The following is a 72,089-nucleotide window of genomic DNA, read 5'->3' on the forward strand; positions in this document are numbered from 1 at the left end:
TCTACTTCTATTGATTTTCTAATGTGTAATATTCAATATGTGGCTGAGAGGCCACGTAATGTGTTGTGGGTGATTCGTGGCATATAAACATGGGTGTAATGTGTGAGATGGGATTGGGTAAGCACAAAGTCACCTGCCCAAAAATATTTCCTCCCCTCAACTAAAGTGTACACAGCAACAGTCTTTTTTTTCCCTCTTTTCCCAGGTGGTTTGACATTCCCACCATTAGAGCTATTAGTAGATTGAACTCCAGGAAGAATCACAAGATCTCAGAACTGAAAGGAACCTCAAGAGGCCAATCAGCACCTGAAAAAAAAAAAACTTCTCTACAATATAGTCAGTAAGGAGTTACCGGATCTTTCTCTGAACAAACATATCTAGTAAATGAAAACTTACGAGCTTGTGAAAGAGTCTGTTTGACTTTTCTCTATCTCTAATTGTTTGCATTTGCACAAAGCCTAGATCCAGTCTTTGTAACATCACAATTATCTCCCCTGTGCTCCCAATTCTACCCTCTTGGGCCAAACAGAGCAAGTTCAATCACATCTCCACTTGACAACCCTTCAGACAATCCAAGATAACCATGTCCCTCCTAAACTCTCTCTTCTTCAGGCAAAACATCCCCAGATTCTTCAAATGATGCTCAAATGATATGAGCTCCAGACCCCTCAGCAATCTGCTCCACCTTCTCTAAATGCTTTTAATTTATCAATATTCCTCCCATAATGTGGTTGTTATTGTTGTTGAGTTGTTTTTCTGTTGTGTCCAACTCTTCATAACCCTATTTGGGCTTTTCTTGGCAAAGACACTGTAGTGGTTTGCCATTTCCTTCTCTAGCTCATTTTACAGATGAGGAAAACGAGGCAAACAGGATTAAGTGACTTGCCCAGGGTCACACAGCTAGTAAGTGTCTGGGGCCAGATTTGAACTCATGAAGATGAGTTTTCTTGATTCCAAACCAGGCACTCCATCCACTGCAGCACCTAGCTGCCCAGAACCAAATGCACTATTCTAGTTGTGTTCTGACCGGGAGAGAATGGAATGATCAGTCACCTTCCTTGTCTTAGATACAATGCCTCACAAAATGTAGCCTAAGATCACATGAGCTTTCTGGTTGCCATATCACACTCGATTCATTTGGAATGATTCTTGTAGTCCACAAAAAATTATCCAATTTTAAACTGCCGTCTAGCCATGCCTTTCCATCTTGTATTAGCAAAGATGTATTTCTGAATTTGTATATTATCTCTATTAAATTAATTTTATTAGATTGGGTCTGTCTATTCATGGATAAAAATGCATCAGACATGCAGACTTTCCTGGTACATTCAACTAAGGACATCTTTCCAAGCTAGCATAAAACCAATGTGACTGTTCTCTGGAACTGGTCATTTAACCAGTTCTTAGTCTTCAAGCTATCATCTAACCCCTATCTCTTGATCTTGTCCATGAGAATAGCACAAGAGACTAGCAATTGTTTAGTTGAAATCGAGATAATCTATATCTTTGACATTCCCCTCATCTACCAGCTTAGAACCCTATCAAAATGATTTTAGTTTAACCATATATTTAATTAACCCAAGAATTTTGCCACGTTCACTGGGTTGTAGATCACAGATTCCAATCTCTCTCCTGTGGTGAAAGTGGGGGCATTTGTTCTTCCCCATTCTTGTGGTATATCTCCTACTTGTTGTAATCTTTCAAAAATTGCTGAAAGTGACTCAGCAATAATCTCTACCAGTTGTTTTTTTTTTCTTTCCAGGACCATTGAACATAGTTTATTTGAAATTAAACTAATAAAAGACTTTGTTTTACATATCAAGTCATGCTTAGTCAACTATTCTTCCTAATTAAAAGACCATTTTACTTGTCAGAAAGGACAGAGAGACACAGAGAGAGGGGGAGAGGGAGAGAGAGAGAGAGGGAGAGAGAGAGAGGGAGGGAGAGAGAGGGAGGGAGGGAGGGAGAGGAGTGGGCAGTTCTTCTTTTTGTCCAGTGGTTATCATTACCCAATCCATCCCAGCTCTGGTCCCAGGGGTGTGATGGAGCCTGATCATACTGGCTTAGGAGAGCTTATTGTTAAATTTTCATTGTGAATATTTACTTCTCAGAAATTGTCAAATGCTAAAAATCAGGGCTTTATTTATTGTTTTGTTGATTATCTAAACTTAAGAAAGCGATGGAGAAAATGTTAATAATGCAGATTAAATTTAAAAGTTTACAATGTGTACATTTTTTCCTCTTGGACAGGCAATTATTAAATATTTACCAGTATGCCTCTGAGTATTTATATATACCTCTCCTATTCTTTCTTAAAACCTTTACTTGGCAAAAAAACAAACAAACAAACAAAAACCAACCCCAAAAAACAAGACAAAAATCTTTCAAGTCATATAATTAATAAGATGGAGGACTAGACATTTTTTTTTCCAATCCTCATGACCTCTCAAACCTCTTTAAAATGGAAATTATGTTCAAAGCAAGAAATAAAGCAATTTCATCAATCTTCATGGTCTAGAACATCAAGGACCCTAAAAAAGTAACAATCCAACTGATTAGCAGCAAAGAAAACTAATCACTAATCCATAAGAACTCACTCTGGGGACCTTACAATGGGCATAATTTGAAGGGACATTCTGCTTGATAGACACCATTACCACTGTGAGAGCGTTGTGCCTCCATGGATAGTGTCCTCGTAGGAGAAAGGAAATCAGAGCACTTGGGGGTAACTGATGCCCAGAAAAGTGGGAGGGCATGAACTCATGGAGGAGATTTCATGGCAAATGGGGGGAAATAATCCTGGAGTGATTAGAGGGGTAGCAACAAACTGCATAATCAGGGTCTGTGGAAAATTCCTACCAGGGGGCAATACTTTTATCCTTTTTTTCCTCTTTGAGCATTGATATATCTAAGAGTGTGACCCAATAGAAAAAAGTTGACAGGATACAAGTTTCTTGACTTGTCAGAATAGCCATTAAAAATTCATTTTTGTTGCATATAGTTTTCCTCCCCAGTTTGCGTCATTCTGTGTTTTATCATCCCAGATACTATTATTACAAGACTGTCCTACAGTTTTGCTGTCCAATAAAGTCCTTGTGAGGAGACTTAGGCTGTCGAATGGGCCTCCTTATTTTAGGATAATAGATCTTAAACTAGAAGAGGCCTTAGAGGCTATCAAGTCCATCCCCTTCATTTTACAAAATAAGAAACTGAGGCTGAAAGAGATTAAGTGACTTGCCAAGTGTCATGTAATTAATAAGCCTGTAGAGTAAGATTTAACCTCAGTCTTTTGGACTCCAGGTCTCCTGTCTACTATTACCATCTAGCTAGGTAATGAACCCAGACTTTGCACATTTGTGTATATATCTGAAGCCATAGGTTACATTGCTAGCTTCTTTCTAGTTTCTTTATCTCCTGTGAATCTCTGGACATCTCTACTACTATCTTTCCTACACTGTAGTTTATCTCTGTGGTATCTAGCTTGGTGTGTCTATGTAATGATGTTTTCCTCCCTTTCTCACCCCCTCCTCTTGCCATCATTTCCCTTTTCAATTTAAAACGCTTTTGATTAGATTTCTAAGACTCTGACATGATTACCAGCCCTTGTTAGGTGCATATCAGGTACACACTTTCACCATTCCTAGTTAGGTTGTCTCCAGAAGGCCCTGATTAAAAGGCACAACTGTTACCAGGAAACATCATTTTAGGCTTTCTTATTAACATACTGGTAGCTTAATAGGGATCAGTTTATCATTGATACAGTGCAGCAATTACCCGGAGAGGATGACAGGTCAGTTTCAATTCAGGGAACTCTGGGAGGGAGGAGCAAGGCAGGAATGAGAAATGAGCAAATATTCAGCTGGATATAAGAAGCCAAGGAGTTTGGATTCTAATTTCAACCATACCATTAAATAGCTTTGACAAGTCGCATAACCTCTCTGGGCTTGAATTTCTTCATCTGTCAATGAAGCCGTTGAACTAGATAAACTCTTCTAGCAATAATATTTTATGACTGAAGAGGCTATGATGTAGGGAGATTGGATTTGGCATGGTGAGGTGCCACAGGTCCCACAAGGAAGTGAAGGAAGCAGAGTTAAGGCAAACCACCCTCTCCCCCGCAACACTGTTGCCAAGGGCCAGCCCTATCCTTAAGACCTGCTATATGACTTTGAATGAGCTGTTTTACCTCCCTGGGTCTTGTTTCCCAGGGGAATGCTCTACTTCCCATAGCAACAGCTGTGAGGCATAAATGACCAGCGACTGTAACTGAGCTGTCTAGTGCTGGATAGCAATACTTAGGTGCTAGAAACTGAGCTAGAAACTTTCAAATGTAGTTTCTGTAGAAGGCATGTTAGCAGAATGATGAGGGAAATAGCAATAAGGCCCTTGGGCCATTCCTTACCTCCCAGAAGACCTAAAATAATAGATCTTTAAAGTTGGCAAGAACTTTAATTGCCATCTAGTCATAGGTTCGTAGATTTACAGGTGGAAGGAGGCCCCTAGTTTACAGATGAAGAAACTGGCCTAGGGAGGTTAAGGTTTACAAGGTAGTAAGCATAAGAAATAAGATTTGAACCCAAGTCCTTTCACTCACTGTTTTTCCCCCCATACCACACTGCCATAGTCCCATTTTATAGTTTAACAAAATGAGGCCCAGGGACTTGGAGCCAGAAACTAGTATTAGAATCCCAGCCCTGTAGCTAACTTTCTGTGTGACTTTAGGAAAATCCCCTAATTACAGACACAACATATCTGTAATGACTGACTTTGATAGACTTGGCTCTTCTCAGCAATGCAAGGTTATAAGTTAACTCCAAAAGACTCATGATGGAAAAGGTTATTCACATCCAGAGGAAGAACCATGGAGTCTGAATGCAGATTGAAGCAAACTATTTGCTCTCTTTTGTTTTGTTTTGTTTCTTCTTTCTCGTGGTTCATTTCATTGGTTATAATTCTTCTTTACAACCTGACTATTGTGAAAATATGTTTAATGTAGAGGTATATGTAAAACCTATATTAGATTGCATGCCGCCTTGGAGGGGGTGTGGGAAAGAGGGGGAAGGGGAGAAAATTTGGGACTCAAAAAATTTGTGGAACTGAATGTTGTAAACTAAAAATAAATAAATAAATTTAAAAGAAAAAAAAGAAAGTCCTTTAACTTCTCCAATCCTATTTCCTTCCACATAACCTTAGTGTAGTAGAAAGAGCCTTGAACTTGAAGGCAGGGGAGGAATGGGTTCAAATTCTGCCTCTAACACTTACTGGCTATGTGACTATGAGCAAGTCACTTGTCCTCTCTGTGATCTCATCTGCAAAAGTGGAATACCTATAGTACTTGCTTCACAGAATTGTTATCTAGATCAAATGAAAATGTAAATCTCTTTGCAAACCTCAAAGTGATATATAACCATCAGTTACTGCCATTATAACCTGAGGATAGGAATACCTGCCCGCAAGGTTTGTTATTAATTAGTACAATGCCTGGTGTGTAGTAGTCACATAAAGGTTTTTTCTATTCATTTATTTCCATTCAATTAAATTATCAGGAAGACCTGTGTTCAAGTGTACCATCTTTGCTACATCCTGGCTATGTGACCCTGGGCAAGTCACCCAGTGTCTTAGTGTCCACAGGCAACTCTATAACTAAGTTGCAAAGTAGGTTCCAGTCCGCATTGGTAGAAGGTGTTTAGTTATCTCAGTGGAAATTCTTTAAGACAATGAAATTTTTAAAAATACGTTACATTTTCTATTACTTTAAGGTATAATACTGTACAAACAATTCTCACTTTATGTAAATTCACATTATGTACACTCAGCTTTACCAAAGAATTCTGAAAGAAATGTGCATTCTATAAACAAAAACAATAAACCCAACATATGTTAACTTTACTGAATGGTACCATTTCTCTCTCTCTCCTTCTCTCTCTCTCTCTCTCTCTCTCTCTCTCTCTCTCTCTCTCTCTTTCTGTGTCTGTCTTTATCTCTCTGTCTTTGTCTCTCTGTCTCTCCACTCCTGTGCCTCAGCTAGGTGTTCTTTGGCCTCTGCCCCACCCTAAATAGTGTCTGTTGTGGGCCCCAGCACATTCCCCCTCTTGTCCCCAGCCCCCATTTGTCCTTGAACTGTGTGCTGGCCCCTTCCCTCCACAGGTGCATGGCCCCCTTCCTGACTCTTTTTCTCCCTTCCCCATGTCTATAAGCAAACATTTACATTATGTAAAAATTGCTCTAAGTAGAGGTCTAGGGTCTACTTAGATAAATTGAGAATGGTCTGTAATAACAGCTGGTATTTACAATGTGTTCTAAGGCTTACAAAGAGCTTGACATGTATCACATCCTTGAGGTTCACACCAACCTGTGAAGTAGATGCTATTGTTATCCCCATTTCACATTAAAGGGGACTGAGGCTCAGAGAAATGAAATCTCTTGCCTGGAGTCACACAGCCAAGAAGTCTCTGAAATGAAATGCAAGAGCAGGTTCAAGTCTAGCACTCTATTCCTGACACCAGGCTGCCTCTTGAGATGCTTTCCTCACAGCAATCCTGTGAGCTAGGCAGTTATTCCCATTTTACAGATGAAAACTGAAGATTGCAGAAGTCAAGTACCTTGCCCATTGGCACATAGATAAGTGGAGCCAGGGTGGGTTCTCAGTATTCCTGAATTCAAGCTCCTTCTACTATGTTATGCTGTTAAAATGCATCTTGAGTTCTTCATAGATGTAAATCAGGATATGGACATGAGCTATTATTATGCAACTAGGTGATACAGTGGATAGAGTGCTGGGCCTGGAATCAAGACATGAGTTCAAATCTGGATTCAGACACTTACTAGCTATGTGACCCTAGCCAAGTCACTTAACCCTGTTTGAAACAGTTTCCTCATCTAAAATGACCAAGATAAGGAAATGGCAAACCACTCCAGTATATTTGCCAAGACAACCCCAAATGAGATCATGAAAAGTCAGACATGACTGAAAACAACTCAACAACAATTATTATTATTATGTAATATGGCATCAAAGCACCTTGGGTTTCAGAGAATTAATTAGTTGATATTTTAGCTGACATAACCAATCAGAAAACTCTATGTAAATGCATTGTCAATGCTCCTCTGCCATGCTTTGGGAGATGATTGGTTAACAGCCTGTAGTCAAGGCAAGATAGGAGTTCTTGTGGGAGAAAGAGACAGGTCCTTTCAGTCTCTGCCTGATAGAGTCTTAGAACTTAGGACTTTAGAGAAGTCAGAGAGCCTCTGGGAGGGTTGAGAAGGTGGTGGGCATCTAGTCCATGTCCACAGCTGCTTTAACAGTCTTTATCTCTCAAACTCTTCAGTGTTTTCAGTGTTCAGGAATTCAGGCACCTCCCAGATCAGCAAACAAGACATCCCTAAGGAACCACAACACAGAGGAACACAGACAAACAGGTAAAGCCACCCAGGAACTCCAAACCCATGGTGCCACACTGCTCTGCTTGTAAAGAGATCTTACCTGTGTCACCTGTTTCCTCAACTGTGAAAGGGTTATAATGCCACGTGTTCCTATGGGGCAGCTGCCTACGCTACATGTTCTGAGAGCTCTGAATACCTGAATTGGCACACACCCAGGCTTGAGCTGATCACCTGAGGATATAGGACTGATACATTTTTATTAGTTGCTCAACTGTCCCCATCTGCAAATAACTGTGGGAATCTGAATCTAGAGAAGCATTTGGCACAAGTAAACAAAGAGGTAAGACAGTCCATATATCTTACCCTGGCATAGAAGAATGCTGTTTCAGACAGAGATAATGCATGAGATGAATGGTCATTCATTATCAAAAAGACTGTGCCACTCATTCTTTGCTGCTATCTAGGAACATGGCCTGGAGCACTCCCTCTCTCCACTCCCCACCTTCCCCCTCCACTTCTTTGAAGCCAGCTGCCCCTCGTTTCTAAGTCTGGTAATTGTTCTGATGCAGCCCTGAGGCAGGAAGAAGGGACCATCTCATTTGCTACCAAAGACTCAGACAAGCTAAAGGGACATCCCCACATGAGGGTGAAGCATCTCATTTCTGACACTCAGATCCTGGGTGGAGACTTTTCTCCACGGGGGCCTAGGGTACCAAAGGGCTGGTAAGATGGGTCATCAGGAATTCTGGAGCCAGGACAAGAAGTGGGGATTTGAAGAATTTGTCAAATAGATAAGGTTTGTTTCTCACTCTCCTACACTCTATATTTGGCATCTTCCCCTTTTCCCTTTTAGACTTCTAATCTTAACTCCCTACTTGATTATTGTCACTATTTAACAGAAGACAAAACTGAGGCACAAAGAAGTCAAGTGACTTGCCCAGGATCACATGGCTAACAAGTGTCTGAGGTAGGCTTTGAACTCTGGCCTTCTTGACTCCCTGTCCAGGGCTTTATGCTTTTGTACCACCTAGGTGCCTCTGGATTCTGGTTCCTCAGTGCATAGTGTTGGATTCTTGATTACATCACTTCTTTCTGAGGCACAGTTTCTTTCACTGTAAAATGAGGGAATTTTACTAGATGGTTTCTATATAGTGGCAAGAATAGGAATTTTGGAATCAGAAGGCCTGGGTTCAAGTCCTGACTCTAGCAAATATTATTTGCTCTTGGGCAGTCACTTTCCTCTTTGAGCCTCCACTTCCTCATGTCATAATAGAGATAATATTTATGATCATACAATCTATCTCCTAAGACTACAATGAAGATCAAACATCATGACTTAGGTAGTAATCATAACTGACATTTATATATCATTTTAGCTCTATGAGTATTACCTCATTTTAACCTCCCAACAACCTCATGAGCTAGGTACTACAGATGTTATCCCCTTTTTGTAGATGAGAAAACAGCTTCTGAGACTTTAAGTGACTTTATCATCTTTTAAAAAAAATCTCCCCATCCTGTTATTATGTGTTTATTTTGCTGATACATTCATGTTGTCTTTCTCAAAAAAAAAAAATGTAAGCTCCTTGAGGGCAGGGACTGTTTTAGTTTTATTTGTCTCTCTAGCACCTGGCATAAAGCCTGGTGCTTAAAAATGCTTATTTTTTGGCTGCCTTTCTCAAAGTCACATAACAAGCGTCTGAGACAGGATTTGAACCCATTTTCCTACCTCTAAGTCTAGAGCTCTATCGCTATTCCATTTTCCTTCTCATAAAGTATAAATCATTGTATAAATGTGATTTCTCCCTTTCATCTGACTTTATCATTCTATTACCCTGTGTTTTCCCTGATGGGACCTTGTGCTCCTCTCCACTCCACCTCTTCAAATCAGAACTCCCAGGTCCAGAGCCCTCTACCTTCCAAACTCGCCCTTTGCTAGGGGGCTGAAACTAATCTGATAAAAGGAATTAATCCATGGACACCGAAAGCTGATAATGACTTCCTAAGTGACTCAGTCCCAGATAATACATTTGCATTTTAATAGGGGTCCTTAATGCCGGAACTGGTAGCATTGACTAATTATGGACTTTTTTTGTGTGTGGGGGGGGGGGAAGGGAGTAGGGAAGAAGGATGGAGGATCCTTGAAGCAGAAGGCCTTTGAATTTATGCAATTCAAATTCTACTGTAAGAAATTGTCAGCCCTATCTGTGCATAGGGCTAGAACTCCTAGGGCTCAGATCTCTGTAGTTCCCCTTCAGCTTCTTTGAGGGGCGTCTTAAGGTTAAAGTTCAGATTCCATGGTAAGCCTGCTTACATGAAATCTTGGAAGGACAAATGGAAATTGGCAATGGTGAGCACTCCTCAAGCCTGTCAATGATTAGCCCTTTGAATATATGGGTGGCAGGGTCATGCCCCTAAGGAGACAAGAGAATAAGGAATTAACTGGGAGATCAAGACACTGTCTGTTGATGGGGAAAGTAGCCTGAGAAAAGGTGAGTTTTTTCCTTCAAGAAGATGGTCTCATGTTTCACCTACATTGTGTTCTGCAGAGCAACTGATTAATTACTAGACACCTGCTGAGGACAAAAAATTACTTGAATTAGAGAGTTGAATTATTCTTTGCAACTGGGTTGGGGAACTTTGTAAGGGTGAGGAATGGGGGTGGGGCTGTGTGTATTGGTAACCAAGAGAAGGTCTTGGTTAGCAGGTCAGGGGCATGTAAGCAAAGAGCAAGCCAGAACAAAGGTTGCAAGATGTGGCGCCATAAGGAGCAAGTGAGGCTAACTCTTCCTTGCCTGCTGCCACAGCTGAGTCACAGCTCTTCTGGTCCTGCCCCTCCTGGGAACTAAAGAGGTCATCCCAACAAGTCCTGACACTGGCTGGACTCTGACTGACAGCTTCTCCCAGCCTAGTTTAATAAGCAAGACTTTTATTTGTTCCTTGAGAGATTTAACAAGATTATCCAGCTATTATGGCTTTTAACCAGAGCGCTTTGCAAAGACAAACATTAGTTATGTTTTCAGCCTGTCCCCAGCTCCTAGGATCCCCCAGAATCACTGTTTCAGACCTATGTCTCCCCGACTCAGTACCCTCTTATTCTTTCTGCCTGGGGGAAATATCTTTAAGCATTAGAGGTAAGGAGTAGAAACTAGCAGAATCTTCAAAGAATGATAGTAGGAAATTTGGAATGATGGAAGAAGGCACTAAGATCAGAGGGAGAAATAGGAAATGAATGGAAGCCCAAGTAATCCCCCTCCCTTCCATCACTTTTGTAGGGCCTTTGCTCTCTATGTCTGGGGTGGGGGGACCTCTAAAAATCCCAGGCAGTTTTCCTAGGCTGTGGGAATCTGAACTCAGTGTTGGTAAGGAACTCTCCAATATTTGAGATAGATTTGTAGATAAACCTAGCACCTGCCAGCCATTCCCATAATAAACTCCTGTTTTCCCAGCTGTAGTCTGCATCCTTTAGGCATGAAAAGAAGCCTTTCCCACACTTCTTGGTTTCCAGGGTCTTCCCAAAGGCAGCCCCAAAAGATCTCAGTGTGTCAGAACCTAAGAAGGCACTATGTTTACTAGGTTAGGGAGGAGGGACTGAGTGCAGGGAGTGGAGGAATGGAGGTGATGGAAGAAGGAAGAGAAGCTGCCTCCTTCCCATTCTAGCCAAGGACTTGTTCTTTTCTGGGCACAGCTGTGTAACCCAAGCAGGGCCTGGAAGTCACTGTGAAATGCAACACGTTCTAAGAAATTCCGTGGAAAGAATGACATCATGGCCAGCCCCTCCAGTGCCCCCCTCCTCTTTTTTTTTCCAGTGGGAGTGAGAAATAAATAGACTGACACATTTTCCAGTCAGGGAGTGATTCTAGGGAGAAAGTTTACCTTGGCACAGGCCTCCAGGTGGAGTGATGAGAAACCTTATCTGCCCTGGCTGAGTAAACAAGAAACATTCATTCTTCTAGTTGTCTCAGTCACTGAACAGGTTAACACCAGGAGGGCAGTCAATAATAGTGGGCTGTGCATTGGCAAAGGCAAAATACATCTGGGTTGGTGCCCATTAGGGGATGAATGCATGTCACCTGTAGGTGACTTGCTGGCTGACCAAGATTGTGACTTGGCAAAGCCTCTTAACAGGTCAGAGGTTAAAAAAAATAACACAAAAAAATCTTAGAGCCTAGAATGGGGGGATTGTGGATATTTCAATGCTTAGTAGGGACTGTATTCTAACTGATGAAGATATTCCCTCTAAGCCAGGAGTTCTTAACCTTTCTTATGTCATGGAATCCTTTGTTGGTCGGGTGAAGCCTAGGTTTCCTTTTCAGAATCGTGTTTTTGAAGTAAAAAAAAAAAAATACATAGGATTACAAAGGAAATCAATTATATCTCTCTAGCTGTCTATCTCTCTATCATCTCTATCCAACTATTTGTCTATTATCTAACCAACTATCTATCTTTCTATCATATCTCTGTAATCTCTACCCAACTCTTTGTCTATCTTCCATCTGTCTGTCTACTTCATAAAGCCCAAGGTAAGAAACCTTGCTCTATGCCCATCCCTTCTCATCTAGCATAACTCTCATCCATGCCTTTCTTAAAGCCCTCCAAACAAGATCCACTGATTGGTTTTGGGCGCCTTTCTCTGGCTCTTTTCATATGGAAAGCAGTTGTTGTTTTTTCTGGGGCTGTTTTGTTTTTCTCTTCATATTCCCTGTACCTAAGGAGGCAACATTCAGAGAGAACTAGTGTAGGAGTCAGGAACACTTGGGTCCAAGCCCTGTATCTGACATGGTGTACCCTGACTCTGGGTCTGTGGGCAGGTCATGTAGTTTCGCAGTGCTCCATGCCACCTAAGACTATACATGTGATGAAGAGTAGTAGAAAGAGTAGGAGATTTGGAATCAGAAGAACTGCACTTGAAATCGCTCGTGATGTTGAACGACTCTTATTTAACCTCTTTCAGCCTCACTTTCCTTTATAAAATTGGGAACTGGAATAGATTACTTTTAAGGTCTCTCCAACTTGGAACTAGAGTAGATTACTTTTAAGATTTCTCCAATTCTAAACCTATGATCCTAAGGCAATTAGACGTAGAGATAGAAAGGCTCTTAGAGGCCTTCTAATCCAACCAACTGAAACCCAGGGAGGTCACATGATTTGTCTAAGGTTATATAGGGAATAAACATTTGGGGAAGGATTTGAACTCAGGTCATCTGACTCTAGAAACAATGCTTTTCCCACTGTAGTGGCCGAACTGCATTGGCAGCAGTTTTTAACACAGGGAGTTCCCTACACCAGTGAAATCCCAAATTCAGACAAAGGGGGGAAAAATCCCAGCTTTAGCGTAATGCCCAGTGTCTTGAAAAAAGTAAGTGTCTGATTACTGAATTGAATTGAATTTCATACACCTCTTGGTTTCTACCTGACTTCCAAGAGTATCCTGGAAATACCTCTAAGTGTAGTACTTAAAGAGGACAAAGAGCTAGGTAGAGTATCAAGGTAGGGAAGCTAGAAGAAAGTCTTATTTTGGAAACTATTTGGGTGTTAATACAAGTCATTTGTGTTAGCTGTCTTCATTACCACTCCTTCCAAAAATCTGGATTGATTTGAGACCACAAATGAAAGGGAAGAGTATATATAGGCCAAGAGTCTTTGACCTTTTCTATGTCATGAACTCTTTTAGCAGTCTGGTGACCCCTTCTCAAAGTAATATTTTGAGTAATTGAAGGAAATGCTAAATTATAGTTAGAGGTGATTGAAAATAAAGATGCCATTTTTTTCCCATCTAAATTCATGGATGTCCCTGAAATCTATCCACAGACTCCTTGGTGGAGGGAGTTCATGAATCCCAGGTTGAGAACCCCTGGTATAGACCAAGGCAATTTTTGTTAATAATTGCCACTTGTCAAAAACAACAACAACAACAAACCGAGTCTCTCTGGAGAGATAGTAGTGCCAAATAAGGGACTTTGGGTATCTATTAAATACATTTTTGGTCTAAGTAGAGATGGTTACAGAAAAAAATGGGACAAGCTTGTTTTTGAGATTCACTGCAAAGGTCCCCTTTAATGTAGCAGGTTAGAATAAGTATCTCTGGAGTACTTTTCAGGGTTGCAGAAGAAAAAACAGTCCAGTCTAGGGGACATAATCAGTTTGAAGACCCCTAGAACCAGACTGAGTCAACCCTGTGATACTGAAATAGTTTGAAATATGTCTTTGCAAAGCCAGCTTTGCAACATGAAGCAATTTCCAGGTACATTTTATGCCTGTTGACATCATGGGCAAAGGAGTTACCCATCTGGCTTTATGTTGAGGCTGATCTTGGCTATGACAGAAACACTGAAAAATTCAGGGAACAATGGGACCTCTACACCATTAACTCACCTGATTCAAGCTTTGGATGCCTTTGGCAGACAGGGGCCCTGATGGCTACTTAGCCAGCTTGGTTATGCCATACAATAATAATAGCTGATATTTACATAATATTTTAGAAATAAAAAGTGCTATGATTATCTTGTCTGATTGAAGTCTCATGACAACCTTTTGAGACAGGTACAGCAGGTATTATAATTTCTGTTTTACAGATTAGGAATCTAAAACTCAGAGGAGGTTAAAAGGCTAGTAGGTTGTTAGAGTTAGTAGCTGAACCCAGAGATCTTCCTGATTCTAGGTCTGGTTGATCCTGTATACTTTTTACCAGGCTACCTCTCTGAGAATCCAAGCATCTTAGAGTTGGAAGACATCAAAGAGCTCATCTAGCCCAAATTATAAAGGAATAAGAATCTTCTCAACAGCATAAAACAGTAAGGTGGGACAGTGGTTACAGAGCTGGTCCTGGAGTCAGGAAGACTTTCATTCAAATCTGGCTTCAGAAACTAGCTGTGTAACCCTGGGCAAGTAACCTAACCCCTGTCTGCTTCAGTTTCCTCCTCTGTGAAATGGGGACAATAAGAGCATCTACCTCTCCGAGTAGTTGTGAGGATCAAATGAAATAATGTTTGTAAAGTACTATTATTATTATGAACATACCCAATAAGTGAATGTGTTAATAAATCTTCCCATCTTGATTCTGCCAGAATATACCTCACAATAGGGAACCCACTGGTAACTCAAGGTATCTCATCTTATTTTTGAAGAGTTCTAAATGTTAGAAAGCTTCCCCCCCCCCCATCTCCTTACTTCAAGCTGAAAAGTGCCTTTCTTCGACTTATCTACACCTTTGGAGAGGGTGAGGAGAATGGGACCTTGAAGCCCCTAGCTGGGATCATATCTGCTGCCATGGTGTGTCAAAATGAAAAGCTTTGGGCTACCTTAAGCCCAAGAGGTCAAAGTCAAGAGTGACTGCAAACTCTGAAAGCTGATGGCCAATCTTGACCTGTGCATGGTGTGATAAGGATTCTTGTCTGAATGGTGGATTTTTCCATCACACACCCAAGATCAGGCACACCTGCAGATACACAAGACTGTCACTGTCAGTGGCAGGAGTAGTGATATACAGTTCACCAGGGCAACCATTCACACCTGTTCCCCTGAAGTCAAAGGGAGTTGGCAAATGTAAGAAACATACAAATAATACCAACCATGGATGCTAAAAAAAACAATGACAATTGTGAGGGGAAGGAGCCATTTCAATTTCTTGGATTAAGGCTGGTGTTATTTCCCTATCCCTGACCCAGACCAGACAAAAGGTGGGGAGCAGGAGGTTGGGGGGGGTGTTCTCAACTTGGCCCTCACTGTGAGATTCCACTGATGTGTAAAAATATGTGCCTGTGTGAACATGTGGTGTCCAAAGGGCAAATGATGAGTCTTGTGACTGGCATGAACTTGAAAAAAATCTTTCTCAATGTAATTGTTGAATTTAATTGTAATTGTTGACTTTAATGTGCTGAAGAAACTGACTATGGCCCTAGTAGGTAAAAGGATGGAACAAGACAGTGCTACCACTACAATACCTGTCTACACTGTCCAATCACTTATTCCTAATCAGGGTTACATAGCTACATAGCCCTACTACATTGCCAAAAATGTTGCCAAGGGTAGAAGAGGTTCAGATAACAATCCTAAAGGATGTTAAGCCAGTTTGGATTGCTGGAAGTAGAAGTTAACTTATTTTAACCATACTTTTTCCTTTCTCCTAGATAACCTTGACTTGATTTTCTGTGGACCAAGGAAGGATCATTTCCTCTACTATGTTTTTTCTACTAACAAGGAACAGAAGTGGTTTCATCATGTGAGTTTCACCTTCTTTTCTTCTCCCAGTTCATCCACAATGCAGGCCCTAATGATGTCACCATTTACCATAACACCCCATCAATCATTGGATTTAAATTTGGAAAGGAGTTTAGAAATCATCCAGTACAACTCCCTCACTTATAGGTGAGGCAAGTAGGGCCCAGAGACAGCAAATAATTAACCCAAGTCCACCCAGGTAATAAAAAGCAGAGCTGGGATTCAAGCCCACATTTCTGGATTCTAGATCCTGTGTGTTCCCCCAGCTCTAGCCCACTGCCCTTTTCAGAAAGCAAGTCACACCCACATTTTACAGGTGAATAAGCTCAGTCACTGAGGAGAGAAGTGATGTTTGACATTTTATGTGGTGACTAAGAAGCAAAATTTGGGAATTTCCTATTTGACTTCACTGTCTTTGTGTTTTCTTAAGAAAAAAAGTAAACAGCTAGGGGTTTTTGACCGTGGAGATCAAGGAAATACGAAAATGTATAATTGGTTCTCTAATAATAGTTACTATTTATATAGTACTTTAAGATTTGCAGCTGTTATCTGATTCTATGTTCACAATAGCCCTGGGAGGTAGGTACTATTATTATCCCTATTTTGTAGATGAGGAAACTGAGGCAATTAGAGGTTAAGTGACTTGCCCAGGGTCACCTAACTGTTAAGTATCCAAGACCAGATTCAAATTCAGATTTCCTGATTCCAGGTCCAGTGCTCTCTTCAGGTCAGGGAGTCAACAGAGCAGGGTTCTTTACACAGACTCTATCACTGGCTAGCTATGGAACCCTTGGTCCATCTTCCCCTACTCTGAGCATTAGCTGTCTCTCTCATAAAGTGAAAAGTTTGGGGCTCGATGACCTTCTAGCTCTAAAGTCATAGAATCATAGATTTAGAGCTAGGAAACCCAAGCCCCTCATGAGTCAGAAGCTTAGATGTGTTCTTTAGGCAGAATGTGAGCCCAGATCTTTGCAGCTTTATGCTGCCTCTTTATTGCTCCATGAGAAACAAGTGAACCAGGGTTTAACTGGTGGGGTTCCTTGGCAAACCCTTCATCTTACCAATCAACAGGTGATGGGACATCCCTCCCATATAAAGATCATATTTTTAATTTTTTTGAGGGATAGTTAACTCAATTAAATTTATATTGAGTTTAAATAAGGATATATTAAGTGCCTCCTTTGTGCCAGACACTGGGGATATACAACAATGAAAGCAAGTAATCCACACCCTCAAGGAGCTTATATTCTACTTGTAACCTCATGGAAAAAATTTAGGACTTGAATAAAGGAAATGCAGACTAGGTTTTTTTTGTTCTTTTCATTTTTCTGAAAGGTTATACTGTGAACCTGAGCAGAGGTGTTGGGAAGAACAAGAAAATCAGGACACAAACGCATGGACAGACGGAATGTCCAGGACAGGTCTGAGTTTTCAGTGACACTACCTTTCCCCTCCTGACCCCTGACCCCCAGCACTCCTAGAATGAGCGTAGGGCTCAGAAAGAGGGGCTTGAGAAAGTGGGCCTGCCTCATCCCCATTTCCCTAGTGTCAGGCAGCGAGACTTCAGAAGTCTCTGTGCACGCTCCACGTTAAGTAGAGCTCTACTCATTAGGTTTTTAAAATCTGTGCATGTTCTTGCCCCGTCCCTAGTTAGCTTCACTGAGAATCATAAAAGACACTTGACCTTTTTCTCTTTTATCACTTTTCACCAGTTTTCATCCAGTCTCTCAAATGACTTCTGGGGTTTCATTGCTCTCCTTTTTCAATGATGTCAACACGTTCTTTGTATGGGTTGCTGATGCTCACCTGAGCTGCTCTGCACCAGACTTTGAGCTGGGGCCGGTTGCAGAGTTGGGTGTAGAAACCAGCTCTAGAACTTACATCTCTGTTCTTTCCAGATGAGAAATCATGGGTGTAAATGCCCATTTATTCACACCTTTCTTTCCTTGCACTACCATTTGGTGTGACTGGTTCCCTGAAATGCTGTCAGTAAGTCCTATCCAGGATATAAGACTCCAATCAGACACTGCCCCTGGAAGGACAATGAAGAAGAGTGTCGGACAGGTGGAGAAAAGCACTTTGCTTGTAAGATTGAGAAATGGGTCAGAGGTCGTCAGAGGTCTCGTCTCAAAAGACAAACTTGTCCCAAGACAGATAGTTTTGAAAACCAGTCACTTAAACCTTTCTGGGCCACAACTTTCCCATTTGTAAGGTTTCTCCCAGTTCTAAATCTTATGACTTTATGAACACATCTTCTTTAAAATGTACCTTTGTTTTCTATGACCTTGGTTAAGTCACTTAACTTCCTTAGGGGTCAATTTCTTTATGTGGAAAATGTGTAAGTCACCTCTGAGGTTCCTTCTAAATCTAAGTCGATGATTCTATGACCACCCTGCATTGTTTTCACTTGTGTCTGATGGGATAGGTACAGAGTAGCCTATTGGACATTCATCTATGTGGTAGGATTTTATGGTCCCTTCTTCCCCCCAGAGCCACCCCCAGTAACCTACAGTTGGGGGGAATTCCATCATTAGTAATGGATTATTTGGTTTAAGAACCTCCAAGCATCTACCTTGGAAATACAAATAGGCATATTAAATAAAGGAGCTATTCATACTTAAGTTTGATTAATTTATCAGATTGTTATTCTTTCTAGGTAGTCTCTCAACAAGCATTCATTAAATGCCTACTATGTGCCAGACATTGTAATACATATTGAGGATACCAGAAAAGGCAAAAATCATGGTCCCTTCCCTCAGGGAACTCCCATTTTCATGGGAAAGGAGCAAGAAGACAATACTCAAATTGTGCACATGCAAAATACATATGGTATAAACGAGAGACACCAGCAGTGGAGGGGAGTAAAGAAGGAGGATGGAACCCAGAAGGGCCTTTGAGAGAATAAGGTTGGATTTGAGCTGAGTCTTAAAAGAAGCCAGAGATTGGGATGAAGGGATAAAGCATTCCAGGTATCTAGGACCCTGATCCAAAGGACTTCGTTGCAGAAAATGGAGGAGTAATTCAGGACCCTGGAAAAATGTAGGTCCCTGATATAGTGAGAATCATGAGGGCACTTAAAGGCCAGGGTAATACGTTCTTTGAAGCCAGGAACTGGTTTTGCTTTTGTCTTTATCTCCCCAGTGCCTAGCACAGAGCCTGACATGTAGTAATGCTTGTAGACTGATGAATCATTATGAAAGATGACAATTGTACAGTGTGTTAAGATTCACAAAGTATGTTGTATGTAATCTTACGTGATTTTTACTTCAACCCTATAAGAAAAATATTAACTGTATTGTTATCCTCATTTGTCAGATAAGGAAAGAGGATCTCAGAGCTGGTAAGTGACTTTTCCATGGTCACAAAGCCATTAAGTGTCAGAAGCTGGACTTGAATCTAGTTCTTCTTGGCCCAAGTCCATCCATCTCTCTATCGTGTGTTCCTACCTCAAAAGATGCATAATGTCAAGATGTACAAAGGGGACCACAGAATACTAGAAGTTTAGAGCCAGAAGAGACCTTAGTGATTATTTAGTTAAACTTTTATTTGATCGGTGAGGAAACTAAAATTTAGGTAGGGGAAGGTACTTCTTCCAGGTCATATCCAATGACTACTAGAGTCAGAATTAGAACCCAGGGCTCCTGACTCCTGGTGTGGTGTTTGTTACTCTGCAACCTACTATAAGTGGAAGTCTCGGTAGTAACACTTCATCTAGAATAAACTTGACCTATGGAGACTGATTTAAGGTGCAAGGGCTAGATTGGGAGTCAGAGGACCTGGGTTTTACTCTTGCCTTTCCTTACCTGTATCACCTTGGCCCAGTCATCTAACCTTTCTGGGCCTCAGTAACCTCCAAATTCCCTTCTGAATCTAACTCTGTCACCCTACCTAACCACTATGCCTAGGACTACCTTAATGTAAGAAAAATACCAATAATAACTTCTCTAAGTTATAACTTAGAGAAAGAAGTTAACTGTCCAACAATCACCCGAATTATTTTAGCACTTTTACTAATGTTAATTAGTTTCTTGTAAATTCTATAAAGAATCCACTGCTGTAATAAAGGCATGCAGAATTCAGTGGTCTTGCTTGAGCATTTATTCCTATATACTAATGTATTTCTACTTTTCTCACACAGTCAGCAGAAGCAAATAAATGCCTTCAAGAGCATCAAAATGTAGTGTGATATAATATGGACCCAGCTATCAGATCCTGAGACCAGGCACCAATGTGGGTGTGAAAATACATTGGAGATGAAAGTGAGCCTCTGCTAGCTAGGGTTACCAAGCTGGCAGAAATGTACAGGTAGAATCAGTCCCTGATGCATAACTTACGTTTTAATGCCTTAGAGGAGCAGTGGGTGTGAAATCAGCCATCAAGGAGACAACTGCCCTCAGAGAGAGCTACCCAGCATCCTGCATACTTGAAAAGAAAACCAAAAGTGCTTTGGCTGCCCAGGAGAAACTTGTGTAAGTATCTTCCTATTTTTATAACTGGCTGGGACCACAGAGCTTGGCTAGTCAGGGCTGTGAGTAAAGGGAATGAAAGCTTGGGGATGTAGGGATCTTGTGTGGATTGATCAGTATTCTGAAGCCTCTCTCATACTAATCCAAGAAAAAAGGGAACAGCTTGCTGGCTCCCACTCTACAGAGCATCTTATTATATAATATGAATCTAGAGGCTATGTGATTCTCTCTGTCAAAGTCTGTGTGTGTGTTGAAAGAGGAGAGAGAGAGAGAGAGAGAGAGAGAGAAAGAGAGGGAGAGAGAGAGAGAGAGAGGGAAGGAGAGAGAGGGAGGGAGGGAGAGGGAGGGAGGGAGAGGGAGGGAGGAAGGGAGGGAAGGAGGAAGGAAGAGGGGGGGAGGGAGAGGGAGAGGGAGAGAGGGAGAGAGAGAGAGGGAGAGGGAGAAGAGAGAGAGGGAGAGGGAGAGGGAGGAGAGAGTGACAGAGAGAGAGAATGAGAATGTGTATATTTCCTTAATTGGACATGAGAGTTTTGGATGGTTTCCAGTTGTGTGTTTGACTTTCAGTCCCAGATCTGAAAGATCTCATCGAGGTCCCTGCTTATAAATCTCCCTTTGGTTCAAAGACCTCTCAATATGAATAAAAGAAGGAAAAAATAATAAAGGAACTGAATAGCTTCAAAGTTGATCAAGGCAAGTAGTCATAGACTTGAAGCTTTCTCTCTTCCTCCTGGGGGAGGGAAGGAAGCCAGGAAACATATCTCTGAGCTGGCTTGAAGAGTGAGAAAATTTAATCCTCAGTTCATTTCAGCAAATGTTTATTAGGTGCCCCTACTGTGTGCCAGGCCCCATCATGCCTATTGGACCAAAATCAGGACTTAGCTAGGTATGCTGAACTCTCTCTTGGTCCAATGTTCTTTCTGTCCATCATAGCTGCCTCCCAAATGGTAAATAAGGAACTCAAGAGAAACAGGAGGGAGGTCTGTTTGTTTCAGAATGAGTTGAGAACTGAGCTAGATGAGATAATCTTTGTTTTTCTTTCCTTCTCCCCCCCTCCACCTTTTCGATTATTAAATGAGTTTCACACATAAAATTGGCTTGGAAACATCCCCCTCTCCCACACATCACATTTTTTTTTAGACTCCTGTAATTGATTCAGATATTTTCAGAAGTTCACAGGTTCCCAAAGTGGTGAATGTGTTTGCTTACTCCTGCTGGACTGGCTCTGCTGGGTGTCTAAATTCCCAGTCCTTGCCAATGAAATTATCGCTTTTATGTTGAGTTTATTGCTTGGTTGTAAAAAATCAACCAGGGTCCCTGCCAAGCAGACACCATACGAAACAATGAGTTACAACTATATGACCATAGAACTAGAGTGGGAAGGGAGCTCAGAGGCCACCCTCATTTTTACAGATAGAGGAAAATGAGACCCACAGAGGTTAAGTGCCCAGGGTCAGGTGGGCAGTGAGTATCAGAGCCAGGATCTGAATAATAATGATAGCTACATTTATAAAGCACTTGAAGGTTGGCAAAGCACTTTATAAATATCCTCTCATTTTATTTACCTTAACAACAACCCTAGGAAGTAGATACTATTATTATCTCCATTTTACAGATGAGAAACTGAAGCAGACGGGTTTAATGACTTGCCCAGGGTCACAAAGCTAGTTAAGTGTCTGACACCAGATTTGGGCTTGGGCCTTTCTGGCTTTAGGTCTATCCATTGTGCCATCTATTGCCTCATGTCCTGTGACTTCAAGAGTCAATGATCTTTCCCCTGTTAAAAAAAATTAAATGAAGAGCTTACATTTTATTGGAGAGAATAAAACATATATATATATATATATATATATGGAAAATTAAATATAAAATACAAAGTAATTTCTGAGGAAGTTTCTAGCTGGGGGAGGCCACATTAGCAATGTGGGAGCGGTTTCTTTTTTTGTCTTATTTTATTTTTCTCTACTTGTTAAATAGAATAGCATTTTTGCTTGCTTTTCTATTATTTGCTTTTCTTGAATTTCTTATTATTTCTTCAATTAACAAAAAATCCATTTTCACTCACTTTCATTTCTCCCTCCCCCAATGAAAGGGAAAAAAGAAAAAAAAAACCTTGTAATAAGTATACAAAATCAAGTAAAATAAATTCCCATGTTGACTGTGTCCAAAATATCTTTGTCTCGTTCTGCACCATAACCTCTTAATAAGATGTGTGGCATTCTATATAACTGGTTGTCTGTAATTGTGGTTGGTCATATTGATCAGAATTCTGTCTTTCAAAGTTTTTTGTCTTTACCAATGTTTTTTATTGTACAAATTGTCATCCTGGTTCTGCTCACTTCACCTGTGTCAGATCATACAACCCATTTGGGAGTACTCTTGGAAAAAATTGAGCAGAGAAAGATCATTCAAAATTCGTGCATTTTTTTAAATGGTTATTTTTTAAGACAGGAAGCAACTGGGAAATAGGTACTTTTTTATGTTAGAGGGGATCTAATATCCCTTGGTTTTGTCCATTGAAAACCTGCTTTTCTAATAGGATATTTAAGCCCTTTGTTTTGGGTACAGGTTTTCTGTTAGGGACGAGGAGAGAAGACTAGAGAAAGAGTGGTCTAGGAATAATTTCCTTATCTGTTTTTCTATAACCAGTGATGTTGATGGGATAGCAATCATCTCCCCTGGATTTGGGCACAGTCTGAACTTACTAGTTGTGTGACCTTGTACAAATTAACTTAGCCATTTAAAGGCTCAGTTTGCTCATCTGTAAAAAAAAAAAAAGGACACCAGACTTTCTCTCTTTATTTCATATGGTTATTATAAGGATCAAATAAGACAATGTATTCAAAAGGGGCATCTAGGTGGTGAAGTAGATAAAGCATTGGGTTTAGAATCAGGAAGACTCCCTGAGTTCAAATCTAGGCTCAGAAAGTTACTTAGCTGTGTGACCTTGGGCAAGTTATTTAACCCTGTTTACCTCAATTTCCTCTTCTGTAAAATGAAGCTGAAGAAAGAAATGGTGAACCACTTCAGTGTCTTTGCCAAGAAAACCCCAAATAGGGTCATGAGGAGCCAGGCACAACTGAATAATGCAAAATTTAAAAATGCTTTTTAAATTATAAAGCTTTATAATGATGTTGATTGACAGAGGCCTAAAAAATCAGGAGTCTGCATATAACTTCTGCCACTTAATCCTTGGATAACTTGGAGGTAAGTAACCTCACTAACTGGTGGTGTTAGTCCCTCATTTGTAGAAAAAGTAACCTCTGGCAAAGTGTCAGTCAGAAGGACTGAATACAGAGCACTGTGGTAGGTGGTAGAAAGATGAGGGACCTAATAAGATGGACAAATAATGAGAAATACTTTAAAAGTCTTCAAATAATACCTAGGCAAGAAGACATCCTCAGGCCATCCCTTGCTATAAAATTCCCTAAAGCTTGCCCTACTCTCAACTTTTTAATTTCTGCTAATGTCATCCCCACCCATCATTACTAGGCAACTAGGGTTGAAATTTTAGAATCTCCTTTAGTTCTTCCCTTTGCTTCCCCTTCCCCCTTTCCCAACCCTGTTATTTCTTCCTTCCCAATATTACTTAAAACCCTTCCATTCTCACCACTCTCTGAACCTCCACCCTAGTTTAAGCTTTCTTGTTTGGGTAATTGTAATAGCTACCTAACTTGCTAGCAATAAGACTCCATTCTGTCTCTTCTCATATTCATTCCTCCCCTGGTTGCCTACAGTATATATGCCTAGGGCTAGCCATGCCACTCATCTACTCAAGAAGCTTCAATAGCTACCTATTCCCTGTATAAGATAAAATATAAACTTCTTAACTTGGCTTATAACAGCTTCCTTGATCTAATTCTAGCTTATGTTTCTAGCCTTAATTCATTTTCATGTCCTCTATGCTCTCTCTCAGTTCCAGCTAAACTGGACTACTAACTATTCCCAGATCTTATAATGCATCTCCAATCTCCTTAAATTTGTTAAGGCCAGACAACAGAGCTGAAGCAGGTTTGTGCATTATTCCCAGTTGCTGAAATCCTCTTCTTGCCCAAGATGCAGTTCATCCCCATTACTTCCTTGAAGAAGCCTTCTTCATTTTCAGGCTAAATGTTCTATTCTTCTTCAAACTGTCTTACAGCAATTTGATTTATCATGAGCTAAGTTGTAATATTATTGGTATACATTTATATACTCCCTATTAGGATATAAGTTCCTTGAAGGTAAGGACTGATTTGTTTTGCATCTGCATATTCTCAATAATTAGCACAGTTCCTTGCACAAAGTCAAGTGCCTAATAAATGTTTATTGAACTAAATTGAATAACTAAAACAAAATATATGAGACAATTAGGTTGCATCATGGGGAAAGTCCCATCAAATCCCAACATTTTTCTGCAGGAAATGGGGCATAAATTGGGGGAACAGGGAAAAATTCAGGACTTGATGGCCTTACCCTTGGAAAGCCACTGGCCATATACATCTCTCAAAATGCTTCTCTTCTTACCAAAGAGAACTTCTAAATCCTCAACAGGGACATTGATCTAATTTTTCTCTAAAGTTTTGAAAGTTTCCAAAAGGCAGATGACATAGAAAAAGCAAAGTGTGGCTTTTGTAAAGCTTTCAGTGAATGGCTGTGTCTGTGAGATATATATATATATAATATAATATATCTGGGAGGAAAAGGAGAAAGAAACTGGTTACTGCCAGGCCCTCCTCAACCTCTGTCTCCAGAATCTGCTCTCTGACTTTAGACATTTCATTATCCCCTGCCAGGGAGTTTTCTCTCCCCTCCTTGGTAAAGATCACAGATCACAGACTTCTCTGTAGTTTGCATTCTGATTTAACTAAATAGATTACAACATCCCTTACCCCAGCCAGCAACTTTGGGCAGTTTCCCCACCCCCTCTGCAAAAAAAAAAAAAATCCAAACAATTTCCCTTTGTTTGTTGTTACCGCGATACACTATGAGTATCATGTTAGTAACCTGTCCACAGAAACGATGCCCCTTACCAAGCTACTATTTCTATGTATCTTTATGAGGAACTTTTTCCCCCCTCTCCCAGCCTTAAAGCCACTGGTTGCATGAGAATGAGTGGAAGATCTTCAAGTAAAGAGAGAGAGAGAGAGAGGATAGTGTTCTTTTTATTACTATTTAATACAAAGAAGCAATGATTTGGTGCACAGATTCCTGGCATATACAACACATTCCTCAGCTTTCCTTTTACCCATTTTGCCAAAGGTATGCAAACGTATGTGTTTTATGTACATTCGCTGCCTTTCATAGAGCTCTGGCTGACTTGAAAACAGGTGTGTCTTTCCCCTTCATTCTGTTGCTTTCGCCCCCACCTTTGCAGGGTTAGATGTGTTACTCTCCATTTTTTTTTTTTTTTTCAAGAGGAACAACTCTGATTTAGACAAAGAAAGCAAAGAAGCATCCTTCTCAAGCCATCTCAACCCTGGCTCCCAGACTGGATGCTGGGGGAGGGGTTGGGGGAGAGTAATAGGGTGTGCACCAGGACAGTGGCCAAACAAACCAGACCTGCATGGCCATTCCTTGGCCCCAAACGGAGGAGTGAGATTAAGGGGAATTGTCAGTTCTTTGTTTCTCCGGTCTAAAACCAGACTTCCTCCGAGCCTGGTCTGGGAGCTAGGGCTGTGGGGTGGTGTGTCCCCTCCCAGCTTGACTCTTTGGTTCCCTCCCCCACCCGTCGCCGCGCAATGTGTGTATGAATATGTCTCGTGGAAAAAACCCAGGATGAGACTACATCCTCTCTGGCACACACACATATACATACACATATACATGTATGTTATGTGTGCAATACATATACATCATACAAAAGTATATGCATATTCATGCAGGCATGAATGTATGCATGGATATCTAGCCCAATACATTTGAGTGAGACCCTCCGCGAACAGCAGGGACTCAAACAGACCCCTTCGGAAATCACACAACTTCGAGTCGACCTCCCACAGATTATTTTCCACTCGGCTGGGGGCTCGTGGTCAGGGTCGCTCTCTCGAAATAGAACGGAGCAGCTCTGGGCTTGGGAGGCTGGAGGGCCGGGGAAGGCGCGGGTTCGAAGATACTCCGCCCAGAGGAGGCTTGCAAAGAGGGCTACCCTTGGGGACTGCCTGGACTCTGTCTAGTGCCCAGACCTTGGGCATGGGATGTGGGTGGGCAGCAATAGGCTACGCAAAGGCGTTGGTGCAGATGCAGGCTACCGAGGCGGGGGCGGGGGGGGGGGGGGGGGTGTAGCTTCAATGAATGGAAGCTGAGTTGGTGGGGGGGAGGACTTTTCTTTTAAAGCACGGCTCATTTGCCTTGAAATGCAGGTCCATTTGTACTAAAGGACTAGGATTCCACTCACGTAGTCTTTGCACTCCCCCCTCCCCATTCCACACTATCTCTCCTTCTTACGTTCAGAGATCTCCCACTCTCTCTCCAGGAACCCAAAGGGGACAGCTTACTTTGTATGGGAGACGAATGGAGCTGGTTGGATTTGTGATAGGGGGACAATCACCCGCAGAATCAGCCAGCGATGGCAGGGAGGAGGGGTCAGTGTGCGAGTGTGCGTGTGTGTGTGTGTGTGTGTGTGTGTGCGTGTGTGTGTGTGTGTGCGTGCGTGCTCGGGAAGGGGTGGGGGGGGGACGAGGGGGGAGGGAAGGGGGGAGCTGCAGCAAACCAGGGCCCTTCTGAGGAGCCGAGCGGAGCCGCAGGCACTAGCTCGCAGCTACGAAACCATTCATGATTTTGGTGACGTTATTCCAGTTGTGGGGGGAGGGAAGGCGGGGCCTCTGGAGCCCAAGGCCCGCCCCCCCCTACTCCTATAAATAGGGCTTCCCAGGCTCTTTGTGGGGCTGAGAGCTCATTAGGAAGGGAATCGGCAGGTCTGCTTGCTAACCTTTCCTCCGGGTGGTGGTTGAGCGCGGTGGGAGCCAGTGCACCTGATATCTTGCCCTCTGGAGGGGGTGTCCCGGGACGGTTAATTTCTCCATTTCCCCTAAAAGCTCAAGAAAACTGCTGGGCGCTGGGCCACTGCAGTGCCCTCTTTCCTCTGGCCCGGGGACCGTTTTTTAAATATCCAAGGGCGTGGGTCAGCCTCCCTTAGGACTTCATGTCTGTATATTTCCCCATACACTGGTGAGTATTTATTCTTTACCCTTGCTGTCTCTCATACGGTGGGGTCTAAACCAGCGGCTCCCGTCATCTCCTCCCGGGTTCCGTCCCTTTAGGGCTCAGTGACTACTGTGACTGTGACTTAATGAGGAGGGGCAGTTCTCCTTTCCTTGCGATCATTCAGCTAAATGCCGAAGTCGCACCTAAGCGGGGGGCGGGGGCTTAAGCGGCCGGGAAGGTATTGAAAGAATCCAGACAAAGACAGTGAACTTGGAGGCTTCGCATAAGTGCATGATGGCTGGGGGTGCTAATGGGGGAGAGGGTGTAGCAAACGTGACCGATATTCTTCCTACTTTGCCCTGTGCTCCAAATGCCCCCTCCTCAAATGAGGATTGATGTTAGAATCTCATGGGTGTTGCAGGATTTGGGGAACGGAGACAGTTTTCTTTCCCCTTTTTTCTCTCTTTCCGATGCTGCCCTTCCTCCTCCCACCCCCTCCGTTTTTTCTTTGGTTTGTATGACAATCTTGATGTAGAGTGCTGGAGATGGGCTTGACAGGGTGCTTTGACGGCTACTGTGGTACTGGTGTTGGAAGAGAAGAGAGCCCCCTATGGACCGGCTGGAGGGGGGCGGGGTAGTGGTGGTGAGATTGGTGATAGTGGTGGTACAATATGTGTGTGCTCGCGCGAGTGTGCGCGTGTGTGCGCGCCTTCTCCCCGCACTCCTAGTGAGGAACGCTGCATCCTTTTGACCCCATCGCTTTCCTTCTCCCCTTTTCAAAGAGAAGTGCCTTTGAAAACCACTCGATTTGACTGGGGAGGGGGCAAAGCAGCTGATCAAGTCCCAGCAGCAAGAAAGGGGAGCCAGGAGAACACAAACCAGCAACCTGGCATGGGTTGGGGAATTGCTGGGGGGATGGGGGGGGAGAGAAGTGGACGGAGGGGAGGGGCTGTACTGATGAGGGAGTGTTTGGAGGTCCTTAGGTCCCTAGGTCCCGTGGGGCTGGATCGTTGGGAATCTGTTGAGATGCCGAGGGCCGAGGGACTGGACCAGTGGGGGAGTGTGTGTAGATGGCTGAAGGTTTGGGGCTTCACTAGTGGAGGGGTTGTGGAGATTGCGTGGGGAGGAGGAGGAGCAGCAGTGTGGTTTGCCGAGTCGGGCCTCAGAGTCGACCTCCTGCAGGGGCTCCGAGCTTGCTTCCTTCCTGCTGTAGGGGAAGGATTCGAACAAACACTTAGCATCTCCCCTGGGTTGGGGAGGGGGTGCCAAGGAGAGTGAGCTTGGTGCCTGCAAAACCTGTTCCCAAGTGTGAGAAATAGAAGCTTCTAGAGGAACCTTGGGCCCCAACCCAGGGTGTTTGTTTCCTGGCAAGGCGTACTTGCATGTACCGAGCCAGCAGGATGAAGGTAGTCGCTTGCAGCTAGCCTGAAGCTGCTAAGCTGAGATGGAGCTGGAAAGTTTGCAGCTTTTTCCTCTCCACTTTTCACAACTGTAGCCCCAGACCTCAGCGAGGAGGAGGGAAAAGCCTCAGCGAGGAGGAGGGAAAAGCCTCAGCCACTGGGCTGCAAATCTGGGGCAGCTCCAGGTCTTCCTCTCCCACTCCCAACCTCCCCGCAACCACCCGCCCGGGTTGAGGGTCAGCTTACTGGGAGGGGTCTCGGGGAAGGGCTTTGGACTTGGGGCAAGGAGGGGATCAGGAGACCCTGAATGCTGCCTGCTCCTCCTTGGGTACCCAGCCCTACTCTCTCTAGACAGAGCATTGATGAACTTGATGCCCCTGGAGAAGCCAGTGTCCCTTTAAGTGGGGCGTGGCTGCTGGACTCAGGATACGAATAACTGATGGGCTCCTCAGGCCCCCATCTCCCTCCCTCAAGCTTCCCCAGGTGCCTTCACCGACTTCAACTAATGAGCATCCAGGTAGACTGTCAAGTCAGTGTTGACTGATATGATGGTCATTTTCAGTGGAGAAAAGCATTAATTTCTGGGAAAATATGCCCACACCTTAGTAACTATGGCAAGGAGACAGCTTTTGTTTCCTTTCAAGCTCTGCCTCCCATGTATGTAGTGTTATTTTTTGTGTGCATGTGTGAGATAGTGAAGATGAGAGAAGGTGCTGAGGTATGTATGGAGAGCATGTTCACTATGATGTATGGGAATGGACATTGTGCCCCAGTGTCCTGTGCCCTTGACTACCCATGTGTGTTGTACCAAGTGCACACTTGGGGTATGGAAATGCTTCTTTGTCTTTTTGGAACTGCCTCATGCAGGCAGAGCCAGGCAGTCATTAAGGCTGTGAATGTATTTTGGTGCCTTACAAGCATTGAGCTGGCCAGCACTGTATTTGGGGTTGCAAAGGGGGGCATTGACTGGTGTGAAGTATCGGGAGGTCCAGACCCATCCCATGGCATAGATGGGGCATGTTTCAATTTAGAGGCACCAGGAACTATAAAGGAATTCTGAAAGCCTCCTTGTCTTGAACTTGTCTCTACACATCAGGGAAAGGTATAGATTTCATTCTGATGAATCTTTTTATAAAATGACAGTTTTGTACTTTTGTCATCATTCTCATCATTGTTAAATGGCAACAAAAATGTTGCAAGGAAGCAAGATAGTTGAGATGGTTTAGAGAAAGATGAAATAACTCCTGGTGCTTTCCATTTCTAAGATGTAAAGGAACCAGACAGGGAACAAGGATATAGATGGTCCAGTGAGGGAAAATGAATTTGGAGTCAGAGGTCTCTGATTTGAATCCTTTCTTTTGTTACTGCTTCTGTGACTTGTAGGAAATTATTTCTTCTCTCTAGCCTCACTTTCTTCTTTGGTAAATGGGAGGGGTTGGACTAGATGATTTTTTTAAGATCTCTTACATTTCTAAATCTTCCGATCTGAGATGCTTTGATTACTTATAAAGACTCAGTGCATTCAGGAAGGGGGAAAAAGGAATTTGTCTTTGAATATCTTTTTTCAAACCCACCAATGGGTTTAAGATCAGTGGCCAATGGCCAAGAGATTAGCTATTCAAAGGCTTAAACTTTCCCCCTTCCTCACCTCCTTTTCCCCCAAGAATTTTGTGATCATCAGAACTCAAAAGTGGAGAGTGCGTTGGATTTATAGTCAAGCCTTAGCACTTACTGAATTGAGGTAAATTTAGTTAAGTAATTTGACCTCTCTGAGCTTTTATTCAGATGAAGAAGTTGGACTTGCAGGGTCCTTTTCAATTCTAAATCCTAAATCTAGAGGTAGAAGGGACTTTAGAAAGAAAGAGGAAACAAGCCTTAAACCTCTACCATGTACTAGATACTGTTCTAAGCTCTTTACAATTATTTTATCATTCTGTCCTTGCAGCAATACAGGGAAGTTAGTGGAATTATTATCATAATTTCACATTTGAGGAAACTGAGGCAGAAGTTGTGATTTGCCCAGAATCACACAGCTGATGTTAGGGTCCAGATCTTCTTGACTTCATGCCCAGCAGTCTACCCACTCTACCACCTGCCTGCCTCTAGAAAACATCAAGTCTAACCCCTTCATTTGACATATGAGGAAATCGAGGCACAGAGAGGTACCTTGTCCAAGGACACACACAGGTTGTTAACGTCTTCATGGTTTGAACTCATCTTCCTGACTCCTAATCTACTGCCCTATCTCCTTACCATGCTGCCTCAGTCCATGATCCTTTGACCTCTCATCCCATTTCCAGACAGTTCTTGTGATAGAGCAGTGTGGCCTGAAGAGTAAAACAATCACTTTCCCTTCATCTTGGATCTCTTCTTTCTTGGCAGCCCTGATTATCTGAGATCAGCTGACATGACTGAGGTGATGATGAGCACCCCATCTATGGATGAGATTGGGCTGAACACCCGGAAGGACGGCATCTCCTATCAGGTGAGTGAGTCTCAGGGCCATTTCACTTGGTGACAGTTTAGTAGCTGCTAGGTTGGGCTGGAACAGACCACCCCTTACACCCACTGCTGCTTAATCTGATGGATGCATACCTACCACCCAGGTGGAGAAGAGGGAAATGTGAGAGAGTGGCTCATGTGTGGAGCTCCTTACCTGACCCCAGCAGTCAAGATTTTCCTCTCTACTTTGTGGCTTCCGTAATGGAAGCCTTTCAGAAGAAAGTATGTGGAGTCCTTTATTTCTCAAGATAGAATCAATTCCACTTCTTAAGAATTCCCTATAGAAGAGTAGTATTTTTGGAGTCAGAAAGATTCAGGTTCAAATACTCCTTTCTAGAAGATATATGCATATGGGCAAGCCCTTTAATACTTCTGCATCTAAGCCTCAATTTACCCCTCTGGGGGAGATAATAGTACCCATCATGTTGGTGATATAGGATTATTGTGAGGATCAAAAAAATTGGTAAATCACTTTAAAGCACTGTATAAATGATAGAGAAGATGTCTAAGAACTGGGGAGTGATCTATATGGTGAAATATCTTTTGATTATTTTTCGTACATAAAACTGGTGTTGGGCTTAATATCACCATTAATTAAAATAATAGAATATTTAAAAAACCTATTAGCTTATGGGTTTGTAGAATCTTTCTTGTAAAGTAGCTCATGGGTGAGAAGATGAAGGTTATGTTTTAGATTGGGGCTAACATTAAGCTCTCTTCAGTCTTCCTAAATGTTATCCAGTGTCAAATCTCCAAGTTGGAAAAGACTTAAGTTCATCTTGTCCCTCCCTTAAGTGAGAAGGAATACCATCTTCCGCATCACACTGTGTGACCTTGGGCAAGTCACTTAACTCTGGACCTCTTTTCTCATCTGTTTAATGAAGAGTTGGGACTAGGTGGCTTCTAAGGCCTCTTTCCAGCTCAAGAACAATGATCCCCAGCCTTGGCTTAAAGGCCTCCAGCTGACCAAAGACAACTTTGATTTCCAAGGTATCTCCTCCTCCCTGCCCCCTCCAGCCTCTGGTTCTAAACTGGGGCAAAAATATTCTTCCTTATATGCATTGGTCTCAGTTCTTCCCTCTGAGGCTTAACAGAACATGTCTAATCTCTCTTCCATGTCTTTCAAATACCTAAAGACAGCTATCATTCCTCCTGCCCCAATGTCTTCAGGTTGTCTATTCAGCAAGCTAAACATAGTTATTCCTCATTACTGCTTCCAAAAGGCATTTTGCCAAGTGGAGAAAAGGAGACAGGAAAGAGAGAAATGAACAAGTCCAGTCCCACAGTGAACTGGGAGTTAGACAGAAACCAAGAATTAGTGAGATGGCTAGAGGGGATGGATGCAGGCCATCCCGGCTTACTTTTACCCTCTTTCTGCCATGGGCATCCCCTTATATTTGGAACCTTCAAGATCCTTGCTCCCAGTCAGTATTGTCAATCCCACTTTGTGATTTTTATTTAATTAGGAGGAGTAGGCTGAAGAAGTGGTACTTTATGATGGTTGAATTCTGTAACCCAGGGTTCCAGGATTCTGGGCAAGGGGACAGGTTTAGGTAGTAGAGATCTTGACCTAAATCCCAGTCCCTCTCTGAAGGGCAGCTAGTTGGTGTATTGGATAGAATGCAAGACCTGGAGTCAGGAAGACCTGAGTTCAAATTTGACCTCCGACACTAACTGTGGGAGCCTGGGCAAGTCATTGAACCCTATTTGCCTCAGTTTTCTCATCTGTAAAATGAACTGGAAAAGGAAATGGCAAACCACTCCAGTATCTTTGCCAGGGAAACCCCAAATAGGGTCACAAAGAGTGGGACATGGCTGAAACTGACTGAATAACAACACTCTTAAGTTATACCTCTGTTTTGGGTTGTAAGTTTCTTAACCAATGATTCATACTGAACATTTCTTTGTGGTCACCAGTGAGGTTTTCTTTTACCTCTGTTTTTTCTTAGACTGTATCACACCATCTTTCAATGGAATTTATGTAGGATTTTTCACTTCAAAAAGTACTTATTAAAGCAGCTACTATATGTCTGTCCTCAAGAAGCTTATATTCCGTTGGGGGAAAATGAACATACACATAGATAAATAAAGTACATAAAATTATTTGGGGGCAGGTGAAGAGTCCCTGAGGCCTGTAGAAGTGGGAGCAGGGACACTTAGTCTTAAAGAGTAGTAGAGATTCGAAGAGGCTTGGGTCAGGAGGGAGAGCATGAGTGAGAACATGTGCCAAGTCAAGGAAGTGGATATGGAATGTTGTGTATGTAGGAACAGCAAGGAGACCAGATTAACTCCATTTGAGTTCATAAGAGGGAATAATGTGATATCAGTCTGGAGAGATAGGCCTGCCCCAGATTGTGAAGGGGTTTAAATGCCAGTCAGTCAAGTCTATATTTAATCATAGAGGCAATTAGGACCTACAGAAGCTTCTTGAGCAGGAGAATAACCTAGTCAGATCTGTGCTTGAGGAATATTAATTTGTTGGGTGTGTGGAAGATGAACAGAAGGCAGAGAAACCAATTAGGAGACTATTGTAATCATTCAGGAAACAGGTGGTAGGGGCCCAAACTAGCATGCTGGCCATGTTCGTGAAACAGAGAGAATTTTAGAATTGTAAAGATCCTTTAGTCCCACCACCTCATCTAGACAGATGAGGAAATTGAGGCCCAGAGGGGAAATAACTTGCATAAGGTCTCTCAGCCAGTTAGTAGAGTTTTGTCTCCCTTTTCATTTCTTCTTGTTCAGTCATAGTTGACTCTAATCCATGGGGTTTTCTCTGCAAAGGTACTGGAGTAATTTGTCATTTCCTTCTCCATTGTATCCCTATTTTATAGATGAGGAACTAAAGCAAGTAGGAGTTAAGTGACTTGCCCAGGGTCACACAGTTTATTAAGTGTCTGAGGCCAGATTTTAGCTGAGATCTTCCTGACTGCAGGCTTGGTATTCTATCCACTGCACTACCTAACTGCCCCTCCTTTTCCACTACTACCTTGCATTTGGTAGCCATAGACGGCTTCTAGCTCTCTCTTACCCAGTGCTTCTAAGAGCAATTCCAAATACTGCTATCAGGTTTGAAATCTTGATCTTTGTGATTTTGGAAAGACTCCCTTAGCTGACTGGTTGGGAGAAAGGGAGAGATAGAAAGTGACCCTTCTGAGTTTCTGACCTGTTCCTGGCATTTCTTTCATATCCTCCACTGTATTCTCAATGAAACAGCGAGTGTTTTCATAAATGTTGTATGACCAATTTCCTCAAAACCTGTTCAAAGCATATGCTGGTTAATTAAAACTAATTCCCACCAGAGTTGGCATGATTGGACAAAAATGACACTTTGCTAAAGACCTTCCTTCCTTTACATTCCCAGTCTCTTTTCCAGAGAGTGGAGGATGAAGGGGTGGGGGGAGGGGGGTGGTGAGTCTCACAGCTAGCTTTCCACTTGGCATTCCTCCTGGGGATAATAATAGTATGTGGGACTTATCTTGTGCCTCTTTTCCAAGGAACCAAAAGTGCTTGAGAGCCATTGTCATTCATCTGCAGTGTCCCATGAGCTTGCTGGAAGCCAGGCATTAATTCCTTTTTGACAGACGGAGAAATGGAGTCTTGGTGCCTTAGTACAACGTTGCTTCGAGGTCATGTGTTAAGGATTAGAACCCTTGCCTTCTGATTTCTGGTCACCAGCCCCTGCTTCAGTGGTGTATCTTAGACCCTCAATGGAAGAGGTTCCAGGGATTTGCCTTTTACTGTCTAGATGAGAAATAATTTACTTATCTAAATCAGTTAATTTGGTTTTCGATTCAATTCAACAGGCATTTTATTCAAGGCCTATTAGATAGCAGGCACTGTTATAGTTGCTGCAGATACAAAGAGAAAAAAAAAAAAGAGACAGTCCCTGTTCTCAAGCAGCTCCTATTCCACAGGGGTAGGGGCAAAATATAGATAAGTAAAACAAAATAAAGGCTGCTCCCAAAGTCTTAGTTTTGAGCTATTAAAAGTTGGGACACCCTCTAGGGGGGTAGGCTAATAGGAAAAGACTTCTTATAGGAAAAGGTAACTGAGCTTTCCGGGGCAGCTAGGTGGCACAGTGGGCCTGGGCCTGGAGTCAGGAAGAGCAGGAAGAGCACTGGGCCTGGAGTCAGGAAGACTCATCTTCATGAGTTCAAATCCCAACCTTAGACACTTCCTAGCTGTGTGACCCTGGGCAAGTCACTTAACCCCATTTACCTCAGTTTCCTCATCTGTAAAACAAGCTGGAAAAGGAAATAGCAAACCACTCTAGTATCTCTGCCAAGAAGATGGGATCAGGAAGAGTCTGAAGCAACTCAACTACAAAAACCTGAGTTTTTTGCCCTAAAGGGAAGTAGGGATTCCTATGGGGGAAGTTGAGGAAAGAAAACATTCTAAGTGGGGTGGGTGTGAAGAGGGAGGTTGGTGTTTTGTGGCTTTAAAAAACAAAAAGGTCAAATGAAATTTTTCCTGTACATTGATTCCACCCCCCACCCCACCCCCTGCCCCTGGAGGTGAATGAGCAAGTTGTCAGTACTGCCATCAGAGCATCAGGACTTAATGGAATGAGTTAAAGGACCCAGAAAGTGGACCCTGGCTGCCTAGATCCTTGTACCCTGGGTTTCCCTACCAGGAAAACATGAATTACTGTAGTCCCTAGTACCTTTATGGAATAGCTTTCTATTCTCTAGGAGCTCAGTGTTCTTCCTTTGAAAAAAAATTGTATTAAAATTTTTTTATTTGAACAAAAATCAATTTTCTCTCCCTCCCACTTAGCTCTCTCTTTTCCTGAACTAGCACAATCACTGCTTCGTGGACCTCTGCTCAAGGTGCATTTGCGAAGTTAATGGAGCTTAATTTAAAAAGATATTTTGCCACAAGTTCCCCTTCCATATTAAAAGCAAATTGGGGTGAAATAGGGCAGGATATCCCCAAATAGAGGTCTTCCCCTTGGTCTACTCTTGCCTTTTCTGCTGTTGCCACTGAACGACTCAGAGGTTTGGCTCCCTTACCCATCAACATCAAGATTTCAGCCTTCTGTTTTGGATTTTCTCTCCTTCCCCTCTCTATAGTGGGTTATCAGCAGTGCACACCTGTGGACGGTAAGGCTACCTGAACTACATTGTGAGGGAATTCCTTGGCTTTATAGTCCAAAATAATGAGGATTTTATAGTTTTCTCTCTGCTTTACCCTGGGGCTGTTGCCAGTGCCTGGGGAACACTGTCCTTTCTTGCTAGACTCCTCAGAGATGAGTGAATCCAGAGGGGAGCCTGCTGGATTCTAGCTGTAACCTCTGGGTTTCTGTTTGAAACTCCTTTCTCCCAAAATCGCCTGGATTCTGCTCTGGTGTTCCCCTCCTTCCCAGGCTAGGTCTGACCTTTCTTTCTTAAGTGGCAAATCTCTCCTTCTCCAAAGATCTCCGGCTTGGCCAGGAGGAATTTCCCCTTGGTTAGCAGATGCTTTTCAAGTTGACCATTGTAGTCCCTCCAGTAGCCAGATAAAATCAAGTCCTTTAATCAGCTTCCTTTTTTCTCTCTCTGTCCTTAGCTCCTGGGCACCAGCTGTCTTGTTATTGGCTATTTTCCCCTGTTACTCAGTTGTGAAATTAGCATTTCTATAACCCACCTTTCCATTGGATAACCTTTTCCTCTCCAGAGAAGTAGAAGTTCTAATACAGACTATAAATAGCCAAGAGTGATAATTTTCCACACATCCCTAGGCTAATCCATTGAATGACTGAGTGATGGAGAGGCCATGTGTAGTAGAATGAGCTCTGGACCCAGAATCAAAGAACTTCAGTGCTCCTCTTGGCTTGTGTTACTTCCTACCTGTGCTGACCTTGGGAAAATCACTTGACCTCTTCCAAGCCTGAGTTACCTCATCTGTAAAATGAAGGGATTAGACTTGTGATTTCTGAGGGCCCTTCCGGCTCAAAATTGGTCATTGTACAGCTTTGATTGTTCTTATCTGTCTCACTCTGGTGATCACTTGGAGATACCTAAAACATCCTTTATCCTGCTGTTTATGGCTCAAATCCTGAAACTCTTTTTTTGAGGATTTATATTGGAGGAAGAAGTGATGTGTCCTTGGTGAGGCACCTGTCAGTGGATAAGAGCATTGGATTTTGAGTGATCTTATCTCAGACCTATACTAGTTGAGTGGCCCTGGACAAGTCACTTGATTTCTCTCAGCCTCAGTCTCTTCATCTGTAATATGGAGATAATAATAGCATGAGAGATAACACATGTACAGTGTTTTACCAATATTAAAGCACTATATAAATTCTAGCTATTTTCATTTATAGATAAATTCTCAAGGAAAGACCATTCCCTATTTGATGGATGAATAATTCTTTAAAAAGCATTTAAGAGCATACTATGTACAGAATCCTGTAGTACTAGAAAAACAGATGCTCCCCACCTTCAAGGAGCTCACATTCTAATGGGGGAATCAGCACATGGTGATTGGACCTGCTGGACTAGCACTGTTTCCCCTATGTTCCCAGTGAAACAGTTATGACACTTTCCTTATCACTGTTCTTTAAGCCTTTTGCTCATTTTTTAGCTGTGTCCAACTCTTCATGACTCCCATTTGAGGTTTTCTTGGCAAAGATACTGGAGTGGTTTGCCATTTCCTTCTCCAGTTCATTTGACAGATGAGGAAACTGAGGCAAGCAGGGTTGAGTGATTCAGCCAGGGGACACAGATGATGAATGTCTGAGGCCAGACTTGAACTCAGGAACATGAATCTTCTTGACTCCAGGCACTATACTCTATCAACTGTGCCCCTTCCCTTCCCTTCTCTTCCCTTCCCTTCCCTTCCCAACAGAACCTCTCTACTCAGGATCTGACCTTGCAGTTTCCTCATCTGTCACATGATGGAGTTGGACTTTTTAAAGACCCATTCCAGCTTGAGTATTCTATGTTTCTTTCCCTGGGTGACTGTCCTAGCTTCTGGAAGAGAGGGAGAAGGAAAGAAGAGGGAGGCAAAGAACATCTCTTGTTTTTGCCTCCTGACTTAAAAGGGCTTGTTGAGTGACAGATAACCCTGTTCTTACAGTGGTGTGTGGAGTGCCCCTCGATTGTTGGATCGATGAATAAAGGATGAGGTGATCCAGGTGTTTGGTGGTCCTGGCCAGCTCCCAATGCTATACATACATGGAGTCTTCCAAAGAGCTTACTAAAGCATTACTCAGTGACCCTGTAAAGAAAGCAGTCCTATGACCAAAAGAAAATAATCGAACACAATAACATCTAAAGGTTCTGTGCCATCAGTCCCAAGAGGAACATCAGCGAAGTTGTAGCAGTTTGGGCAGGATGCGTCCATCCAGAGACCTGCATTTCAGTGGAACATTGACATTTGTTTTATTCCTCCTACCCTTTACCTCTTCCTCCACACCCTATTTCCACCACCAGATGTTATGCTTGGTGAAAATGACTAGCACAGACTTTTTTTTCCCCTCTACGACTAAATGACCAAAAAAGGTAGTTCAGTCTGAGTGTAAATTTGAGGAAGATGAGAGTGAATTCTCTAGAGACATTAAGTATTGGTCCATATGCATAAGCTCTTTTTATATTAACCCTCTTTCTTTCCCTTTAAAAAAATGAACATTCCTTTGTGACTGGTATCTAGCATTTGTCTTCCCTGGGATTTATTGAAACTAATCCAGTGGGGAAGCCTTAGATGATAGGTTCACAAATCTAGAGATAGAAAGGAACTCAGAGGCCACTGAATCCAGCCACCTTGTTTCACTGATAAGGAACTGAGACTGAGAAATTAAATGACTTGCCCAGCAAGTGACTGTCTGAGGCAGGATTTGAGTTCAGGCCAACCTAACTGTAAGTGCACTAATCTATCTGCCATGCCATACTGCTTTTCCTAGTGGAGAGAGCATTGGTTTTGTAGTCTTCAAACCATAATTTATCAGCCAACAAGCATTTATTAAACACCCACTTTGTGCTAGGCTCTGGGGATAGGAAGACAAAAGTGAACTAATCCTAGAATACTGAGTAACTGAGAAGGAACTTAGAGATGATTGAATTTTCTTCTACAAAATCCTCAACAAGGGACCATCTAATCAATAAACCAGGTTTTGAGTCTTAGGGTTCACTGCTACCTGTGTGGTCCTGTCCAAGTCATTTAGCTTTAGTGAATCTCAGTTTCCTCATCCATAAAGTAATAATGATAATAACTTTATAATAAATTTGAAATTGTTATAATAAATAATAAAATAAAAATAGCAATGATGTTTGCAGTATCTATCTCAGCATGGTTCTTGAGAGGAAAGTACTTTGTAAACTGTGAAGTGGGATAAAAGTATCTATTACTGTTAGTCAATGAACATTTATTAATGATCAGAATAAAATTATTATTTTAAACTATTGATAAGTCATATATAATAAAATAATTTAAAGTTAATTTATTTTTATTAGGCCCTACAAAAGTGTTAGGCTATTTTTGTTGAGGAAACTGGTCCACTGAGAGGGAAAGTCACTTATCTATTATAGCACTAGTGAGTTTTTGATTTAATCAGGGAAAAATTTTATTTCTCAGCTTTTACTTTGTCAATATTTTACCCACTGGAAATCATGTGGAAGCCACTTAGAAGCTATAACTTCATCTTCCTTTAGAAGACCAACTGACTAGAAAGTTTGTATATTTCAGTCATGGCACTGACCCTAGCTAGCTAGCTCTCTCCCCAAGGTCTCTCTTCTTTGACTGGAGCTGTCTTGCTCACCCCACTTGCAACCCCTTTGGCAGAAGAGTTGGTTTGCCAAAGGTGCCCCTACATGACTCCAGCTGACTTTCGGAATTGTAGAAATAACCCCATTGTGGGGAAAGTGCCTTCTCACTACCATGTTCCCACCATGTAGTAGCTATAACTTTATTATTACTTTCAAAGACTAGCCAACTAGAATGCTAATAAAAGCGCGAATTTAAACAGACCTTAATTTTAAATAATTGTTGATTCTTTTCTTTAGATCCATATCTTTTCCCAGTAATTGCCTGCCCCTCCTCAAGAGAGCCTTTTCTTATAACAAAAAGTACAATTCAGCAAAACCCACCAATGTGTTAGCCATATCTGACAGCCCACGCCCCATTTCATATGAATATTGTACCACCTTTTTCCCCAGAGAAGGGAGGTCTTGTTTATTATCAATCCTGTGGATTCAGGGTTCAGACCTTAATTTTTTTCCAAGACACGTCTATGCTGTTAACTAGATGATATTGTTCTTTATGTCCCCCAAAATGCTTAGTACAGTGCCCTTGCCTGTAGTAGGTAGAGTAAATATTGATTAATTCTGCTCTAACTTTAGCTTGCTGGCACTGAGAATATCAGTGCACCTTTGTAAGCCCCAAGCAGAATAAATAGTCTGAGTAAGCTTCCTGGCTCCGAAGTAGGAACAATGAACTATAGAACTCGGTGTTCATAGCATATTCTCCCAGTCGTTGACCTGACCCAGTCTCCCAACTTGGATAAGAAGGAAAAAGAGGATTGCAGGGGTAGGGGAGGAGGAATGTGTTTGGGTGATGGATCTTGTGATTGTAGCCAAGAGCTATTCCTGGGTGTCTAATGAATGTCCTGAAATGATCTCTCAGGGATATGTCGTGAAATCATTTCTTGTGGATGTGAAGACAACCACTCCTTCCCATGGGGCTGATGGTTTCAGATGCTTCTTATATTAGAGGAAGATGTTCTCCAGAGGGAAGAGGTTCATTCTTTTCTAGCCCTGGTAGCCTATGGCACTTTTGTTTGAATGCTCAGCTAGCTTTTGTCTCCCCATCTGCCCTCTGCTCAACCCCACAACCAGTAAAAAAAGAGAGATGGATTTTTTTTCTTTTAATCAGCAAACCCAATCATATCTCTAATAGTTCACTCAGAGCTCATGACCTCGCCTTAGTCACACAGACCAATCTTTAAAAAAAAAAAATCAAGATTTGCTCCAAGTCCAAAGTGGTCCTTTCTTTATTCTCCTGTTGAATATACTGTTTGACCTGAATTGGGAATATTCTGATGAGGGTCTTCTTTGGAAAACAATCTAGTGACAATGGTCTGATTGATGACTGTGACTAATAATTAAAAATGAAACTCTAGATACGCTAATCCAAACTTTTTGCTCATCCTCCCCAACCTTGGCCTGTTGGCAGCTGCATTTTGGTTCTCCTAAGTAGGGAAGATGTGGTGATGTCCCAGGGTTTAGGTGGAGCAGCGTGAGCTTGTAACTCACCATCAAAGGGAACATCCTTCTCAGAAGTCTCTATCTCTTTAGTCTAGGTCCCAACACACTTAGAGCCTCCCTTCCTATGAACTTTTGTGTGGGAGGCACCCAGAGACAGTAGCTGTTACTATAGCTCATGTTATTGTTGGGTCTTTGCTTCAGAAACTTTAAAATGTTCCCTTTTCCCCTTCCCCCAGCCCACAGCAAAGCATTAGAACAGGGCATACATTGCTTTTCCACATTATTAGGCCTCCCACCAAGGTCGACCAGCTCAAAGGTCCTAACTGGTGGATTTGGGGAAGGTCAAGCTTTTTGTGGCTCCTGGACTGAACTGTTGATCACAACCATAAGGAATTTATACTTCGTATCTAGACCCTGTTGTGATGAAAGTTTCCAGCACCGGAAGCACTGGCAGTTAAGGCCCATGAGAGTGATTTTGATTACATATTGTTTCAATGAAGTCTATGGAGACAGAATAGTAGAGTAGTTTGGTGAATAGCAATCTTACACACACAACCTAAAAAAAAGCAACAACAAAACATAGTATTTTTCTCTGATTTGGTTTTTATATATTTTAGATAAACTCAGGTTTATCAGATGTTTTCTTTTATGCAATGATGATAAAAAGTATCAAAAAAATTTAATTTTACTCATTAGGAAAAGTTATATTTCTGTGGTGTTGTCTCTCTCTCCCTCTCCCTCCTCCTCTCTCTTTCTCTATTTCTCATATTTTCTTCTTTGAAAAAACGTTTGCACTGTGCTATAGAATGAGTGCTGGATTTGGCATCAGAGAACCTGGGTTCAATTCCTACTTCTTCTCATTTGCTACCTGGGTAATGTTTTGATGTAAGTCATTTCACCAGACTAGGCCTCAGTTTCTCCATCTGTAAAATGAGAGGAGTAGACTAGATGATTTATAAAATCCCTTCTAGCTCCACATCTAACCTTGTTGGTTTATCAGGCATTACTTAGAATGCTTATTATATGTGTATGATAGACATATAACTATCTATATCATCTGTCTTATCTATCTATCTATCTATCTATCTATCTATCTATCTATCTATCTATCTATCTATCTATCTAATCTATCTATCTGCCTCATCTTTGCTTACAGTAGTTCTTAGAAAGGCTTTGAGTATAGACCTAGCATGGAAGAGCTGCTATCCAAGGACCAACCCAGCTAAGTTTAGAGAAGCTAATTACCAGAGGCTTTGGCTACCAAGTGATTAATTATTTTTGCCATCCAAACTTATATAACCATCTATCAAGGCATGGTAGAGGTTAACATATGTGTCAATGAAGAGAGGACCCATATTGGCAAAATCATGGATAATTGAAATGGACACATATATTTCCATTTTGATTCTGTTCATTGTACTTGAAGATGGCATACAAACTATGATCTGTGTAGAAGAACAAATTTCTTCATTTCAACATATCTACTAGTACTAAATGGATGCAATGTACCGTAATATGTGACCATCTGTTGGTCTTAATCCTCTGTACCATCTTGGTTTTCTTTATGCTATGGAACTGGCTTCAGGGACTATGAATGAGCTGGAAATAATGTTCCCTTAGTTTCTAGGTAGTAGTTACAGTCCTAGGTGGACACAAACCAAGAATCATGGCCCTCTTTTCTGATTTTAGGAATACTAAATTCAAAAACAAAAACAAAAACACCTTTACCTCCAATCTCCCAGCTGGCCCTTGGGAAGAATAATGTTGTGGGCATTTTGTTCCTTGGCATTAAAAGCTTATAGCTCTTGGCTGCACTGCAATAGGCAAACAGCCTAGTGATACTATGTAAATGTGTGATACTACGGAATTTGTTTTTAAGAGGAGACTGCTGCTTGTTAACATGGAAAAATATGTCTTGGAATTGAACTTTGCCTATTATATTCATAAAGATAGCAAATGCTAAGTCATGAATATTGCATTTACTTTTCTAATCTCTCCTGCCACACGTGTATCTTTTTAACAATTTCATACTTGTACTCCAAAATAGAGGTTAGAGGAGAAGATAATTCCAATATTCAGTTCCTGGGCTTCTAATCTTGGCAAATTTTGTTAATTTTCAAGATACCCATTTGAAAAACAAAAAGCATAATGGAATTGTAGAATTGGAAGGGACTTTGGAGGTCATTTAATCCAGCATCCAACTCAGTACATTGTTCCCCTCTGTATCCTCTTTGACATGTGGAACCCTTCCAGTAACAAGGAAACCACTACCCAATAGACTACCTATCCCATTTATGGGACTTTCTAATTATGAGAAAGTTCTTAAATTTTGCAAAAACCTTCCTCCTTGTAATTTTGACCCATTGATTACAGTCTTGCCCTCTGGGGTGACACATTAAATCTATTCTCTTGTCTATGTGGGGTAGTGGAATGAACATTGAATTTGGAGTCTAGACCAGAAATAAAATTTGTACTTCTATATACATGTTTCCCTCTAACAAATATAAGCTATTGGAGACCAAAGACTGTTTGGCTTTTGTGTCTTGAGTTCCAGGATCTACCACAATTACTGACACATACTAAGTACCTTAAATACTTGTTGAATGAGTGACAGCATTACCTTCCTTATACTAAACCTCTATTAACACAGTGTAAGTTTGTACCAATTTTTTAGAGTCAAATCGTACTCTTTTCTTAGGTTGAGCTTATGGCCAGATAAAATTTCTGGATCTTTTTTCACATGAATTGTGGCATGACAAAGCCTCCTCTGTCTTATACTTCTAATGCAATTGAATCTTTGAACCCAATGGAAAATCTTGCATTTAGATAGTGAGTCTGATTTTGGTTATAATGAATGAGAGAGTTCTCCCAAGTGGAAATGTCTTTATTGGCAGGTGGAACTTGAGGACTTCAGCATCCAAGTGAAAGGTGAAAGCTCAGGACAGAAATTGGGAGAGTCCTTAACATTGGAATTAAAAGTGAAGCCATGACAGAACCTGAGGTCTTTCAAGGAATAATATGAAGGGAGAAGAACCGAGGGCTGAGGATGTACTTTTTAGACACACTCATAGTTGACGGTTTGGTAGAATGAGTAGAAATTAGCAATGGAAATGAAGAAAACTAGAGAGACCTGTGAATTAGGAAGGTGTAGTATTATAAGGCTAGGGAGAAGGAGCCCTTCCAGAAATAAGGGCAGTCAAACATCACCAAAGAGGAGATTTAATGGGGAAAGTGAGGCAGCTAGGTAGCTCAGTGGACCTGAGTGGACCTTGGAGAAGACACTTCACCCTGTTTGCCTCAGTTTCCTCATCTGTAAAATGAGCTAGAGAAGGAAAAGGAAAACCACTCCCATGTCTTTACCAAGAAAACCCCAAGTGGGGTCACAAAGAGTCAAACACAACTGTACAACAACTACTACAAGAACAACAGTGGGGAGATGCAGAAGATTTGGCCAAAAGCAAATTATTTTGGAATTTAGAGAATAATTTCAGCAACATGGTAGGACTAGCGCAGATCTGAGTCCCACATCACTGTCCTGCTCAAGTGACTACCTATTGCCTCAGTAATGAAATACAACCTCCTTTGTTTGGTTTTTAAGCTCTACAATTTGGCTCCAGTGTATCTTTCTATACTTACTTCACATTCCTCCCCCTCAACTACCCTACATTCCCACCAGACTGGCCAATTTGTTGTTCCTGACAACAGTAGAGAACATTCCATCTCTCAGCTAGGTTGTTGTCCTTCTCTTCTCTGCCTTTTAGAACCCCAAGATCTCTTTGGAGCTCACTTCAAGAACCACTTTTAAACAAAGCCTGTCCTGATCTTCCTTCTACTTCAGTTTTTACATACTCTAACCTCACTCACCCTCTGCCAATCATTATTTTGTATTTTGTTTATATTTCATTTTCTATATGCTTTCATTTCTCCCAGTAAAATGTGAGCTCCCTGAGCTCAGGGACTGTTTCATTTTTCTATTTATAATGCCTGGCACATAGTAGGTGCTTAATAAATGTTACTGAATGGATGAGAACCAGATATCAGGGATTGAGAAGGAATAGAAGGTGAAACAGTAAAGACTGTAGATATAGACCACACATTTAAAGAGTTAAGAATCAAAAGGGAAGAGAGAAAAAAGCTTGTATTTAGAAGTGACCATGGGGTCAAGTGAAAGTTTTTAATAAAATAAGAGAGTCCTAAAATAAAGTAAATTAAAAATAAAATATTTTAAAAGTAAAAATAAAATAAGAAAAAAGTCCTGAAGCAGAAAGACTGATGCAATAATCTTGGTTAGGACTTTCCAGATGAGGCCCCAAGGAATTTGATCTGGCATGCAAGAAGGAGATTATCTTTAGGGAGGCCAGTGACAAGGCTGATAAAAAGGAGTTCATTATAGATGGCCTCCATCTTTTCCCACAGACCTGGGCAACTTTGAAGACACATTGCTATGACCATTTCAAAGGTTTCATTCTTTTACTGATCCTTTAGTTACACAGTGATCAGTTGTACATTTGGTTGGAATTTAGCTCTCCTAATGATTTTCTGTTTGGTAGTGTGACTTTGAGTGAAGAGACCACAGGATGGGTGTGTGCTTGAAAGATGCTTTGCAAAGTTGTTGAAAAGTGAAGTTTATACAAAGCATTTCCTTTCCCTGCCTTTTTGAGGCTTAAACACCTTAAATCTAGCAGAAGAAGGACCAGGAAGTTCCTAGCAACCAACTCTAATGGAAAAGGACCCCTTGAAAAGGGGGCTGATACCCTCTCATCTTTAGCCCAGAGAAGTGGAAGAGGAAAGGGAAAGGGAATAAAGGAAAAGGAAAAAGAATAGGTGTTGACTAGATCTTCCTTCCCCTACACTCTAGTCCTTAAATTAAACCCTTTGTCTTTTTTGTTAAAGACAAAACACATTCAGTTCCTGATGGTTCTATTACAAAGTGCAGTCATTATTCCAAAGGAGAGGAAGAGAGATGGTTCAGGGAAAATATTTTTTTCTGTATTTCTCAAAATATGCATGCATGTGTGGGGGAGGGGTGGTGGGATGGAAGAATGGGTAATACACAAAGGAGGAAAATTTGGTGCCTGGTTTTATTTGAATCACTAATATAACTCTAAGCTGAAGCTATGTTTCTATCTATTGTTATAAATCAGCTCCATCGAGGAAGAATTAGATAAACAAAGACTGTTATTGCATTTTTTTAAATGGAAAAAACAGTGGAAACCAGTAGCAAGGGGGTGAAACAAATCTATCACAATGAATAGCTGTCAAGATTCTGTGTGTTGTGTTTCACTGCTATGTAAAATTCTAATGTTTCTGTTTGTGTAAATGGTCTTCATCATCAAGTGAAGAGGTGGCAGTTTCATTCATGTTTCTGACTTTTCATTGTAGTTAAAAATGGGAGGATCCATAATGAGCCTCAAGGTCAGATATGGCAACATGGGATGGACAGATGAGAGCTAGCGAGCTCTGGTGGAGCACTTTAGGTTCCAGAATACTCATTTGGGGATCAACAGCAAGAGAAGAGAAGGCGCCATCTTGGTATAAGGGAAAGGGTGCTCATCAAGGAGTCAGAAGACCAGGCCTTTGCATCTTAATTAGTGCTGTTGTTCTTGGGTGCATTATTGCTCCTCTCTGGTTCTCTCATTTCCACATCTGTAAAACGAAGAGGCTAGACAGGATGACTTCTAAAATTCCTTCCAGAGTGATGATTCTATGATTATTTGGATGACCTATTTCCCTAGCATTCTCAAATAATAACTAAGTCAACTGAGCTGTTTTGACCTTGCCTTTGGGAGGAACTGACACAGAGAAGGTGTAAAGTGAAGGTATCAGAGCCAGCAGCTTGGGGCTTTCTCCTAAAGGATGTTCAGAAAGTAGTGGAGTCCCACTTTCCCTGGGCTAGATCTGATTGCTTAGGGACAAAACCTATTCTCCTCAAGGTAGTTCATCTTTGCCTAGGAGACCCATTGGCTTTCATGGGAAATTCCTTTTTATCCTCAGACTTGGTGAGAGGAAGCCACTGCTTTTGGTCTCCCCATTGCCGATACCCTTCAGGAGGCAAGGTTATTTATTATGAGGCTCTGGCCCTCCCTGCTGCCTCCATTTCTTTCCCTCTGCCTCTACCTCCACCAAAAAAGCAGGATGTGCAGGCTACTACTGTCTCAGCTTGCAGAGCTAGTAATTAGCCCTTTGTGTCCAGTTAACTACCTTTCATCTCTCCATCAGTCGGTGTCTGCTTTCCTTATTAGCATCTCTCAGCTTTTTGCAGACCACTCCTTTCTTATTGTAGTAGGCCAGCTCATATGTTTGTCAGGGTGATGGAAGATGGTGTACACAAACACAAAATACACACCCACAAGCTGAGGGCTGATCTTACCAGAATCACTAACATTTTCCATTAGAGATGCCAAATATCTTTTCTCTTCTCCTCACCCCAGAGTAAGTCAGGTTTAGGTCACCTGCCTCAGAGGGAGACAAATGATAGCCAGGCCCCCAAATTTGGGCCCTTTAGAATTGTGGTATCACCTTTCAGTTCCCTTCCATTAGTGAAATGGGAGAAGGCAAACTTGCTACTTTTACACCTAGGTGACCTGATGACTAATTCTTAATTCGCAAACTCTTTTTCTCATCTCCATCAGATTCCTTTCCCTAGAGGTCTCTAATTCCTAGGGATTGTAGAGGAATAGTTGTGGACCCAGTGCCTTAACTCCTTAACTGACCATTTTGGTACTTGGGACAGTTGAGAGAGAGAGAGAGAGAGAGAGAGAGAGAGAGAGAGAGAGAGAGAGAGAGAGAGAGAGAGAGAGAGTGTCTGTGTGTGTGTGTGTGTGTGTGTGTGTGTGTGTGTGTTGGGGGTGAAAAGGGGGGGATGAAATCTAAGTGCTATAGGTTTGGTTCAGTTATTTCTATACTGCAAAAGGAGTACAAATGCTGTCAAGGGCTCTCTAAATTTTGGCACCCTGGGACAAAGTACTGATCATCTTGCCCTCGTTTCAGTTCTGTTTGGGGCAGAAGATAGATTTGCAAACATCTTCCTGAAATGGGTATCTCAGCTGTAAAATTTCCATTCTGTAGATATTTGAGATATTTAAATATCCTCTACTGTGCTAAGTGCTCATAATCTCATTGGTCTCCCCCCTCAACCTAGGTTATGAAAGAGGAAACATCAAAACTGTCTTCTGTCTTGGACAGCTCTTAGTTTTCTTTGTTGTTGCTTTTTTTGTTTTTAATTATTTTTATTTATTTTCTTAAATATTTCCCAATGTAAAAAGCTCTTTGTTTTTGTCCAGCCCTTCAGAGCCCTGCCAAATCCCTTCTCCCTTTATGTAGCATGAAATAGCTTTGCCTCCATAGGGTCTTACCTTGAATACTAATGGTTGAGTGTTTGGAGAGGTGGGGAGGCCATAACTTGCTAGTGAGTCAGAGCTGGGCATCACCTTTGGGAATGTCTTGGTGAGGCAGAGTGGTATAGGGAGACATAGGACATAGCATCATGGTAAAGGGGAGAGAATCCTGGGACTTGGGAGCCAGATGTCCTAGAATCAAATCTTGGCTTTGTTATTTATTAAGTACATAACCTTGGATACCTCACTTCCCATCTAAGCCTTATTCTTCATCTGTGGGAGGTGGGGGGAAGAGCAGGGAGGGCATCAGACTCTGATCCAATGAATTGATCTACAATCCCTAATTAAGTACCTACAGTTCCAGGCACTATGGAAGGAGCCAGTCCCTGCCCTCTCGCACTGTGCTGGGATTGGATTTGAAACAGACTTACCAACCCTGAATTTGAGCTGGTGGTGTGAAAAGTTACTTAGTTCCTTAACCTTTCAGAATTTATGTTTCCTCTTCTGTAAAATGGGGATAACGATGCCTTTGAGTTGCTTTTGACCAATGGAGGAAGTTTAACCAGAAGTGGATTCTTTCTGGGGGTGTAGGGATAGCTAAGTATTTATTTCCCTCTTGTTTTTGTTTTCCAGCATTAAAGAGAGAGCCTGGGTAGCTTAACACTCCTTCCCCCACCCCCCACCTCCAATGCAAGCTCCCTCTGCCCCTACCTGTCACGTGTGTAGAGAAGTCCAACTTGACTCTTTTTATATATTTGTTCCTCACCCCATAAGACTGCAGTTGCAACCTCTCATTTTTCTGCTGCCTTGATGATTAAAAAGCATGACTTAGTGGAAAAATCTCGACCTCCTTGGGGTCAGCCTTTCTCACAGCAGCTGTGAGAGATAAGATTGTGCTGGCAGCCAACAGCTCAGTGGCTTGTTGGGAGCATTTCTGTTTGTTTGGGAGGAAATGTTGAGCTCCTTGGTTTGGGGATTGTTCCTTCTCCCTCCCTTTTTTAGGGTAGAGCCCCCTTTTATCAGAAGAATATGTTGGTACAATCTGATGATAAGATCTCTTCTGGGAGACTGTGGCCAAGAAGCAGCTCAATTATTACACAATCTTTTTTTTTTCCCCACAGAATTAGCAGGTTTTAGAACCTTTTTTTGAAAAGGAAAAAAACAAAACAAAACAAAAACGGAGCCTCCTTTGAGCAACCAAGGGAGCAAAGTTCTCTGGCAAGGAAGCAGTGTACAGCTTTTAAGTCCCTGGGGAAAGCCTTCTCATGCAGTAGGGCCCAGCTCCTGGGATAAATGTTATTGTTCAGTTATTTTAATTACAGTATATTAGTGTCATTGCCTCTCGCTTGGAGATCAGAAATGAGCTGTTGCCTTAGCAGCTTACAGTAAGGAGTCAGTTTTGTGGACTCCATGGAAGTCTTCCTATGGAGCTCACTTAAGTCCTGGAAGGGATGATACCAGGTTCTTGAGAGTCATGTCCTTGACCTACAACTAAAGTTCTGGCAAGGCCTACTGCCTTGGGGCTTTGAGCACAAAGTTTGGCAATGACCTGTGTTATGTGTATGTGTGTGTCTGCCCTCCATGGCTGCAGCCAGAAGGTTGGCCACCACAGCAAGTTGTGATCGGATTGTATAAGGATTATCCCCATCGACAAAATCACAGACCTTGGAAGTTTTGAAGTTTATTTTGAACTTGGCATCTTTCATTCAAGTCACTAAAAGGTTTTTGCTCACCAATCTCATTAATCCAATCAATCAGCAGGCATTTGTTAAGTGCCTGCTATGTTCCATGAGCTGTGCTAGGGTATACAGAGACAAGTGAGACAGTCCTTGCCCTCAGGAAACTTACATCCTTTTTCTCCTTTTCTCTCTTTTCTTTTTGCTACTGCTGCTACTACTACTACAATGACCACATTTTATTGTGACATTTTATTTAAACGTTGAACTCATTTCCAGCTTAGAACTAAATGTGGCACTCCATGGAACATAAATTCATTAAAAAAAAAACACTAATGGAAATGCATTGTAGGAGGCTTTATCTTTTAATTAGATGGCTAGACATTATTTTTCTGAACTTAGTCAACTCTAACATATATCTATTACTGAAAGCTCACAATCAATTTTAAGGTTTGCAAAGTTCTTTACACACATTATGCCAACAGCTTGTCCTCAGTGTTGGGGAAAGGGAGGGGGAGGTGACGGCAGTCCTGGGGAAGTTGCCAACAACTTGTTCATGCCATCATTTTTTTTTTCCAAGAGAAAGTGACATTGGGCTATTTGGGAAGTGGTCTGTCCTGATTGCATTTCCCTTTGCCATTATGCTTTATCCTTCTGTGTGTTCAGTACTCAATCTTGTGCTTGGTGTAACTTAGCTCAGTATGACTGGAGGCAAGAAAAGGGCCCTGATGAGTCTTACATAGAAAAATAAAGTGATTTGGCCAAGATCGTCCCACCAGAGGTTTTGGGGAGGGGCTCAGCATCCAGGTTTCCTGACTCTGTTCATTATTATCTCTTAGATTCCCTTCATCTTCTCTCAGATTTTAGTTAGAACAGGCTTGAAACCAAATCAAATGTATTAGATGGCCTTTATTTTTCCTTCTTTGTACTCCATACCCTAGGGGATGGGGGGTGGGGGAGATATAATTCATAATATCTCATAATTTGAGCTGAAGGGAAACGAAAGTCTCTGCTGCCTCTCCTCTTGTGTGAGGCAGTGAATGTGCCCTGGTGTTTATCTGTAGTCCTGAGTCTTTGATCCTTCTGCTGAAGACAGAGGGGCATGGGGCACTGTGGTCTAGATTGACTTACAGAAGTATAGCTAGAATATATTTGCAACTGAGGCCCACCCCTTCTTAGATGTGAGTGATCACTTTCATTGCCTGAAGGTTTGGTGACAATTTTTTAAAAAGTGTTTCCAGCTGTCCCAGCTCTTGGACCTCTGTGGAAACTGCTTGTCTTAATAGTTTTAACTAAGGTCTCCTGAAGGCTAGTGAGACCACTAGCTGGGGCCAATTTAAACATCTTACTGGATAGTTTCCTTCCTCCTATGCCATCTGTGAAATGGGTTTACTTATGAAGGGGTCACATAATAAGAATTTTTTTTTGTCCTAGGCAGTCTCCTTTCTTTCACTTCCTTATTCTCTCACTTTGTGGGCTATATTACCTTCTCTGCCACCCCTCCCCTCATCCCCACCCCAGAGAAGGCTGTACTTCAGCATGAATGGGGTCTAGAAGAAGAAAAGGTATAATTCCCCTTGATTGCCCTCAGTCACAGATTTCAACTTTGCCTGTTGAGTTCTGCTGAGCTCTAAATAATTTCAGCAATTGCTATAATTCAGAAAGTAGGGAAACTACTTTCTGGGGACCCTCATCTGACATATAGATTCCTTGCTTTTCCCTGGATGTTTTTTTTTTTCCTTTGGAATGCCACTACACTGCCTTTTCATGAGGCTTGTTAAATCTTTAATGTTGCCCAGTTGTGCAGCTGGCTTAAGATTTAATCCCCGTCAATAGGTCTTTATGGGATAAATAGTTAATCATTCATCCAGTGGCATGGAGAGGATTCCCTGAGGTTGGTAGTTCTTAGAATCCTCAGTAGAAAATGGAGTGCTCAAAGCTTGATTGGACTCCTGCCTGGAGCAGCAGATGCCTGGGATTGGGGCTGTGCCCCATTGCTAATTCATGGTAGAAGTAAACCTCAGCCATATTTGTAGGTGGAAAAGATTTCTCCTCCATGGGGCAGTAGGGAAAGGTAATATGATAGTGTTCACAACACAACAACCAAGATTAGCACAAGTTTGAAGATGGTGAGATCCTCCAGATTCTTCTTTTATCAAAGCATTAGGCCTCCCAATGTCGCAGAGTTTCCTCAATGAGATCTAGGACTGCTCAGGAGAGTCTGAGTTAACCATCCACATGGGAAAAACCAAGTGGATGAAGAATGCCTATAGGTCAGACCATGACATGCAATCAGATCGACAATCTGTAGAGCTTTTTCATCAGTATGTGGCAAATGGCTAATGAATTGAGCCCAGAATTTTAAAAGCAGACTTGGGAAATTGCAAAAGTCCTTTAATGACCCTAAACTTCTTTCTGGAATAAAGAGAGTCTGACAACAAACACTGTTTTCTAGGTTTCAAAAACTTAGTGATTTGAGCCTGGGAAGAGTTTGGTGAGGAATGAGGCTACCTGTGAAGACCTCAAGCCTCTTTATTTTCCTGCCATTTCTTTTTCAAAAATAAATTTTATTGATAACTTTTTGTTTTAACACCACCTCCATTTCTCAAAGTATCCCTTTCCCTAACTCCCACAGAATAATCCCTTATAGCAAAGAATAAAAAAGAAAGAAAAAAACCAAGTTAAAACAAATTAACCAAGCAAAAACAGCTAACATATGTGGTATTTCACAGCTATAGTCCTCCCACCTCCGCAAAGAAGGGGGCTGGCTATGGAGCCAAGCTTAGCCAATATAATTTCAAAGTACTCAGTTTCAAATGTTTTGCTCAAGTTCTTTCCACTTGACATTGTAGTGTAGTCATCGTGAATGCAGTTTTCTTGGCTCTGCTTACTTCACCTTTCATTGGTTCATGAAAGTCTTCCCATACTTCTATATTCATTATATTCATCATTTCTTACAGCACAGTAAGATTTCATTATATTCCTGGGCCACAGTTTGTTTAGCCAAACCTTTTGACAGCTACAGGAGTTCAGTGACCAAACCTTGGAGGCTAACGCAGAGGAGAAATGGAGTCCAGATCCTTGGCCATTTATAATTCTGCTTTGATTTTTCTGGCCTAAAGTTTGTACTGTGAAGGTCGAGGGCCTATGGAGTGATATTACTTTGGACTCATTTATTAAGAAATATAGGAGAGGGGCATGTAGGTGGTACAGTGAATAGATTACTGGCCCTGGAGTCAAAAGGACCTGAGTTCAAATCCAGCCTCAGACACTTGACACACTTACTAGCCATGTGATCTTGGGCAAGTCACTTAATCCCAATTGCCCTGCCTTCCACCCTCCAAAAAGAAAAAAAAAATACAGGAGAAAATATTTTGTGCAGATACTGTGGTGCCTTCAAAATGATTATTTCACTATAGGATTAAAAGTACCTTCCTTCATCCTTGTTTGATAATACTATAATGCCCTGATGCACCCCAATAATTGCCCCCAATACATTCAGTTTTCCCTTACCTCTCACTCTTTCTCATTTCAGATCTTTCCTGATCCTTCAGATTTTGATCGCTACTGCAAACTGAAGGACCGCCTGCCTTCCATTGTGGTGGAGCCCACAGAGGGAGAAGTGGAAAGTGGGGAGCTAAGATGGCCCCCGGAGGAGTTCTTGGTCCAAGAAGATGAGCAAGAAACCAGTAAAGAAACAGAGAATGAGAAGAAGGAGCAGTAAATCTATCGAGGGCACCCAAAGGGGGCAAAAAAAAAAAATACATCTGAACTGTATTTTTTTCCCATCATGGTGGAAAATGAGTGAGCCACAGTAGTTCTGAAAATGTCCAATGACAGCTTCAATTTTGCACCTGCGAGATCACTGGGTTGGTTTTCTTTTTTTCTTTTTTTTTTATATGTATATTTTTTTTTTCTGAAAGAAATGTGTCCAGCAGCTGAGTCCTCAATGCAAAGATCAGCAAGGCCTTCTGAGAAAGGAAGTCACTTAGCTGGGGTTGGGGAAGTGTCTGCTGCTTTGAGATCACTATCTGAACTCTGCATAGTCTTGAGGAGTTGTGATATTCCAGGGAGAGTTGGTAAAAGGCAGAACAAGTGAGGAACATTTTGAAGCAAGAAAACAAATGACAGGAATAAGAGAAAACAGAGGTTTTAAGAAAACGCTCAGCAAAGACCTACAGCCAGAAAACATTCAGAAGGGACTAGCGCTGGCTCGGAAGTACATCCATAGATAGACTTGTCATCTCTCTCCCATTTTTTCTTTTTTCCCCTTTTGTTTCTGTTCAGTAGAGTGTGTCTGAGTGAGTTAAGAAGGGAGGAGGGGAAACAGACCACACTGGGAACTCTCTAATGGACTGGGCAGAAAGAGCTGCGAGGCAAGCATGTAGGCGAATCCCTTGATGGCCTCCCCTCTCTCCTCCTTTTTTTTACCCCCTGCTACTCCTGTTCTCCACCTTCCTCTGACAGAGGACCTTTCCCAGTGTCTATTTGTTTCTTGTTTTGTGGGTGGGGAGGGCAAGACTTTCTGGGTCCATTTCCCAAAGTTTCCATCACTTTTTGTTCTTGGTGCCCTGGCATCCCATGGGCCCTTGTGGGGGGTGGGGAGTATAAGATTGTTACAGGATGGGTCCCTCTCCCTTCTCAGGATGGAAAGGCACATGACAGTTCTCCTCAGTCTTCTTGTATTTCTCAAAGTTCAAGCAGGAGGTTTGGGAATGCCTAGAATCTTTCTTTAATTAACCTTTTCTTCCAAAGCCCCCATGCCAGTCTCTGAGCTGAATCTTCTGTCTCCTCCCACCTGTTTGATTCTAGCCAGTCTGACTAGCTAGGCCACTTACTGTTGGCCTTCAGCCTACTTTTCACCTTGAATATTCTCCCTCCTTTTTATGAGAAGTGGAGGGGTGAAGGGAAGAGAAATCTTTATCCCCTGGTATTGTTTTTAGATGGGAGCTGAAGTCTTCCTGCTGGTCATGAGGGCCAGTGTCACCTGGGACTTGGAAGGCACATGGGCTGGGGAAGGAGAGAAGAAAAAGGAGTGAGTGGGGTGACATGTGGTAGGTCGATTGCCAGCAGTACTGTGACCAAGTTGGAAATTAGAGGGTGTCATGAGATACCTTGCAGCTTTCCAAGTTCTGGAGAGGAAGGTAGAGAGAGTGAGTGTGTGTGTGTGTGTGTGTGTGTGTGTGTGTGTGTTTTGGAGAGGGGAGGAGGCTTATCTTGGATTGCTCTGCTCTCAGGAGGCTCCAGAAAGGAAAGGATGTTGTATTCAAAGCTGAGTTCTCCCCTCAATCCTTCTAATTCTGCCACTCCCACCTCCTTCCTCTCATCCTTCTTGGTCCCTTGTCTGGAAGGGTACCTTCCAAAGGAATATTGGGAGCTCACTTATGAGCTGGCTATGGTGACGATCTCTACTTTGGAGTCCAGGGTCCAAAGAACAAATTATAGAAACGTTTCCATCTTGTTGCCAGATCCTTTGTGGCTTCCACAGAGGCAGAGAGAGGTGGCAGATCATAAGGAATCAGGCTTTGAAGCTTTCCTTGGGTATAACAAGGGAACCCAAGGCTCTTGACCATTGTCTCCCTATTTCCAGTCAGTCATATTTCAGCCCCTAGTCTTGGACTTAGTGTAATATATTTGTATTTAATACCTCATGGGTAGTATGGCGCTGGGGAAGGCTGGGAAAGGGTGTTGCTTTTATATATCAGCAGGACCAGGTTTGAGGGGTATCTCTCCCCTCTTCTTCCCTCCCATCTCATACGCTTGTATTATAAACATTGATGGCAATAACTTTTAGCTCCATACAGTGGCAGCAGGCCAGCTGGTTGCAGGGTGGGGAGACGACCCACTCTCTGCAGTTTCTGCTGGTGACCCATGATAGCTCTGCCCCTTTCTCTTTCTCTCTCTCTCTCTAGTTGTGGTTTGGTGGCAAAGAGCCAGTCATCTCTGTTGTGTATTCCCCCGCTGTAGTTTTGATTATCATTCGATTCCTGTGGAGGGGAGAGTTGGGGACTCACCTAATAACTCCTTGTCTTTTCAAATCTCTCCATGGGGTGGGTATCCAGCCCCACCCCACCCCCATCTGCTACCTGTTATCATCTGTCCCAGTCTCGCTGTGTGATGAAACATGCTTTTGTACACTGCATAAGAAACCTACTTTGTGTGTGTATGTATGTATGTATGTGTATGGCTGATGGGTTATCTTTCTGGTCTTGAGACCAGTCTCTGCCGCCATTTTGGAATTCAGAGCAGATGATGGACCGACAGCTCGCATGGGCCAGGATCTTCAGAAGGGTCAGCCCCCCTGGGTTGATCCTATCTACACTTGGAAGAGACTTATACTCTTTATCTGGCCTCTGTGTTTTCGTGGGTTTTTGTTGTTATTGTTGTTATTGTTGTTTTCCCCCCTTTTAGAAGTAATTTGTGTGTATTTCTAACTGAATGTATAAAAAAAAAAACCAGTAAAAAATGCCTGTTGTTTGATGAACTTTCTGTAACTCCTGTCTGTTCTTTTTGAGGCTCAGGGAGAAACTAGCATTTTTTTTTCCAAAACTACTTTTTGTCACTGTGACAGTTGTAAATAAAGTTTGAAAATGCTTTCCACTTTGGCCTGGTTTCCTTCTTTCCTTAATGAGAAGGAAGAAAATAAATGCTGCAGGAACAAGGATATGACATCCTCAGGAGGTAGGGCAGAAGCAGATCTTTGGGTCTTCAGGGAAACAAGGGTTTATTTGTGGTTTCAAGTCCCAGGGGTGGGAGTGGGGAGGGGGAGGGGTGTGCCAAACCAATCCATCCAGTATTTGTTAGGTACCTACCATGTTCCAGATACTGTGCTAGGTGTTGGGGTTACAGAACTGGAACTGAAAGAAAGGATCCTTACCCTCAAAGATCTCTCACATTCTAGAGAGGGAGTCAACTGTACACCAATAACTGTGCCAAAGAAGAGAAGACAAATGCCTTTTTTTTCAGGAGGGCACTAGCAGCTGGCATGGATGGGGGAGACTAGGAAAGGCTTCACATACAGGGTGTTGCCTAAACAGTATGTTGAAGGAAATGAGGGATGTGAAGGTGTGGTTGGAGTGCCATCTACTCCCTTATTTTAAACACAACCTAAGTTAGTCTTCTATGATCAAAGAAACTCATCATATACTATAACGTGGTCCCACAGCCCAGGGGCATTTTAAAAAAATTTGGTGGTGTAGGGGAAGGAAAAATAGATTATATAATGTATTATATAAATATATCATATAAAAATATAATGTCTTAATTAAAAGTAAATGATCTTGGATCTCTGATGGTGGCCTGTGTCTCTTCACTTGGCCAGAAAGTTTTAGAGTCATGGAACATTAGGACTAGAAGGGACCTTATAGATTTTGTGTCATGGAGTTCCCCTTTGGTGGTCAATCTTGGTAAAGCTTACAGATGCCTCAGAATGTATTTAAGTGTATAAAATACAATACATAGGATTATAAAGGAAACCAATTATATTGAAACAGTTAACGAAATATTAAAAACACACACATACAAGTTCATAGATCCTTGATCAAATTAAGAATCCACGATCTAACCCAAGAATTCATTTTATGAGGCCCAAAGGAGTTGAAGTGATTTAGCTAGTTATTGGCAAATTAGATTCCTGTTTCAGGGCTATTCCTACCACACCAGGCTGCTCTATTCTCCCTTACTCCATCATTGGCAGTCAAGGATATGTGCTCAGAATATAACAGAATATTATTTGAAATGCAATTCATTTTCCTATCTAAGTGAAACATAATTAGAAATAGGAATCTGCTGCCCAGAAAGTCATGATCCATTCCAAAGCCATTAGGAATGATTAGGTGATGGTTCTCTATTTTGGACATTCTGCATCACTTTCCTCCATCAGCACTGGTGATGAGAATTAGTTTAACATGATGAAAAGATCTGCTGGAGATACCAGTTTTTGTTCATCAGATCTAGGGTCTCCCACTCTAACCTCCATGTATTGGTCATCTCTCTAGGTTGTGAATTATCTGACTAAAAAAATAAGTTCAAGTATTTACTAAGTGACTACTTTGTGCAATTTAATGGGAATTTAAAATACAATGGGAATTTTAAAAAATCCTGTTCTCAAAGAGTCTAGATGCTACTGAAGGGATATGGCATATATAAGTAAATTTTCAGATGGGGATAGTGTAGCTAGCTGGTGGAAACAGGAGAGGTCTTGGGTAAGAAGTAGCCCCTGAGCTGTGCTTCAAAGGAATAAATCATAGGATCATGGGTTTAGAAGTAGAAAGGAGCTTAATTATTTTATAGATAAGGAAACTGAGATCCAGAGATGATGTGACTAGCCCAATGTCACAGAGGTCATAAGAGTTATGGGAAGCAAACTCATGTCCACAGAGTCCAAAGCCAAAAAGCTTCTACTGAGCCACTCCATGACATCACTTTCCTCCAGCCCGTGTTGGCTAAAATCTGTACCCAGCCACTGTTCCTTCACTCATTTCTTGATAAACAAATGCAATCGAGTAGCAACTACTTTTAGAGGACTTTGAAGTCATTTAGTAAGCTAAAAGTTATTGAATGGAACACTGCTTTCATCCTGGATGGGTAGGTAGAGTGGCCCAGTAGATAGAGTGCCAGACCTGAAGTCAGGAAGATCTGAGCTCATATCTGGTCTCAGATGTTAGCTGTTTGATCCCGGACAAATCACTTAATCAGTGTTTGCCTCAGTTTCTTGAGCTGTAAAATGGGGACAATAACAGCACCTACCTCCCAGAGTAGTTTTGAGGCCCAAATGAGATATTTGTAAAGTGTTTAGCACAATGCCTGGCACATAGTGTGTACTGTATAAATGTTAGCTATCATTCTCATCATCCAACATTTGCATAGCTCAATACTAGACCTTCGTATCATTTCTCCCAATATTAAGTAGTGGCTATTGTCCTTTATTGGTCCCTAAGCATGTAAGTGATTTTACTGGGGTGGGTAATCTCTCTTACCTATATAGGTAACCCCTCCATGACTAAGTTTTATGAGTTGTTGTAGAAAAATAAATCATTACCTTGCGGCCAACATGGTGATGAGCCTTTTTGTTGGTTACCTGGCTAGGCTGGTCCTCAGATGATAACCAATCTCTTGGTGGTTGTTAGTTGAAGTCTTCCCAGTTATATAGAGCCACCCCCCCAGTTCTTTTCCTCTTAGACACGGAGTTTAGGATCCCAGAATCATATCCATGTTACCCCGAAGCACAAGAGTAGGATGTGGAATCAGCCCCACATCCTAGAGGTCAGATGTACTCAAGTCCACGGCTCTGACCTAGATACAATCCTGGAACTTCGCAAGATTCCCTGTAAGACAAGTTCCCGTCCTTTTGTTTGGTTGTACGTAGAGGCCCTGAAAGACAAGTGACTTGGTAAGGCCAATCAGGTAGGCAGGAAGAGTGCTGGAGCCAGATATCCAAAACAAATAGTTCCCTTCTCAGGGACCTATTCTAGTTGGCAGACTGTGATATCTCCTTATCTTCTCATTTTGGAGGCAGCATGAGAAAGGCAACTGGTCTTAAAGTAGGTAGAGTGCAGGCCATAGAGTCTGGAAGACTCATCTTCCTCAGTTCAAATCTGGCCTCAGACACTTCCTAGCTCTGTGACCCTAGGCAAGTCACTTAACCCTGTCTGCCTCATGTTCCTCATCTGTGCAATGAGCTAGAGAAGGAATGGTAAACCACTCCAGCATCTCTGCCAAAAAAAACCCAAATGGGGTCATTAAGAGTCAGACAACTGAAATGACTGAATGACAACAGTGGGATAGGCACAAAGCTGACTGAAGAGTACCCTCTAGGATCTGCTCAAGATCACAGTAAATGGCAAAACCATCATTTGAACCTGGGTCTTCTGACTCCCAGTCGAGGGTTCTTTATTATCTAATGTACCTCCCTTTGGTTCAGTAAAGCACTATTCTAAGAAATGGAACTCTCCCGTTGCTAAACTAAGAAGCATTCAGTTTCAACCAGACTTCTATTAATCACCACTTCCAAGCTTTCTCTGTAGGAAGATAAGTGATAGCCATAATGGTGCCCCTTATTTGAGAAATGGCAAATTTTTAAGTGACTTCTGAATTGACAAAGAAAGATTAAGTTAGGAACATTAAAGTTTCAAAGAGCCATAGAATGTTAGACTCAGAAGGTCCCCTAGAAGTCCTCTAATTTAGTCCCCTTTTTTTCCCAGATGAGGAGGCAGAGCTTCAGAGAGAAGTGACATATACAAAGTCACACTGAGAGTTTGTGCAAGAGCAGTGAATCAGATGTGAAGTTTCTAACTTTCCAACTATTCCCAACCACCCTATGCTATCTCCCTTCTGCCACAAGTTTTAGTGGTACCTGTATTATATTATATTTCCCATTCTTTTTCTCTTTTTTTTTTTGGAGGGCAATTGGGGTCAAGTGACTTGCCCAAGGTCACAGGGCTAGTGGGTTTTTTTTTTTTTTGTTGTTGTTGTGTTAAGTGTCTGAGGCCGGATTTGAACTCAGGTCCTCCTGACTCCAGGGCCAGTGCTCTATTCACTGCGTCACGTAGCTGCCCCTATGTTTCCCATTTTTGAAAGACTGTCATTTACATCCCCCGTTAAGGAGATCACAGCTCCATTTGTGTGTTTGAATAATTATTTTGAAACTAGTGATCCTTAAGTCTTCACAGGACTGAAGGGAAAGTCTTCCTTCAGCCTCTTGGCAGAGACGTAGTGCAATCCAGGCAGAGAACGTAGAATACATTTTCAAATATGGACGATAGGTTGATTTCTTTTGCTTAGCTGTACTTATTGTTACAAAGGTGTGTTCTGTGGAATGAGGAGGAGAGTCACTGGGAAGCATCAACAAGGTTTTAGAAAAAAATTGGCTGCCCATAAGTGGTGTATACAATAACTTTATTAATGAAAATATTTGATTAACCAGAATACCCCATTCCCTGATCATGCCAAATGGATGATTTTATGATATGTGGATCAAAGGTCCTACTTTGAAACATAATTTGTCTGCCCCTCTGATATTTGCATTTTTATTTCCCTGGAAAGAAAAATGCTAAGTTTGCCCTTTTCTACAGACCTTGTTTGAACCTCACTTTCCAGAGAACCCTACTTAATTAACTTTCCCACTTTTTCCTGGCCTGCAAGGGCTCTCCAGTTGTAGAGTACCCGTTTGTCACCCTGTGGCAGCTGTATCTGACAGGAGACACTCTATCCAGATGATCATTTCCTGTCTGAGTTGAATCAGTGTTCAAGGCAAGTGGGTGATTGGTGGACCAAGAGAGGAGAGAATGGCTAGGAGGACCTTGCTGCCCTTCCCCCACTCTGACTACCAACCCAGCCTCCTGCTAAAAATCACAGATCTCAGTAGTCAGTGCCCCTGGGCCTAAGGCTGCCTCTTCCTCTCCTCTGCTTTCATGTGAACCTGCTCTTCCACCCAAAAGCCTTTTCTGAAAAATGTCTCCAATGGAAATCACAGGATCGTAGATCTTAAACTGGAAGAGACCATCTAGCTAATGGCCTTATTTTTACAAATAAGGAAACTAAGGCCCAGAAAGGTTAATTATCTTGCCCAAGGTCACACAGATGGCAAGTAGGAGAGATGATATATGAACCCAGGTTCTCTGACACCAGAGTTAGAGGTTTTCCTACTGTGGCATGTTGCGTCCCACAACACTGGGATACATCTACTACGGTACAGTGGGAACAGAGGTACTCAGGAGATCTGGGTTCAAATCCTGCCCTCAACACTGACTATTTGATTTCAGGCTAATCACTTAACCTTATTCTGACTTATTTTCCTCATCTATAAAATGAGAATGATGATACTTAACCAACCTGCAACCAAGATTGCTACGAGGAAAACTCTATGAGTTTTATAGACCTGTGGGCTCTTATTATCTTCTATGAGGATGGAGAGAGAAGAGGATGGGCTGGGCCATGTGAAAGTCCTTATTACAGGCAAGCTCTGGCAAGTTAGGGATTGCTGGTATCCAGGGCCTCTCTACACTGCAAAAAGCCTTAGGCCAGCTTTGCTTCAATTCAACCCAACTCAATTGAATCCAAATCAACAAACATTTATTAAACTTCCATGCTGCCTTTTCCCAAGACATTTTAGCAATCCTATATGGGTAATGGTGATTTCAAAGCATTTTTTTTAAAGTAGACATCTAGGGGAGGCCACATGATGCCATGGAAAGTATGATGAACTTTGAGTCAAAGAAGACAGGAGTTCCAATATGGATTAGGCTACGTACTACCTGTGTGACCTTGGGCAAGTCACTTACTTCTCTGGGAGTCATTGCCTTTGACTGCAAAATGAAGGAGTTTGACTACATGGCCTCTGAGGCCCCTGTGCTAATTAAGCATAAGCACAAGCCCAAGATAGTAAGTTCTGTCCCATGAACCTGACTCTTCTTGACCCATGGCTAGAGGACTTGAGGGCTTTGGGGCTACCAGAGAGTTGGAAGCAGGTACTTTATCCCTCTAGTGGCAAAGCATTCTCAGGATCATAGGAGAGCAATCATAACTCTTTAAGGTCTGTAAAGCACTTCATATCTATACTAAATAATGGGATATTCATAACAGCCCTGTGAGGTAGTTACTATTATTATCCCTATTTTGTAGGTGAAGAAACAGAGGTGACAGGACTTGCCATATGGGTCTAGGAAGTGTCTGAGGATGTAGTCAGACCTACATTTTCCTCACTACAAGTACAGAACTCTATCTACTGCTGTCAAAGGGACCTCAGGAGACAACTAGTATCACAGTCTCATTTTGCAGATGAGAATACTGAGGCTCATTCTTTGTACTAGGAAATTTCATGATGGTGATCATTGCATAGTGTCCTGATTTCCCAAATATTAATTCCGAGGAAAGGGAAAACAGGTTCAGAGATTGCTCATTAGTGGGGTCAGTCAACTAGGAAATAGCAAGTTTTGCCCTTAAAGTTACTGTCATTACTTTTCCAGCCTAGGCAGGAGATGACTAGAGAAAGAGATTTAATAGGTTAAATAAGAAATTCTTTGCATAGGAAATAAAGTTGAAAAAAGAAGAGAGTAAAACCTGAGTAGAACCTTGAGGAGGCAAGAGGGTGAGAGACTAGGTCAAGGCTAAAAATTAGTTTAAGGGACAGCTGTTTCCCTTCTCCTATTCTTTTACTCTTTGTCCCACTTGAGGAAAGCTATTTATCTGGAGTTTTATATTCCAAGCTTCTTAGTTAGATTTTAGTGAGACATTAGATTAGCACAACTCGTAATAGAGAAGGCCTCAGAGCACGTATGAGGAAAAAGGAAGAAGCCACACAGGAAATTCATGCTTTCTGTCTGCAAGCTGTCAACAGCAACCACACCGTGCCTGTTAGGGCCAACAAAGGCACCATCAGATAAAAATAACTGGGGATCTGACTGCAGAGGGAGACCATGGTGGGGGAGGAGGAATGTAGTGGTGGAGGGTGGTGCAGAATTTTTAGTCTTTCTTTGTTCTCTCTTTACCCATTACAGAGAGGGCTTTGCCACCAACACAAGGCCTCTAGGTATGAGACTATGGGGTAGAAGTAAAGATGATAAAATCAGATGGTCATCATGGAAATTGTTCTCCTGATTTTGTTTTCTTGTCTCTATATCAGTTCATAACAAGTCTTGCCAACTCTCTCTGTAATTCCTCATATTCATACTTTCTCACCATGTTATAATATTTGATCATATTCACATACAATTTATTTTGCCATTCCCCACCACTGAAAGATACTCAAGGGACCTTACGTGTCACCTGATCCAACACTCTATTTTATAAATGAAGCCCAGAGAGGTTAAGTGATTTATCTAAGGTCACATAGGGAACAAGTGATAAAGTCCTCTGATTCCAAAACTAGTATTCTTCTCATGCTGTACACTGTAATAGCAGGCAAGGGGACGAGGACACTTTTTTTTTTTTGTAGTAGCAAAGACCTAGAAGGAAAACGAATAGCATGTTATGATGGCAAGAACACAGACTTTGGAGTCTGAGGACTTGGATTTAAACCACAGAACTGCCATTTTGCTTCCTCTATGACTTTGGGTAAGTAATTTCACCCATTTGGGCCTCAGCTTCTGCATCTTATAGAAGAGGGGTTGGATTAGATAACTGAAGTCAATTCTAGTTCTAAATCTATGATCCCAGGATCTCATGGGTACTCTTTGACTGGGTACTGGTTGAACAAGTTGCATTAGTGAATATAATGGAATATCATGCCATATTAAAAAATTATAAATGTGAGGAATTCTGAGAAAGTTGGAAAGACATTTTTGAACTGATGCAGAACTAAAAGAACAGAATTAGGAAGACAATTTACATGATGGGTACAATAGTGTAAAGGAAGGAAGAAAACAAGTATTTATTAAGCATCTACTGTATTCTAGGCGTCATGATAAATGCTCTACAAATACTATTTCAACTGATCCTCACAATGAGGGATGGTAGGTGGTAGGTCACCTGGGAGGTAGGTGTTATTATTATCATTTTACAATTGAAGAAACTGAGGCAGATAGCAGTTAGGTGACTTGGCCAGGGTCACACAGCTAATAAGTGTCTGTGACTGGATTTGAACTCAGATTTTCTTGATTCCAGGCCCAGCACTTTATCCATTTTGACATCTATCTACAGGAAAAAGAAAATAACAATAAAGGATTTCCTGACTTGGACACATGCAAGTGACCAATAATGATTTCAGAGCACTAATGGCTAATTATTGACATTTGGTTCCTGCCCAGTGGCAGAGGGGTGCCAGACTGTTGGTTGAAGAATAAATCATATTTTCAGAGCTTTGATATGTTTTCCTTAATGATAATCATTTGTTATAAGGTCAGATTCTATGGGGGTGGGTAATCTCTAGGAAGTGACAATGGTATGATAGTTGACATGCATATATAATGCTTTAAGGTTTGCAAAGCATTGTACATAAGAGCATTTCATTTGACCCTCACAACAACCTTGTCATGTAGGTGCTATTATCATCCCTGTTTTACAGATGCGAAAACTGATATACCCAGGATCACACAGTTAGCAAGTGTCTGAAATGAGTCTTTCTGACTCCAAGTACAAGGGTGTGCTGCTTAAATGTAACAACCAGCTTTCTGGGGGAAAAACGCATGATTAACATTTTCTCCATCACTTTCTAGATAATAGACATCAACAGAACAACCAATTGAGACCTGATTTGTAGTGTTTGCCCCTCCAGAGCCAGCTCTAGCTGGCTTCAGCACACCTCTAGCTGCATGACCGCAGGGAAGCCAGCGTAACCTTTCTGACTCTCTGTTTCTTCATTTTTAAGATGAGCCTGATACTACTTCCTTTGCTTACTTCATGGGGTTGTTGTGAGGTTCCAATGTGAAAGTGTTCTGTAACCTTAAAGCACTAGATAAATGTAAGAAAAACTTTTATATGCCATTACCCAAGGGAGGCAGCAGGGGTGATTGTCACTGTAGGGGGCCAGCTCCAGTCCTTAGCTTCTATAGTCTCTAGGGGTCAGCAGTTTTGGCTGGGAACATCTTCTCTCCCTTCTTACTGAGGAAGCACGTGGTCCTGTCCTGGGTTCACCCCTGAAGCCCCTCCCCCAGGATGCTTAAGTGCCAAGGCCTGCCTGCCCTTGCCTTGGGATGAGGTCACCCCCCTGGAATTAGGGTGGGGCTGGACCTGCCAGAACTCTCTCTCTCTAGACTCCAGCTACTCTCTGGGCTAAGCTCCCAAGTTCCTTCATGCCCCCAGGTTTCCCCCTCTTGAGGCCTATGAAGCAGTTTCCCCTACTATAATCTGTTAATGGACCAGCTGACAGTTTGCAAAGTCTCCTAAGAGTGGGTGGATATTAGGGTGGTGTAAGGCAAGATTCAGTGTAAGCAGGATTAGAATTCTCTGAGGATTTAGCTTGTGAAAGACTATGAGCTGGGGAAGTCACAGTACCATAGCATTTTAGAACTGGAGGGGAATTTAGAGATTATCCAGTACAACCTACCTCATTTGACATATGAGGAGGTAAGGGATCATGGTTCTTAAGCTGGAATTAGGTGTTACCAACAGCACTAGACACCTACAAATACCACTTCTTGAGAAGCCAGACTTGCAGAAACAAGTCCTAAAACAGCAATTGTACCCCAATGGCCCATTCTTGACTCTCTCTAGATATTGAATCTAGACCTTTAGAGCTGACATAGACCTTACTTAACTGGTGTCTGGTTATAGATGGTAACCTGAATCGCAAAGCCCATTGGTATGAGACTCTCTCCCTTACGGGTTCAACATATAGAAGGAACCTCAGAGATATCCTCATTTTATAGATGTCCATCTGTTTTCGGAGTCTAATCCCCTCATTTTAATGGATAAGAAAACTGAGGCCCAAGACTAGGTGACTTAACCAAGGATACCCATGAAGTAAACATCAGAGGTGGGCTCTGACACTAGGTCCTCTGCACCACACTGTACTTTCAACTATAACACTGTCTCTCCCAAGGTCACCCAGCTTTCAAGTAAGTGGAAAGCTAGAACTAAAACCCACATCTCTATCCGATAGGTTGAGTCTTGTTCAGATGTATTGTAGAGGGGATTTTTGCTCAGTATTAGTCAGTCAGTCAATGAAAAAGCATTTATTAAGTGCCTGCTGTGTATCAGAAAGTGCTGGGAATACAAAGACAAAGGACAGTCCCTGTTCTCAAAGAGCTCACACTCCAGTGAGGGAGTGAGGGAGACAGCATACAGGCAATTATGTACAAACAAGCTATATGTAGGATATATTGGTGATAAGCAACTGAGGAAAGTTTCTGGAGTTAAGAGGGATTAGGACATGCTTCCTGTAAAAGATGAGATTTTAGCTGGCCCTTGAAAGAAGGCAGGAAGCAGAGAAAATGGGGAAGAGCATTCCATGGCCAGTGACCGTGGCTGATATTGGTAGGTATAGTGTCTTGGAGCAAGGAGATCACTGGATCACCCAGTAAGTGGGATGTGAGGTGTAAGAAGATGTGAAATGTGGAGGGTGGGCCTTGATTTTTAAGGGATTTGAAGGCCAAACAGAAGATTTTATAGTTGATCCTCGAGTGGACATGAAGCTACCGGAATTTGTTCGGGGCGGGGGGCGAGGAGGCGGGGAGGTGACATAAAAGCACCTTCACTTTTGGAAAATCACTTTGGTGACTGAATGGTAGATGGATTAGAGTGGGGAAAGACTTGAGACAGTGCCACCAGGCAGCTATTGTGGTAATCCAGGTGTGAGCTGGGAGGGCCTGTACCAGCTGGCAGCAATGTCCAAGGAGAGAAAGGGGCATGTTCTAGAGATATTGCAAAGGTGAAACTGACAGGCTGTGACAATGACAAGGTGACCTCTGAGGTCCCATCCAGCTCTGACATCCTGTGATTCTTCCAGCTATGTTTTGTTATAGTCTCTTAGTTTTTGAGAAGTGAGTTTGTAGCAACTTTTCTGTCTGAAGCTGACCATGTGACCTTGGGCAAATTCATCTCCTTGGGACCTCAGCCTCCTTACCTGTCCAATCAAAAGGTCAAATTTGATCACTTCTAAGGCCCACTGGTCCAGATCCACTAATCACTCGTGTTAACAAATGAATAAAGCTGACTTTGCTGACATGTCTGTGGGATGATGAGAAAGGGACAATGTATAATGGCCATGATATTGGCACATTTCTGGGGGCCTCCCCCCCCATCCCCACAAAGGCATCATGGAAACAACTCCCTCAGATGACTAATTCCCTAATGTATTATACATTAGTGAAAAGAGCTCTGGATTTGGCATAAAAGGATCTGAGTTCAAATACCAGCTCTGTGACTTACCTGTGTGACTTTAGGTAAGCCATTTAAATTCTCTGGGTCCCAGTTCCTTCATCTGTAAAGTAAGGGAGTTGGATCAAATAACCTCTATGATCCTTTCTAGCTCCAAAATCTATGATCTACTTTGAAAATATTTGTTCTTCTCCTTGTCACTTCCCAGAGAAGCAGCCTAGACTCGGAGAAGGTAAAGGAGAGAGAAGGCACAGGAGGGATTCAAGCTTCCCCAGCTCTATTCCACATCTTATCTTCAGACTCGCTTGACAGATAGCCACCAGACGACATTTCTAGGCACAAGTCCTCCTGCCTCAAGTCCTAAATGACTGTCTGTAAATAAGCCTGGGGATTGGAAGAAAGCACAGTTTTGCAATGTGGACGGGTTAAGGGATGGTCTCTGATCCCAAGTTGATAATTACTGCTTATAAACTCAAAAGTCATCAGAAAAAATGACTAAAATTATATTTCACACATCAACAACAAAAAAAGGAAAAATAAAAGCAAGCTTGGAATGTCTGAGTCATCCTCCAGAGCTCTTAAAATTACATGTTCTTTAGGGAGCTTTCCTTAGACCTGCCTCCTGTTGCCTGGGAGAGTGTGGGACCATTAGAAAGCTCACATGCGCCAGATGCCTTTTGGTTGGGTTTAAGGACTCAGTGGGCAGCCCAAGATTGTTTGTTTTGGGTTCAAAGTCAACCACAAACAAATATTAAAGGAAGCAGTGGAGCTTGGAGGGTCATGTTTTTGCTCACTTCTCAACTCTTTGACTCTAGTTTGGACCTTCAATAGGGCTATTAAAATTATCCATATCTTTTGTTTTTGTATCAACAAGAGGCTGTGTGGTGTGTTAAAAGCCATGCTCAAATCTAGGAAGACTTCAGTACCTACTGGCAAAAACTAGCTGGGTGACCTTAGGCAAGTCCTTTCATCTTTCAAGGTTTTTAGAAACTTTCTAAGACCATAAATTTCAGAGAAGGTACTAACCAGTTTTATCAGAGGGAATTTCCTCACCTTTGGATTACCTATATCAATGAAATCACAGATCCAATCCCTTGCTGTTCAGTCATTTTCAGTTGTGTCTGACTCTTTGTGACCTCATTTGGGGTTTTCTTGGCAAAGATACTGGAGTGGTTTGCCATTTCCTTCTCCAATTGATTTTACAGATGAGGAAATTGAGGAAAATAGGGTTAAGCAACTTGCCCAGGGTCATGCAGCTAGAAAATGTCTGAGGCCAGATTTGAACTCAGGAAAGTGAGTCTTCCTAACTGCAGACCTGGCAATCTATCCACTGTGCCATATGGCAGCCAGTCTAATTCCTATCATTCTCATTTCTCTAAAAATCCTGCCCTTCCCACCCACCACCCTCCCTACTCTTTGAGTCAATCCTTGTAACAAATACTGAGAGAAAATGAAATAAGAACAGGTTAAACAAAATCAAACATCCCATAAGCTATAACTAACAGGTACACAATATGCAATATAACAACATTACATACCCTGCAGTCACCCACCTCTGTAGAGACAGGATCCAGATAAATTTTCTCAACTCTCTCTAGGACCAACCTCCATCATTATAATCATAAAGCATTTCCTTCCTTCCTCTTTCTTTCTTTTCTTCCTTCCTTCTTTCCATTTGCATTGTTGTAGTCACTGAATATGTTGTTTTCCTTGTTCTGATGACTACATTCTGCATCAGTTTGTATATCCTTCCATGCTTCTCTGAATTCTTCATATTCATCATTTCTTTTTTATAAAATTCTCTTTTATAAAAAAAATTTAAAAAACATATTTATTTATTTTTAGTTTTCAACATTCACTTCCATAAGCTTTTGAGTTTTCGATTTTCTTCCCTTCCTTCTCCCCACTCTCCAAGATGGCATGCAATCTGATATAGGCTCTACATATACATTCATATGAAACAGATTTTCACATTAGTCATGTTGTAAAGAAGTATTAGAACCAAAGGGAGGAACCATGAGAAAGAAGAAACAAAACAAAACAACAAAAGAAAAAAGAGATTAAATAATATGCTTCGAACTGCATTCAGACTCCATAATTCTTTCTTGAGTCTTTTGGAGTTGTCTTAGAGCCTTGCATTGCCGAGAAGAGCCAAGTCTATGAAAATTAATCATCCCACAATGTGACTGTTATTGTGTACAATGTTCTTTTGGTTCTGCTCACTTCATTCAGCCTAAGTTCATATCAGTCTATCTAGGTTTCTCTTAAGTCTACCTTCCCATCATTTCTTATAGCACAATAATATTCTATTACATTCCCATACCACAGTTTATTTAGTCATTCCCCGATTGATGGGCATTCCCTCAATTTTTAATTCTTAGCCACCACCAAAAGAGCTACTATAAATATTTTTGTATATGTGGGTTCCTTTTATCATCTCTTTGGGATATAGACCTAGAAGTAGTATTGCTGGGTCAAAGGGTATTCACAGTTTGGTTGCCCTTTGGACATTCTCCAGAATGAATTGATCAGTTTGCAACTCCACCAACAATGTATTAGTGTTCCAGCATTTATCATTTTCCTGTTTTGTCATGTTAGCCAATCTGATGGGTATGATGCAGTACCACAGAGCTGTTTTGATTTGCATTTCTCTGATCAATAGTGATCGAGAGCATTTTTTCCATATGACTATAGAACTTCTTCATTTGAAAACTGCCTTTTATATCCTTTGACCATTTATCAATTGGGGAATGACTTGTGGTCTTATAAATTTGACTCACTTCTTTGTATATTTTAGAAATGAGACTTTTATCAGGAACATTGGCTGTAAAAATTGTTTCCCACTTTTCTGCTTCCCTCCTAATCTTGGTTGCATTGGCTTTGTTTGTGCAAAAAACTTTTCAGTTTAATATAATCAAAATAATTCATTTTTCATTTCATAATGTTCTCTATCTCTTGTTTGTTCACAAATTTCTCCCTTCAGCTTATAGGTAAACTATTCTTTGCTCTCCTAGTTTACTTATATCAGCGTTTATATCTAAATCATGTACCCATTTTGACTTTATCTTGGTATAGGGTGTAAGATATTGGTCTGTGCCTAGTTTCTGTCATACTACTTTCCAGTTTTCCCAGCAGTTTTTGTTGAATAGTGAGTTCCTATCCCAGAAGCTGGAGTCTTTGGATTTATCAAACATTAGATTACTATAGTCATTGACTATTTTGTCTTGTGTATATAACTTATTACACTGATGCATCACTCTATTTCTTAGCCAGTACCAAGTAGTTTTGATGATTGTTGCTTTATAATACAATTTAAGATATGGTATGGCTTGTAAATGTCTGGTGCCATATGGCAGGCAGTCTAATTATTTATATATATATACATACACACACATACACACATGTCATTTCTTATGGCAGGGTTATATTACATTACACTAATCCACTCCCCAGTCAATGAACATTTATTTTTTTTCCAGTTTTTTTCTCCCACAAAAATTGACACTCTGAATTTATTAGTGTACATGAGATCTTTCTATCTTTGACCTCCTTGGGATGTATGCCTTGGGAAAAAATGTATATATGCATGTGTATTTATGTATACATATATGTATGTGTGTACATGTACATGCTTGCATGCATATTCAAAGGCATGGCCATTTTAATCACTTTTTAGAAGCATAGTTCCATATCACTTTCTAAAATGATTGAACCAGTTCAAGGCTCCACTAATTACTGGGTCAGTTTTTCCACTGCCTGACAGGGCATTTTGTATATACATACACAAGGCAGTATGGGCAAGGACAGAGGCAGATCCACAATCTATTCCCTTCTACCTCCCAATTTATCAAGCTAATAAATTGGCAGGGGGGGGAGGGGGCAGTGAAGAGGGGAGGGGAGAGTGAGGTTGTTTTTGTGTTTTATAAGTTGAGTTTGTTTAAATCAGGGTCAACTACAATAACAAAAATTACTTCATATCAACTAGAAAAGCTCCCTGTTTCAGGCTTTTTCATGGAATGGAGGTGATCCTGGGTTATTGAAGGCTATC

The 72,089-nt window shown here is 41.8% G+C and overlaps 1 protein-coding gene across 1 annotated transcript; it reads left to right on the forward strand.

Annotated features, from left to right (window-relative positions):
• The first annotated feature begins 26,907 nt into the window (after positions 1-26,907).
• Positions 26,908-56,887, forward strand: LBH (LBH regulator of WNT signaling pathway). The gene is made up of 3 exons (XM_069072139.1): positions 26,908-27,215; positions 30,974-31,076; positions 53,823-56,887. The coding sequence occupies exons 1-3, from the start codon at positions 27,190-27,192 to the stop codon at positions 54,009-54,011; spliced, it is 318 nt and encodes a 105-aa protein (XP_068928240.1). The 5' UTR covers positions 26,908-27,189; the 3' UTR covers positions 54,012-56,887.
• Positions 56,888-72,089: the final 15,202 nt, after the last annotated feature.

Source organism: Petaurus breviceps, unplaced genomic scaffold (assembly GCF_028583685.1).
Source record: "Petaurus breviceps papuanus isolate PSGF00001 unplaced genomic scaffold, PetGlider_PUasm1.0 90845, whole genome shotgun sequence".
Taxonomy (NCBI): Eukaryota; Metazoa; Chordata; class Mammalia; order Diprotodontia; family Petauridae; genus Petaurus; species Petaurus breviceps.

Excerpts from the sequence above, each read along its gene's own strand:
- LBH (XM_069072139.1), top strand. The coding sequence starts at position 27,190 with ATGTCTGTATATTTCCCCATACACTG. Across the intron at positions 27,216-30,973 it reads GTATATTTCCCCATACACTG|CCCTGATTATCTGAGATCAG; the intron begins GTGAGTATTTAT and ends CTTTCTTGGCAG. Across the intron at positions 31,077-53,822 it reads AGGACGGCATCTCCTATCAG|ATCTTTCCTGATCCTTCAGA; the intron begins GTGAGTGAGTCT and ends TTCTCATTTCAG.